The sequence below is a fragment of the Cimex lectularius genome, unplaced genomic scaffold (assembly GCF_000648675.2).
Source record: "Cimex lectularius strain Harlan isolate CLEC.00 unplaced genomic scaffold, Clec_2.1 scaffold8, whole genome shotgun sequence".
NCBI lineage: Eukaryota > Metazoa > Arthropoda > Insecta > Hemiptera > Cimicidae > Cimex > Cimex lectularius.
The window spans coordinates 1,857,677-1,908,283 of NW_019392656.1; the positions used below are offsets into that span (position 1 = coordinate 1,857,677).

At 34.2% G+C, this 50,607-nt stretch overlaps 6 protein-coding genes across 14 annotated transcripts; 2 read left to right on the forward strand and 4 right to left on the reverse strand.

Moving 5' to 3' along the window:
- Nucleotides 1-762: 762 nt before the first annotated feature.
- LOC106669643 (ALX homeobox protein 1-like) lies at nucleotides 763-7,548 on the reverse strand. Its single transcript, XM_014399242.2, has 5 exons — nucleotides 7,161-7,548; nucleotides 3,900-4,008; nucleotides 3,721-3,826; nucleotides 2,937-3,136; nucleotides 763-1,964 (listed from the first exon to the last, which is right to left on the reverse strand). The coding sequence occupies exons 1-5, from the start codon at nucleotides 7,287-7,289 to the stop codon at nucleotides 1,450-1,452; spliced, it is 1,059 nt and encodes a 352-aa protein (XP_014254728.1). The 5' UTR covers nucleotides 7,290-7,548; the 3' UTR covers nucleotides 763-1,449.
- A 31-nt stretch (nucleotides 7,549-7,579) lies between these two features.
- On the forward strand, nucleotides 7,580-26,487 carry LOC106669641 (mitochondrial chaperone BCS1). 4 transcript variants are annotated; one of them, XM_014399240.2, is made up of 8 exons: nucleotides 7,580-7,778; nucleotides 20,853-20,874; nucleotides 24,195-24,507; nucleotides 25,250-25,389; nucleotides 25,447-25,641; nucleotides 25,705-25,938; nucleotides 26,012-26,129; nucleotides 26,187-26,487. In XM_014399240.2, the coding sequence occupies exons 3-8, from the start codon at nucleotides 24,326-24,328 to the stop codon at nucleotides 26,443-26,445; spliced, it is 1,128 nt and encodes a 375-aa protein (XP_014254726.1). In that variant the 5' UTR covers nucleotides 7,580-7,778; nucleotides 20,853-20,874; nucleotides 24,195-24,325; the 3' UTR covers nucleotides 26,446-26,487. The 4 variants fall into 4 exon arrangements, with proteins under 4 accessions (XP_014254726.1, XP_014254723.1, XP_024080438.1 ...); XM_014399237.2 differs by having other exon boundaries at nucleotides 7,582-7,778; nucleotides 24,158-24,507; XM_024224670.1 differs by having other exon boundaries at nucleotides 7,582-7,778; nucleotides 24,158-24,507; nucleotides 26,167-26,259.
- On the reverse strand, nucleotides 26,432-28,214 carry LOC106669644. 3 transcript variants are annotated; one of them, XR_002909817.1, is made up of 5 exons: nucleotides 28,184-28,214; nucleotides 27,443-27,462; nucleotides 27,266-27,383; nucleotides 26,931-27,083; nucleotides 26,432-26,871 (listed from the first exon to the last, which is right to left on the reverse strand). XR_002909817.1 is itself a non-coding variant. In XM_014399243.2 (5 exons), the coding sequence occupies exons 1-5, from the start codon at nucleotides 27,520-27,522 to the stop codon at nucleotides 26,484-26,486; spliced, it is 693 nt and encodes a 230-aa protein (XP_014254729.1). In that variant the 5' UTR covers nucleotides 27,523-27,659; the 3' UTR covers nucleotides 26,432-26,483. The 3 variants fall into 3 exon arrangements, 2 of the variants coding, with proteins under 2 accessions (XP_014254729.1, XP_014254730.1); XM_014399243.2 differs by lacking the exon at nucleotides 28,184-28,214 and having other exon boundaries at nucleotides 26,432-26,655; nucleotides 26,714-26,871; nucleotides 27,266-27,395; nucleotides 27,443-27,659; XM_014399244.2 differs by lacking the exon at nucleotides 28,184-28,214 and having other exon boundaries at nucleotides 26,432-26,655; nucleotides 26,714-26,871; nucleotides 27,443-27,651.
- Nucleotides 28,215-29,564: 1,350 nt separating this feature from the next.
- Nucleotides 29,565-34,311, forward strand: LOC106669719 (F-box-like/WD repeat-containing protein TBL1XR1-B). Of its 2 annotated transcripts, none has more exons than XM_014399387.2 (11): nucleotides 29,565-30,035; nucleotides 30,210-30,355; nucleotides 31,873-32,020; nucleotides 32,087-32,237; nucleotides 32,303-32,441; nucleotides 32,519-32,680; nucleotides 32,751-32,933; nucleotides 33,010-33,212; nucleotides 33,284-33,449; nucleotides 33,511-33,612; nucleotides 33,690-34,311. In XM_014399387.2, exons 1-11 carry the CDS (start codon nucleotides 29,978-29,980, stop codon nucleotides 33,717-33,719), a joined length of 1,488 nt encoding a protein of 495 aa, XP_014254873.1. In that variant the 5' UTR covers nucleotides 29,565-29,977; the 3' UTR covers nucleotides 33,720-34,311. The 2 variants fall into 2 exon arrangements, with proteins under 2 accessions (XP_014254873.1, XP_014254874.1); XM_014399388.2 differs by having other exon boundaries at nucleotides 31,873-32,014.
- Nucleotides 34,312-35,455: 1,144 nt separating this feature from the next.
- On the reverse strand, nucleotides 35,456-40,808 carry LOC106669720. 2 transcript variants are annotated; one of them, XM_014399389.2, is made up of 5 exons: nucleotides 40,020-40,120; nucleotides 39,857-39,945; nucleotides 36,581-36,723; nucleotides 36,003-36,246; nucleotides 35,456-35,943 (listed from the first exon to the last, which is right to left on the reverse strand). In XM_014399389.2, exons 1-5 carry the CDS (start codon nucleotides 40,109-40,111, stop codon nucleotides 35,666-35,668), a joined length of 846 nt encoding a protein of 281 aa, XP_014254875.2. In that variant the 5' UTR covers nucleotides 40,112-40,120; the 3' UTR covers nucleotides 35,456-35,665. The 2 variants fall into 2 exon arrangements, with proteins under 2 accessions (XP_014254875.2, XP_024080502.1); XM_024224734.1 differs by lacking the exons at nucleotides 39,857-39,945; nucleotides 40,020-40,120 and adding an exon at nucleotides 40,678-40,808 and having other exon boundaries at nucleotides 35,465-35,943.
- A 2,849-nt stretch (nucleotides 40,809-43,657) lies between these two features.
- Nucleotides 43,658-50,110, reverse strand: LOC106669614. 2 transcript variants are annotated; one of them, XM_014399196.2, is made up of 4 exons: nucleotides 49,867-50,110; nucleotides 47,670-47,797; nucleotides 44,082-44,328; nucleotides 43,658-44,027 (listed from the first exon to the last, which is right to left on the reverse strand). In XM_014399196.2, the coding sequence occupies exons 1-4, from the start codon at nucleotides 49,934-49,936 to the stop codon at nucleotides 43,735-43,737; spliced, it is 738 nt and encodes a 245-aa protein (XP_014254682.1). In that variant the 5' UTR covers nucleotides 49,937-50,110; the 3' UTR covers nucleotides 43,658-43,734. The 2 variants fall into 2 exon arrangements, with proteins under 2 accessions (XP_014254682.1, XP_014254683.1); XM_014399197.2 differs by having other exon boundaries at nucleotides 47,670-47,857; nucleotides 49,867-50,107.
- Between the last annotated feature and the right edge of the window lie 497 nt (nucleotides 50,111-50,607).

The following is a 50,607-nucleotide window of genomic DNA, read 5'->3' on the forward strand; positions in this document are numbered from 1 at the left end:
CGGCGTTTTGGAAGATAATAGTTTTCTATTTAAACTAAATGGTAAACTTAACGTACTAAAGTTTGAAAATTCTGTAGATGGTGATATAATCACCTAAACTTCTAAACCTAAACTATTAATTGCTTGTGTTTACATTCACCAAAACCATTTTTTTATTTTAATATTTTATAAATAAAATTGTTACAAAATAACCAGAAAAGTTCGAGCGATTTTTCATTTGCTATTATTCTCATTTTTGAAGTAATTATCCAACTTATACCTTACAATTACCAACTCTTGGTTCACCGCCTCGTGCAATGTCTTTCTGATGCTCGGTGTTGACGACCAAAGCGGCCTTTATTCCTAAAATATACACTGTCGAAATGAATTAAATGAAAAATATTGATCGTTATTCCTTAAACATTTTATTTTTCAAATATAATAGAGAGAATAACAGGTTTTGCGAGTCATCTCTTGATCTTAAATGTTTTATCTTTATCTATATTCAGTAAAGATCTGCAATTTTTGACCAGATCAACGATAATGCGATCACGTTTTGTGATAAGGATAAAATTCAAATTTTTTATAATTTTATCAAAATAGTCACTTATTCCTACCAGCTAGTCTTGTTCTATAAGTGGTATTTTATTCGAGAAAAAATAAAGTTTTTGTTTGTTTTTTAATTGTTATTTCCTTTAGTAAACAAAACATAGAATATATAAAGGAGAGGATATGGATGTTAATTGTTAGATTGTTTATAAACGTATATTTTATTTAACGAACTCATTTTACGAAAAACATTTATACAAACAGATACTACTAAAAAAGAATTGAAATAGCCACACAGATTATTCTAAGATTACTTGTATATACATATTGCCGGAATAAAATTAAAAGGCACAAGGAATGCACAAATTCTTTAAAATATAAAAAACAACAAATAACGTATTTAAAGCTCGTTAAAATAATTTTCATTGGTGTACATTATTGCAAAAATCAACTGTCGTTTTCATTATATTGCACAATGACCTGCTCTTTATAATCGGTTAATAAATTATTCACGCAGCTTCAACATTGACAAGTTTTATAAAATGTTTTGTACAGTAATTTTATGGAGGAAAATTTACATCATAAATAGTAAATTACAGTCTAACATTAGCTCACTTATTAAAGGTATAAAAAGCTTTTAAAAACAGTAGATATTACAATTAATTTACTATACAATAGATAAATATCGAAATTAAAATTATTTTAAATTTTCTAATAGTTTGGATTCTCTCAATGTTAAGACATTAAAGGAAATAAGTAACGCTACTAATGATTTTGAGAAAAAACTGGGGAAAAAGCTCTCGCAGGGAATCTATAAAGTATATGTACATTATTTACTTAAATATTTGAGATAAAAATTACTTCAATAAAAATACAAAGGTAATATTACGATAAATCTGGGGTAAAATGAAAATAATTATGTTAGTTATTGAAATTGATCGGTGGTAAGGGGACGTAGTCCCTAGGTTCTTCTCTGGCTTCTTCTTTGAAGCAGAATCCCAAATTGTCCCTCTTCTCCTGTTGTTCGTGGTACTTTTCCTCCAGCTGAGGCACATATTCGATCATGGGCTGTTTGTCCGCTCCGAGGTCCGCCATGGCGCCGTACTGTTCCTCTTCTAATGGTACAAATTCGTGGTTTCTCACAGGTCCGCCATAGGAATACTCGAGGTAGGGCAGGATATTACTGAAGACGTTAGAGTAAACCGGAGACGAAGGAGTGTTGTACGTGTTGGTGTTTGTGTACGGACTGTTCAACATGTTCGGGTGGGAGCCTATAGAATCGTAAGTGTACGAAGTCCAAGGGTCTCCTGAAGAAGTGGGTGCCGCTTGAGCCACCAAAGCCGCCTGTCCTTGGTTTCCGCTTGTCCCGGTGTATGTGTTCAAATTGGTCAAATTTGTAAATGCACCGCCGTTGCTTAAAGTTGATGTCGGTGAACCTGAAAAAAAAGTCAGTTAGGACGGTTTCCAGACTAAGAAAAAAAATGTTGCTGAGCTCGACTATCTTTGCAATAATAATTTAAACTTCTAGATTTTAATTATCAGTCAGACCAGAAAAAAACTTGCAAATTGTACATCACTTTATACAATTGAATAACAATCTAGTAAATTAAACCTGTAACCTATACAAGCCGAGCATCACATATACAAATAAATGTATCTCACCCTCACAGTAAAATATTTTGGTTCTAGGCATGAATTCACCTTAGAATAGAACCGGCTAAAGAATTGACGGAAAGGTCAGTTGATGACGACATGCAAATGATGCAGTACTAGACAAAGCTAAGAATATTGGTCGGATGGTTGGTACCAACGTCTGTCACTAAACATGGCACCTAATGAATGACTGGACCGCGAGTACCAAGTAAGAAAACAATCTTTTTTACATTTTCAAATTTGATTGTACTGTTCCTTAAATGTATCTGTTATACATTTAACATATATAACAGAGCTAGCCAAAATCGGATGTCGATTGTATGAGGTTTGAACAAATTTTGCATTGTGGTGACGTTACCAAATGGCCGTCAAGTCCTACTTGTACTTTAGAATATACACAACAAAGCTAAGAAAGAGAAGAGAAGAAAAGATCGAGAGAGAGAGAGAGAGAGAGAGAGAGAGAGAGAGAGAGAGAGAGAGAGAGAGAGAGAGAGTGCAAAGCATCGAGATAGAGTTGGCTTTAACAAAGTATATTTGTTTTGAAATAAATATAATCTGATAATATGATTTTCAATGAAAAGCTATCATGCTATCAATCTAAACTTAGATTTCTGTATAACTTATGGGATTTTCCCCCTTAGTTTGGTTTAATTTTTCTCCAGCTCGGTCTCGTAGTTGTTCAAGAAGAAAGAGCACCGTTGCCCACTTCTTAACAGGCTGCTTTGAGTAAGGTCTTATATCAAGGGCAAACTTACTTGCTGTTGGCATATATCCGGTCTTCCTCGGCGGTTCTCTTTTCCTCCATTTGGCTCTCCTGTTCTGGAACCAGACTTGTACCCTCCCCTCGTTGAGGCTGAGCTTGAAGGCCAGTTCTTCCCTTGCAAAAACATCAGGATAAGGCGCCCTTTCGAAAGCCCTCTCCAACTCTTCCAACTGGTACGAGGTGAACGTCGTCCTGTAAAACGAGCAGGGTTTAGAATAGTGGCAAAACTCGGCAGCCCAATTAATTCCGAAGGGCCCATATGACGTCCCTCATGTCCACGTGCCGGCCATATGACCTCGTCGATCATCCGGGCTGAACGATTACAATTAAAAACCAAAAATAAAAATAAAAAATTGAACTGCGGAATATTTGTACCTTACATTTTATGTTTTCACATATAATATAGGAAAAATCTGATCTTCCTGGTTTTTGAAACAACGAGGAAACCATTTTAAATTGTTTAAAATTATGATAAAGTCGATTTCTTCTCGTATTATTTTGCTCTTTTACTACTTGTTGCCCGTATCGAACGTTAGTGATTCCCATGAGAACTTCGTTTATTGCGATATAAGTATGTGGGTCCTCACTGTATTCAAATACTGTCGTTCGATTGGTTTTATAATGGACAATTGCAACGTGTGAACAAGGTAAATCGATTATAAAAAATCTTTTAATATCATGACATATAATAATTGTGTCTCATTTATTTTGTTTGTGTAGAGGTTATGTGGATTCTTTAAACGTTAGTTTGGTTAGTGTGGTTTAAATGTACATACCTGGTTTTTTTCTTCTTAACCCCGTTGTTATCACTTTTTTTACTTTTCGATTCTGACTTTTTACTACTGCTACTGCTCGTGCTTGTTGTGACTGCTTCGACAGCTACTGTAAATCAAAATAGCAATTTTTATAGATTTTAAACGGCGTCAAAAAAAGATTTTTTTTACGATAATGATACCTGGTGGTTCTTTGCGCTTTGGCGGCTGTTCCTCAATCAAAGTCATTTCTTCGGTGTGGTACATGCCTTGAAGCTGATCCATATCCGGACATTGAAGTCCCAACATAACCTGTTAAAAATTATAATAAGTTCAAAATATTTTTTCCCAAGATATTTCAATATTCAAAACTCAATATATGAAAAAATAACTACAAATCATCAATAATCAATCAATAATTAAATCACAATACAAGGCAGGCAAAATGACTAAACTGTCGTTAAACTACTATCGAAGCAAAGAAAGTCTGAATATTTATACTGATCTTTTTTATTTAGTTATTTCATTCTTCTTGACCAGAAAATTGGATAGGGTTCTCCAATATGTTTTGTCGCACTAATTTATTGATCATGAAGTCACAATAATAATAAACAGGGACATATTAATTATTAATATTTTTTTTAAATACTATACAATCCAAAATATTAGAACTAGTTAAGGCAGCTTTCTCAGATAATTAATAATTTTATTTGACCTAATGATATATTAGTAAATTTATTGTTTTTGTTGTTGGTTTAAATTAAAGTTTATTAAGTAAAAAACCTGCTTTTTGAATTTGTATGCAAATATATTTCTGATAAAGCTTCTTCGATTAAGTTTCGTTCACTTCTTTGTTTTTGTACAGATCTAAAATTAAAAAAACTAGGGTAGGCAAACTACATAGTCTATTAAATTGGAAAATAATTATTAGGACACTAGTATTTCTATGTTAATTTCAATTGGTGTCGGTAAATTGGAAACAGAGAAAGAAACAATAGGTGAAATGTGAGGGGATTGATGGTAATTTTAGTTTGCACACAATTGTAAAAATTTCTATTGATTTTCGTATCCTTAGTGAAAAATACACGAAATTTATTTGCAAATCAAGTGCGCATAGTTCGGCATTGCATCACCAATTTTATATATTGGCACGTATTTAAAAAAACGAAAAAGTTTTATTTCAGTACGAGCATTTGATTATTAATAATAATATTCCAATTATCATCCAATCAAATTAAATTATCAATATTGACCAACTGGCTTATAATAAAACCTTTTATTTATGCCTGGTGTATATAGCAAGCATGTTCTGCCCTAAACAATGGAAGCATGTTATGCCTTGGTTCTGTACAGAGAGCGTATAGCACGCTACGCTGTTATTGAACTGAGCGAAGAGTTTTCTAAATTTCCCGTTTAATTATTTTAAAGAAATGTCTAGTTTAAGTTAGTCAATTTGGTAAAGGCCTTTGTGAGTGAATGTATTTATAAGTGTTAATGTATAAGCTCTCCATAGGTATCACATACTAGGCCATCGCTGAGACAAGGGATTATGTGAGTTAACATACCCTATAATAAATAGTTATGTATAAATGTGTTTAATTAAGAATGAGAATGAATATAGGTTTAGCTTTGATGTTTAAGTAGTCTATTTAACGCAATAGATGACCATGTGATTATTAATTCCAGTAAAAAGAATTTTTTTTAAAGATTATTATAAATCCAGCCGTAAATACATACAAAAATCCTTGGATTTTTTATTTTTTTTAAATAAATACTATATTTTTAATGAAATTTTGATACTATTTGTAATGCTTTATCGGATAATATCAACTTATTGCAATATATTGAGATGTTTAGAGGTGTTTCGGCTTTTCACTATGTTTGGAAGTACATTTTTTATTGTACTCACTTTGTTAACCATAATCTTTTAAATAAATAATTATTTGAAAAAAGAAGGGTATTATGTATTTGTGAAACGTGCATTGAGCGGTGTCGCGAAGTGATTATGGGCCTATAGCTTGTAAACTTTGTCAGACTCATAAGTATGAGCTATCTCAAAAGACACGACTGACTATATAACACCGACCCCTGAAGATGTGGACCAATACGAAAGGCGATATCTGCGTGGATGTGCAGACCAGGATGATTGGTGATGATGATGCTACATTATGATCTAATTAGGAATTTCCATTTTAAATACCAGATAATAATAAATTATATGTAATATATAATTTATTTGTAGTTTGACCGTTTCCAATCATCAATGTTTTTTTAAGTCAGGCGCATTAAGTACTTTCGGCACCACCAGTGGGTTACACTGCTTTAGCAGAAGTCATCACGATATCTCACAACATATATTTAAAGAATAATGAATAAAACTTAATCAAAGAACAATAAAAACAACACCAACCCACCTCTATTGATGGCGAAACCTAAACGCGTCTGACAGACCAAAACGATAAGCAAGAGATAAGATCATCACACAGATCTCAAGAGAAAATGTCATATTATTTATTATAGGTGTTTTTTTATAATATGTAATTTTTTAAGACTAATTTGTCTTTTTTTAGATTTTTGGTTTTTATAAAAAAAAAATCCATGTGGTTTTTTAAATATAAAATCCTGTAATATTAAACATAATATATTATAAAACCTTGTGATAAAAGCTTATCGGCAAATGCAGAATGGTCATATATCTTTTAAAAGAAACTATATATAGTGAGAAATTTTTTTAAAGATACTGATGATGGGTGTAAATTCGCGAAAAGTAAGAATAAATGTTTAAATACGGTGAATTTACATTTGGAAAAGAACCACAAAGAATTCGTGTTTTAGCAAAACCACAAAAAATATTATTTATCATTTCCTATATAATTAGTTAGAAGACTTCAATTAAAAAAATAATGTTTGGTATTTAATGGCAGTTATTTAATGATTTTATTTAGAAATCGTGAGATGCGGTCTGGTGTAATGTAGATTTAGAAAAACCTTAACCCATTGACCTTTTTATCTCAACTAAAAACCTTAATTAATTGTAATATATTAATTGGTCAAGCAGACCACGAAATTAGTGAATTTAATGGTTTAGAAAATGTTTTTCTAAACCTACATCACACCAGACCGCATCTCACCATCTCTAAATAATTATTAAAAAATAATGCCAATTAGAAAGAAAATACTCCGTTTCTTGTCGAGATTTCGAGGAATATACCCCCTTAATTAAGACTGAAATTTTAATTAATAATTTAAAGATTCACAATTTTAAAGTATAATGGAATAAAAAATTGAATTTACAGAGAAGGGGATAAATTAACCGTCCATTCAATAATTGGCCCGATGAAGGGGATATATTCCTCGAAAATTCGTCGAAGAAACCAAGTGTTTTCTGCCTAATTGTGCTCATCTCTGATCCATTTAAATATAAAATCGTATCATTTATTGTTAATAAATTCGAATTTATGTACCTGGATGGAATGGACTCCGTTCCCGTTGTTCTGAAGTTTCCCAATGGAATTGCCATTGCCGGAAAAATCCGAGAAAATAGTGTCGTCAAACGGCGCACCTTCCATGTCTGTCGGCTCCAATTTGAACATATATGAAAGTAGACCGGTTAAAATTGAACTCGAGAAAAAAAAAGTTCGGGCCGCGAGGGAAAACAAAGTCCGGCGATCGGACAAAACCGGGCCTGGCGATTAATTAGAACAATAAAGGGCGACAACAAAACTCATTGATTGTTATTAATTTATAAATTGGTCTAATCAAATTCATACGAGCGCTAAGCAGGGACCGAGTTAAGACCAATTCAGCCAACTAGAGTCAATCGAGCTTATTTGTTACAATTGTGGTGGTGAGAGACGGAGGTCCGTGACAGTTGGCTGCAAGACACAAAACGGTCAAGAGCTTTCCTCCGGCGGGCCGGGTGGACGGGGGTTGCCGACTGGAGTCGTGAGGGGGTGGGTTTCTCGGCCGGCCAATCCGCGCCTACTCCGAATCCCGAGTCGGGCCAATCGGAAACGGGCTCCGCCTACGTTGCCCCCCACTCACCACTCTGATTCGCCGAACCGATCGTCCCACTCCCACACGTAAGTACCTTCCACAACACTTTCTCGCCCAAGGAAAAAATTGCCAATATCATCATGATCAATTATCATTCATATGCATTTTTTATATTAACTCTTCAAATTCTGCATAATTTGTAAATTATACACGTGTTGTAATTATTAAAACTTGCCTCAACCATTAAAAAGTATGTATATGCTGAGAAAAGCATCACTATACCAAACTATGTCTTAATTACATCGTATAGAAAATACAGCCATTTAAAAATCAGTGATTATTATACTCTGCAATAACCTTTGATTTGCAGAAGTGAGAGCTTATCAATCTTGAAAATAATAATGTAAGACAGGCAGTACATCGTTTTGCTTACATCATTAAAAAGAGTTATCCTCAAATAATGTGTTATATTTAGGGACCGATAATTAATGTAATAATTAGGGACCGATTATTTAGAGATCGTGAGATGCGGTCTGGTGTGATGTAGGTTTAGATAAACATTTTCTTTATCGTACCAACGTTTCGATCTTTATTGAGATCATCTTCAGGGCCTGGAATTTATAAACAAACTTTTAAATTATACAAATACATATAAGATATGATTATGAATTTATACAATAATGTTCACAATACAGAAATTTTAGGTTTAATCAAAGTTTGTGGGTAGATATGTCATTGTTGTGTGTCGTTGGCACGATAAAGAAAATGAAGAAATAATCTCGATATTATATTAATCAGCCTTCAGTATTATAATTTTGTACATTAAAAATCATGAATTAGGCCAACATAAAATAAAAATATTTAGTCCTTTCCTCAAGGTTTCGAGAAATATATCCCCTTCATCAGGAGTTTGAAACGTTGATTCATAATTCACAAAGTTAACAAAATATGAACATCTACTTAAACTTATGGTTTCAAACATAATGATGGCAGTGCGTACATATTGTCCATTCCCTATTGAAATTGTAACATCAATTTATGTATCTTATATCTCAGGGCTTTTATGGTCTTCATATACTTTGATTTTGTAGAAAGCTAAAGGCAGATCTCCCTAATGATATATATTCACTGATTCGTATAATTTGATTTTCAAATGGATGTATTCGGCCTACGATCGTGAAAAACGTAGAAAACCCGTCTGATTTAAAGTAATTTTCGCAGCACATATATATTATACATTTACCTATAATATACGCATTATGTAGGTTTTTAAAGAATAAATAAAAATAAACTATATGAGCAGTAATAAATCGTGATGATATTCTGCATTTAATAAAGTAATACTCAATAAACCGGGTGAGTTTAACTTCTGTTCCTCCCTATATTTTTATTGGAGTTTTTGGGAAAAATCCCGAGACCTAAACTTTTATTTTTGTCTTATGAAACAAAAAGTTTTGATCTAATTCTCCACGTTAACGGTGTATGAATAGGAACTTAACAATTTCAAATAGCAAGGTACTCATTAATGCACATTGTTCGAAAGGACTGTGTGGTGATTAGTGACCGTTAATCGATTTCTAAATAAATAAAGTTCGAAAGGACTTTTGACATTGAATTGACGAAAAACCTTTTCCGAACACGGTTTTTCGGATAAACGAAGTCTACTCCAACTTCTTCAACTAATCACCAATTTATTTATTTATAATTTTTATTGATAATAAAATACTTGCGCGTGGTGCAGAAAGCAACAAATTTTCAACAATTTCCTCAAATAACATCGATTTACAGGACGCTCTGGATGTGGTTTATTCCCATCAATTATTCTCTTTTCAAATCTAATGCATAGCAAACTATATTCTTTTACTATTTACTTTTTCCCCCAAAGCCCGCGTATCTATTCCAGCATGTAGAGGAAGGTTGCTCGATGTGTCGCACTTATTGAAGGGAGCTACTCATTCGCTTCACATAGAGAGAGTGTAGGAAAGCCACCCGATATGAGTATTGTGCTTGGGCACGGCAGTGGGTATCTGTGTACCCTATTCCGATTTTTAGAGGAAACGACTGTTTTACCGTCTTATGCTATATGTAGTCCTTTTATAGATATGTAGATATGTATCTAGTGTTTCTTAGTGTTTGTTGAGAATGAATGGAATTACTAGCTTAAATGTGTAGTGTGAGAGGGTATTCCACTAGTGTGTTCCGCGATGGCGAAATATTGAGAGCCTCATCGACCCTCAATTAGATTAATTATATACTATAATTGTGTAGAGGAGGAATATCATGTATTCAACTACCCTGAGTGAATGGTATGAATGTAAGGAAAGAATGTATTTAAGAGTGAGTGTGAACGGTATGGAGACTGGTTGTGTTGTGGGCTGAAATGACCTGTTGATAGTCCCTGGAGCCCATCATCGGTGGCTGGAATAATAAACCAAAGATTGACCCTGGACTGCCAACACACGAGGTGGGCGATTCTCGAGGCTCGCCGGTAATTGATTGTAAATTACCCAAAAGCTGGAATTGCCGGGGAGCTGCGAGATGTGATAGCTCAACTCCGCACACGTGTATGTATGCGGATTTCAGTTTATGTAAATCAATAACAAGAAATTCTTCTTCACTCCTTATACAACCCCGGTTGACGTAATTTCTATATAAGCTGAGCTGTTTGTTGTTTTTAGGCAATTAAGTTTTATTAGCCCAAGGTCGTGGGTTCGAATCCCGCCTGTGACACTAATTTTTCATTTCGAAAAATATTGTATATAATTAATTAAGTCAATGTTATTATTTAATAATACTTCCAAAACTCATATTACCAGTAAATGTAATATAAATGATATATAGAAATTTATGCTTTTTAAGGAATCTATTATTTAATAAGCAGTACAAATTTTAAATTTTGGCGTCTATGTAATTTTAACTCCAGTAGACTGTTCGTATCTATGTCATGTAATTAAAGAGAAAGCGTGCATTCTTTGACATGTTCCAAGCTTTTGACAAGGTCTCGCACCCGGGGTTTCTGTTCAAACTAAACCTGTTCTACCGACTCCTTTTTACCTAACGCTAAAATCCTATCTAACTGATCGCTGCTTCCAATGCGGCAAGAAGTTTTCGGATATCACACCTATCCAGGCCGGCGTCCTACAAGGGAGCATTTTTGGTCCCATTCTATGAACAGTTTATACTGTTGGCCTGCCGATACATCCCAATATCAACTTTATAACCCACGTGGACGATACTGCAATTTTATCTCCTAACCCCTACCTTGCACCTCCAATATCCAGGAACATCTTGAGCTCATTGAAGAATGGTGCAAAAGATGGAAAATGAAGCTGAACGAGAACAAATACATCCAAGTTATGCCGAAGGTAAAAAAACAGCCTTGCCACGTCTATACTTTCACAACAAAGAACTATCGACATCTACACAAGTAAAATACTTAGGGATATAAGTGGGCAGTAAACTGACGTGGAATTCTGACACAAGATTTAAGAGACAAGGACAAAATAGATGATTTCGACAACTACGAAGGACCGAAAGGAATAGGTCCGAAATCAGACATGACGGTAAACAACAAACTAACTCATTATAAAGCATTACTTCGACCTATTTGGACATTTACTTACTGGGATTTACTTTACTAATTTCTTTCGTTTGTAGTTAGATTTTTTTATTACGGTCAATTAAGTATTGAGTAGGCTAGGTGTTCAGCAGATTTAGACCATTTGTCAGCAAGATAAAGCCTTCTTGGATTACTTTGCAACACCAAGGTTTGTTTAAATTATCCTAAATTATCTTCTTGGGGATTAGGGATATATCGTATACATATCATTGCCATCTTATTTAGCATCTCAAACAACTATTAAATACAGGACTGATCCTACTCCTCTTCAGATGTACCTTTATCTCAGCTTTCATAATTATTAGCATCCTCCATCCAAATCATATAAATGTATATGAAATTATGTATGTTAATCCAGTGGGAATTGTTGTTTCAGCTCTTGTCTTGCTGTTATTTAAAAAAATCGAATTTAACCACACTTTAATAATAAATAAGATGAGCACTTGCTTTGGGCAAATCCAGCGCTTGTACAGAAAGGCCACAGTATGTCACACTTGGTCAAGGAATGGCAGGCCTTGGCCCCTTACAGGGAGCGGGTAAGTATGGCACCCGATATAAAGACAGTCCTTAGGAATGAGAGTGCGCTATTGAGTTCCATGTTCCGATTTTTAAAAGAATCGGGGGTTTTTCACTACTTTAGTACATCTATAGTGTACCTAATATATATGTACTGTACTGTATATAATATATGTATCTGTGTGAATGAGTACCAATTGTGGGCTAATATAACTCCATCATCGGTAGCCCGAAAGGTTCCCATAGAAATAAAAATAAGGGCCAACTTATTTCATGTCGATTCTAGCTATCAAGCTCAGCAGAAACGTACTATGTACAGCCAAATAAAAACATTAAAAAATAATTGGCAATAACATATCTGATACAGTTAAAAAAAACTTTTAATTTAAAATTTGATCATTCATTTATTCTTCTCGTCCATCACCAACTTGGCCTATAAAGGAAGTATTTAGTATTTAGGGTTTGTCTTTTATCTGTCCGATGTAAGGCTTAAACATCTTGATCATACACATCAGTGTTCTGAAGTGTGGATCCGTTAATCATGAATAAAGTAACTTGAGGAAGAGGTATGAACGTGGGGCGAGCGCGCGACGAAGCGTGTAATGTATTAAAAGGGCCTCAAGTGGTTCCTGATAGCATCATACGCACCCCTGATGTACCCGTATGGATACCTCCTGCCAACACGTCAGTGACCGATCCTCGATTATCTTTCCGTGCTCTTCATTCATGCCGATGCCGTTATTATCCAGCTAGTCAACGTGAAAGACCCCCGAGGAGGCACAACACCCTTATACGAGCGTTAATCTCACAACGTTTAACTTTTTTTCAAAGCCCGCTGATATAGATCTTTGTGCTATAGTGGTTATTCTGAATCAGTGGATTTTTGCCGAAAAAACATCTGCCAAGAAATAACTCGAGAATCTCAACGTCTATGGAACAATGCACGATTTAAAATTGTTGTTACACTGGGTGGCTTAGTTGAAATTATGTTTATGGTGTACCTTCCGCCTTCCATAGGCTAGTCATAAGATATTCATGGACAGACTGAGTTGGTTTATAGTGTGTCAGAAGGCAACAATTCTAACTTCCACCACACTGCCTGTGTATTTAGAACAACTACAATTTGTTTTATTAGCTTCTTTTAATAACGGATTACAATGATAAATATATTATCTAACTACTCTTACAGATTAAGTGTTATATCCTTAACATAAAATTTACTATAATTTAAGCATTTTTTTTCTCTTCGGGCTTTTATACTGACCTGTAAATCACATTTCAGAATAAAGTAGAAATCAATTATTAATTTCTTGTTTTAAGAAAGGTTTTATTTTTATTTTTTTATTTTAAAGGTACGAATAGGCCTTAAAGCCCCCTTATATGTACATATATTGGAAATAAATTTAGTTTTATAAGAATAGTAGAATAATAATAGCAATAAAACACATATATAATACAAATATACAAAGCAATAATGACAATAATATAATTTCTAAAATATTAATTATTTATAATTGAATAATTTATAAACCACAGTATAGCAGTATAGTAAGAGAAGAGAATACAGGAATTATTAGGGATGTAATAAGAACTCTAGTTTTCTGTGGTGCAAAGGAGCGAAGGCTCCAGTAAAATGGAGGCTTGAATCTTTTTAATAATAGAGTACACATGGTCATGGTATAACCCCCTAACCATAATTTTATATAAGAAATATAAAAAAGGTCAAATGCACATAAAAAGAAAAAGACGCATATCTTTACATTTGTATGTAGATGTATCAGTCGGGATGCGTTATACCGCGCACTTGAGAACTGTTGTATCTCCCGTTCTGTGTAGCACACTGGAGAGTTCTAGTTGATCAAGGTACTTGGTTAGTAGGCCAGGTTTCAGTGGTTGAATCTTTCTACGATTACATTGTCCTCCTAGGGACAAGTGTAGCACCGCAGTTTGCTAGGTGTATTGGTGTTTTTTCTGTTTCGTGTGGAGAAACTGCATGTGCCGTGTTGGATTATGCCAATCTTCTTCAGGTGTCCATTTAGTCTGCAGTATCCTGTTAAGAAACCTGTTAGGGTTCGCAATTTTTTCCTGCTTCCTTTAATGCATTCTGTTTCCTCTTTCTTTCTGAAGTGTGTTAGGAGGTTCCTGGATTGTTAGTGTTCAATGAGTGAATTCCATTATTCCCTCATTTTCTTTTTGTCCTTCTGTCTGAGGTGCTCAATGATAGTGCGGATTCCTATGAAACAGAAGGGCTCGGGTCCTATCAGCGGTATAGCAGCCTTCTTGCAAGGGCATCCGCTTTCTCGTTGCCTTCTACATGCGTAAGGTCGCAAAGAGGCAAACTATATTCAATCCTCTTCGAGCCATAAACTTGGGATCGCCATTTTGTCAAAGCGTAAAGAAATCATTTAATTGTGATTTAAGAAAATACATATAATTCCCAAAATATAGGTTCCACTGTTCCCTCATTTTCTTTTGTCCTTCTGTGTGAGGTGCTCATTGATAATCAGGATTCCTATGAGAAGTATTTATCCTAAAAGGGCTATATACACACATACAAAGATAAACAAAACGCAACCTGCAAAACCAACAAACAAAACCAAACACAAACATAAACACTCCAACAAACAGATATAAGATTAATATTTTAAACATTTTATTCGTGAAATAGCTCTTTTGTACTCGTAAGAGTACATAGGGCGAATTGTGAAGAATTTCTAAAACTTATATAGACAAACCTCCTAATCCTACGGTAATCAGTATATTAAATATTTTATGATAAATTAAACAAGTTTTAATTTTACAAACGTACTCCTAACACCGATTATTTTAACGCGATCAACAAAAGTTTATCGCCTTTTACATGAATAGCGTTTTAAGCTCACGGCATTTGTAAAATGTCTATTTCTCATCTGATTTCTGTCCGTTTTGCAATAATCAAAATGAAACGACATCGTTTGCAGTGTTTTAGTTTATTTGGCACTGGTTCAGCTGGCAGGAGGCGGTGGGAGGACCTCGTTGCAGTTAATAAGGAAGTTAGCTCATTCGACAGGAAGGGACACCCTCTTTGTATGTCTTTTTAATAAACGTACGTCATCCCGGCGCAAATAATCCCCCGTCGTAGGATAGAAACGCTAATTCCAACGGTGAACGCTAATTAATGAGCTCATCGCTCTAATTGTTTCCGCATTGCTCACTCTGGAAAGAAAAAGTACCGTCTGGTTATCAAGTACAACAACGATAGATCATAAAAAATATCAGAGTTGATTTTCCAAATGTTCAAATTGGTGCACTACCAATAGGTCTAACCCCTTTACGATTTACAAACAAGGAGAGCGATTACATTTAATTTTCACTTTGTAGTACGTTGCGTTGTGTCCCGTTCTGCTGCCGAATTTCCAGACGTTTCAACTTTGTTAAACATTCGACCAAAATGTCAGAACCACGACAACTAACAAATCAATCGTCCAGACATGGTCTTTGCCGATCATTTATTTTCATTACTTGGAACCAATCTCGGCTTCATCACTTATCAAACTGTCGTATAACATTCGAGAGAGAGAGAGAGAGAGAGAGAGAGAGAGAGAGAGAGAGAGAGAGAGAGAGAGAGAGANGAGTGAATGGGTAAGTGAGAGAGAGCGAGAGGGAGATCATTAAACTATGATTCTTCGTGTAAAACACCATCTTCTGATGTGGCTAGAGCCCATATGCGCCGAATTTCGGCGGGCAGGTCAATTATGTTCAGATTTTCAGATTAATCAAAATAATTACAGGATATTTCTTTAAAATTATAATTAATTTTTTTGCTGTTTATTTTATAATTTTATTATTTGTATTATTATTGTATTATTTGTATTATTGAACAAAATACTGTAGCATAGAATTTTCTTTATTAACTGAACGTTTTGGACATTATGACCTGAGTCCACTTAACTGTTAATTTCATTTGTGTATCCTACAAAAAATGTTTACTTTGTTTTATAGTATTAAAATATATTATATTTGTAATATTAACTATATATACCAGTGGACCTGTGAAGAATGTAACCTTTTACTCATTTATCTCTAGACTAGGGGTCCACGACGAAATTCGAGAAAAATAATTCCAAAAATAAAGTAGATTGGATAAATAAAATTTAAAAAAATAATAACAATTCATTCTACGTTTATTTGTGCCCACATAGGCAAAATAGGTAAGGTAAGTGGGACAAGACTGGACGGTCGTTCGGTTTCCTTGAAATTCCATTGTTGATGCTGGATCCAGGATGCTCAAATTCTACAAGTCTCCAGGGTGCAGGTCAAATAGCTAGTAGAAGTGGAATATCTAAAACGCGATAGTACCACGAGAGCTACTTAGATTTGGGATTATAGACGCTGATGCGTGTAAAGCTCAGCGTGTGATTTGCGTGAAAGTTTTTCAAAATAGTTCAATGGTTCCAGTTAAATAGAGTAGATATTTTGAGGGTACACACCCAGAACTCGGAGAAACAGAATGATTTTCTCACGAAGAAGCGCATTGAACTGAGTGCTTCTCAAACGTTCATCAAAACTCATACAAAAATGCAAACTCAATAAAAGCATATTACTTGATAAGTTATCGAGTGTCACGGGCAGGTAAAGCTCATACCATTGCTGAAACGCTCATAAAACCGTGTGTTAACGATATTGTATCTTGCAGCTTGTCGAAAAAACAGTACAACTTAAAGGTTTCTAGAGTGCCATTATCAAACAATACTGTCAAAAGACGAATACATCATTTATCAAATGATGTGAAAGAACCGCTGCATCCAACACAATTCATTTTCTCTCCAAATCGATGAATCAACAGATACTGCGGGTATGGCTATTTTATTGGCTTTTATCCTTTATGAAGACACGGGATGTTTCGACGAGGATCTTCTCTTGTGCACTTCCTGCCAATACAACAGATGCCGAAATATTCCGTTTGTTGTACGATTTCTTTACGACTAACGAAATTCCTAGGTCCTATTTGCATAGACGCGTGCACAGATGGTGCAAATGCAATTACTGGCCAAACGATCGGAGTGATTACTAAAATAAAAGATAAATCTAAGGATTGTGTTCTCCACAAACCTGCTTTAGCTATGAAACAAATGCCAGCCTGTTTTGAGAAAGTTTTGGATGAATCTGTTCAAATTATTAATTATATCTAACTGCAACTATTGAAGTCAAGATTTTTCACGATACTGACAATATGGCAAGTCTTTATCATTCCCTGCTTCTTCATACAGAAGTGAGGTAGCTACCTTGGCTATCTTGAAGGAAAATACTTTCACGATTACTGGAATGACATTCTGAAGTCTTATCTCTGTTGATGGACCTCAATTAACTTGGTCAACGTTTTCAGTGATGAGAAATGGCATCGTGTACTGGCGTATTTATCAAATATTTTCATGAAAATGAATGAGATGAGTCTTTCTTTGCAAGGGAAGAGTATCAAAACCTTCGATGCTGATGGCAAAGTTTGCCCCTTCAAAAGAAAAATCAAATTTTGGGTTGAACCTGTTAAGAAGGACGAGGTGGAGTATTTTCATGTGTTAAATGATTTCTTAAGTGAAAACCAGCTAGAGCTTGCGAACGGCACGTCGATTGCTGAAATAGGTGAACACCTTCGAAGTTTGGAAATGTCCTTTAAGCACTATTTTCCAACAGCTCTAGATACAACGCTGCAAGACCATGAATGGGCGTTTAAGTTTCAAAAACCGTTTTAAGTTTTGATAAATCCAACCAGTCTGTCTTCAATTGAATACGAATATTGATAAACATTATTTCAACCTCCACCTTGAAATCTACTTGCGAGTTTGATAAATTGGTTTGAAGTGTTGGTTCCGTCTGGAAAATAAAAAAATTTCAACCGCTCTCAGCCACCAAAGCTAAATATCGAAGCTGTCTTCATCATCCGTCTCCAGCTGTCAAAAATTAAACACAACAGATCCAAATTTTGTAGGCTAAAACAATCTCACCCTTCCCATTAGTTCATTAATAATTAATGTTCAAATTATTTCTTTTGAATTTGGCTCCCGTTTTACTTACCTATTAATTTTGTTCTGTCCAAATTGGTTTTTGTGTTTCGGATTTTATAAATAAAAAACATAAAATTTAAGTATGTCAATATAATGTTAATGTTAAAATTGGCTAATTTATAAAACTTTAATTGACTACATGTTATAAGTAACTAATTTTAAATAGTTAAATGAGACGGGTCCGCCCTGGATTTTGTTCTGTGAAAGGGGTCCGCTGGCTAACAAATTTGGGAAGCCTGGCTCAATATAAAAGAAAAGATTGAAGATTAAATTGGATAGAGTAAGTGTACAGAAATATCTGTAATAGTAATGTAAATTTGCAAAAAGATAAAAAAACAATTTGTACTCAATAAAGTAATATTAACACATACATAAAAAATAAAATGTAAACATATAATAAAAAAGTAACGAGGTCACAATTGACAAGTTTGATACCTTAGAGTGTTAAATGAATAAAAGATTACACATTGTTGGGAAGTCCACTGGCATGTACAATATAATATGTTTTATACTGGAAAACAATATAATCGAAAAGATTTTTTATAGGCCATATAAATGTAATTATCGCTGAAGAGGACTCATGTCATGATGTCGAAAACGTTTTGTTAGTAAAGAAAATTCCACGCTGCTGTATATTGTTCAATAAGCTACAATACAAATAATATAATTTCAGAATTTTTTATTCATTCAGCTATAAACTATGCTAGTTTAAGTACCATTTTGCGGACAGGAAGTTGTAAAATTCTTTTGTGGAATGGGGGGGGATGATGAGTTTCTGAGTCAGTATCCCTGGCTTTTTTCCTCGAGTTTGAATAGGAAGTAAAAAGTATAAGAAGAGTTTTTGTAGCGCCGGGACGATGAAGGGAGGAGGGCTCGAGGGACGTATGCGGGACTATTATACAATTGTCTTCAATTGGTGGCAATTGCTCCTGACGGCTCTTCAATTGGGATGGATTAAAGGTCAATTGAGTGGCTGGGAATGGAGGGAGAGAGCCGGCGACCAGTTGCACTCATGCCATCAACAACCATCTTTATGTGGATCCGTTGCGCAATGGTACCCGCGACCTCCGTTTGACCCGAGGTGCTCCCGGAGGCGAATCAAATCTTCCAGGAACTATTCGCAAAATTTCTACTATAAAAATTCTTCTTTTTTATTGAACAAATATATATTTAAATACGATTAAAATTTTTTTTTTTCACCCGCCTTGTATTGTTATGCATATTTTACTCTCAATATTTTTTTCCTTTTTTTCTATTGTTTGTGTTTTCTGGCTGCGTGAAAGCTGTTCTGGCTTCAAATCACTACGCCTTTTCCATTGCAATTGAACATGCTATAGATGAATTATTCTTTTCAAATTTAGGCATTCAAAAACCGTTATTATTTCTTAATTATAAAAAAAAATTATTTGAGTTAGCATTCTCTACGGAGCGAATAATTCTCAGTAAGGGATATGTGACAACTTATTCTATTCTCGTGTCAGCATTGAGACATCACCAATCATGATTTTTATTCTATACTAAATCGTTACTGGATTAAAAGATTTATAATAGCTCATTTACGTTTTAGTGGTCTATTGAGCAAGTTACATCTTTCAATTAATTATTCTTTCCATGTAAGGTGTTGGTTGAGATAAAAAAGTCAGTGTCACGAGCGGGATTCGAACCCACGACCTTCGGCTAAATACGCCGCTACTCTACCACTTTAGCCGAAGGTCGTGGGTTCGAATCCCGCTCTTGACACTGACTTTTTATCTCAACCAAGACCTTACATGAAATTTATAATAACATTTTTTTTAGTTAGTGAAACATTTCAAACACTCATTTAAAAAGATATTGCAAGTAATTTATATGACAATGGCCAATATTTCCTATTAATTATTCAATTTTGAATTCTATTTCTGCCTTTTGACGAAATACCCCACATGGAAACGCTAATAAAAAACTATCTTTCTGTTACATACACAACACACATACTCTCTCTCCTCCTATCTCTATCTATTCCCTTCACTCTAACTCACTTTCTTCCTTTCACTCTCACTCTCACTCTCTTTCTCTCACCCTCTCTTTCTCTCGCCCTCTCTCTCTCTCTCTCTCTCTCTCTCTCTCTCTGTTTTTATTCAGTTCTATCTATCTATTTATTGATNCTCTCTCTCTCTCTCTCTCTCTCTCTCTCTCTCTCTCTCTCTCTCTCTCTCTCTCTCTCTCACTGTTTTTATTCAGTTCTATCTATCTATTTATTGATTATGCTTCATACAAAATATTACATATAATAAATAAACATAAGAATAAAATATAAATACAAGTATAATTTGTAATTATGTTAATAATAATTTATAAAAATGCAAATAATTATTACTTATTGCTTATTACTTATCTTATAGTTATGAAGCCAACTCTCAGCAAGCAGAGCTTGAGTAAATAGTTGGAGTTTGCAAAGTTTATGCAATTTATTAGTTTGTCTGTTTACGTATCTATTGTTTTTCAAGTTTTCAACTTCTCCCTCATATCTCTTATTCTTTTTACTCAGTCGCTCACAATCTATTTACCTATCTTTTTTTACATACACCCGTTCATTTTCTCCCTCCTTTTCATACAACACACACACTCTCTCTCTTTTTTCCTTTCTATTTCTTGCTCTTTCTCTAATAATCTTCGGTAGTTCGAAAACAGATTATACTACTCAGGCAAAAAAAACTTGTTCTTAATTTTTAGTGTCATCTTTATTTTTAAAAAATATTTACCACGCGGGAGATTTTTTAAACAAATTTTGTTGGTCAATACATAAAAATAAATACATTTACCAATAAATAAACGGATAAATATAACATATAACTCGGTTTTGTTAGTATTTATGAATTACAAGTTCCTAAATATTATGCTTTAATTAATTCTTCTTCGTCTCTCTTTATATAATTTTATTTAATTCTTTTGTATTTCTTTTTAATTTTTAGTATAAGCTAATAATGTGTATATATTTGTTGCAGGACGATGGAGGACACTTTTCTGGTAGATAAGTACATTAAAGATAACATTCATGTACCAATATTTTTTTACATAACAAATCTATTTGTTTTAATTGGATTGTAATTATTATTTAAAAACCTTCCCGTCTAATCAATACTTCCGTTGAAAATTAGCGAGGACCACAAGTTTTTTTTGTCCTATAATGTGGGAAAAAGATTTTGGCATATGTCGGAAGGTCATAATAGTGGACGGATACAATTGAGGGACCAGGGGCGAAAACTGTGGGAGGCTCAGTTTATGAGGGCCGGATAGGGTTTTTATCCGGGAAAAGATCATTTCTGGGAAACGTGTACCCTGTACCATGATCTGGACTTTGAACTGGTACGAGGAAGAATATAGAGTAGTAATTAAAATTATTAATAGATTTATTCAATTGGTTTATTAGAATTTATAAAAAATATAAATAAAACAACAAATATATTGTTATTTTCATGAAATTGATCATTTCAGACATCCCTCTGACAATTAAATACATTGTTACATTTTTATCATGTTGGTACAAAGTAAAGTCAGTGTAGTCGGTTAATGTACTGTTTTATATTTGAAATAAGTGCGAGTAAAACATGAAGAAAAGTTATACGTAGAAGATTATGATAACTTACTTGGTCTTGACTGTCAAGTTTAAAGAACAAGATCTGCGAGTAAAACATGAAGAAAAGTTATACGTAGAAGATTATGTTAACTTACTTGGTCTTGACTGTCAAGTTTAAAGAACAAGACCTGTTTGAGACTAACAAGTTCAGAAGATGTAACAACTACAATCATCAAAATTAAATCATTGTATATATTACCTATTTATCGTTGGCTTGTGGCTTGTTTCAATTGTTTTAAACCATTTCTTCCTTTAATAACATTGAGGTTTAAACATAATCTCTAAATCTGAGGCCTCTCGAAAAAAAACCTTTTGGCGTTACGAGTGCTTTTAAAAGATTGTTAATTGTCGTTGGATGTGGGTTGCATATGGTTTCATCACGGTTGGATGGGGGGCACGCGTCGTCATGGGGGTCACGCTCCCACCCTTATACGTCCACGTACATAATATTATATCCTCTTGTCCTGTCGTCCTCTCCCTTTAGCGATCCATTACAGGAATTGCTACCTCTTGTAAACAACTTTCCCACCAGCAGGGAATCGGCTTGAGACTATTTCTAAATAGAACGTTTTTACACTGTATACCATTTATTATGAATTTAACATGTCAATGTACTCGTGTAAACCTCGTAAACAATACACACACCAAAATTAAACAAGATTTTCAGCAGTTAGAATAAAATATATTATATATTAACAACAAATCATGGAGATACAAAATTTCCTGACGGTATAGTTGTTGAGATTGAAAAAAAAAAAAATTATTTTACGTCTTCCAATATAAACCTATTTTCTCTAAGGAAATGGACTAGTCGTAGTCTGAAGAAGCGAAGTAAAATGTAAAGTACAACCTGACAGAAAGGGAGTAGTGGGAAAATTATAGAAAATAGGTGTTTTTTGTTCTCGTGACATTGAAAGAAAGAAACTTATATAGATAGATAGGTGATAGGTAGATATATAGATGGACTATATATATAGATAGATAGAGAGTGAGAGAGAGGAGTGAGATTGAGAGGGTGATAGAAGGGAAAATGAGAATAATAGTCAGTGGGAGAAATAGAATCTGTGTTTTTAGGTGGCTATTATTATTATTACAATTGATCTATTTATTTATTTTTATTACTAAGAAAGAGAGGTGTGAGAGGGGGGAGAGATGAGGAAGAGAGCGTAGAGAAATAGATAAATAAGAGAGAGAAAGCGAGAGAGCAAAGAGAGAGTGTGAGAGAGAGAGAGCAAAGAGAGAGTATGAGAGAGAGGAGTGATAAAAATGAGAATGAGATTGATAGTCTGTGGGAGGAATAGAATCTGTGGTTTTTAGGTGGCAATTATTATTACAATTGATCTATTTATTTTATTTTTATTACTAAGAAAGAGAGGTGTGAGGGGGGGAGAGATGAGGAGGAGAGAGTAGAGAGATAAATAAAGAAGAGAGAGAGAGAGAGAGAGAGAGAGNGATAGTCTGTGGGAGGAATAGAATCTGTGGTTTTTAGGTGGCAATTATTATTACAATTGATCTATTTATTTCATTTTTATTACTAAGAAAGAGAGGTGTGAGGGGGGAGAGATGAGGAGGAGAGAGTAGAGAGATAAATAAAGAAGAGAGAGAGAGAGAGAGTGAGAGGGTGATAAAAATGAGAATGAGATTGATAGTCTGTGGGAGGAATAGAATCTGTGGTTTTTAGGTGGCAATTATTATTACAATTGATCTATTTATTTCATTTTTATTACTAAGAAAGAGAGGTGTGAAAGGGGGAGGGATAAGGAGGAGAGAGTAGATGGATAGATAAAGAAGAGAGAGAGAGAGAGAGAGAGAGAGAGAGAGAGAGAGAGAGTGAGAGTGTGTGTGTGTGATCGCAGTCGTGGGTTCGATTCCCACCAACGCCCCTGGCCCTTTTTTTCATGATATACTTCCCCCATTAGCACAATGCATCAAATACACACTTTTTTGTTTCTTCCATGGCTAATATGCTATGTTCATAAGACCATTAAAAAAAATGTTTATATTCAAATTTCACCAATGTTATTGTTTTTCGTCTATATATTAGTGATTTTTTAAAACAATTTTCTTATATTTTCACGTTTTTTCTTTATCTTTGAAAAAAATATTTTTTATTAGTTTAATGACTAAAGGTGTCCATTCAACGCCAGTCAGACGTACAAGTCGACATGGCGACTTACTAAATAACCTTCCACTCCAACTTACTAATGCACGAGTCGGAACTGGGAACTGTAACAGTCAAATCACCTTCCCTTAGTTTTTATACTTACTTTTAATAGTAAATTATTGCTTAGTCTTAGTAATAATTTTTTCAACTGGTAATATTTTGTAAAGCACTCAAAACCGGAATAATGTTGGGAGTCGAGCGGGCGAAACAAAGATTTATGGTAAATAAAGTATTAAGATTATTTTCATGCATTAACTTTTAAACGTATTTATTTTATATTATTTTATTATTAAATTTAGTAAGTAAAGTAATTTAATCGTATATGTTGTCTCAAGATGAATTTTATCCAAATACATAATTATAATTATAAAAGATATTTATTACATTATTTTATAATTATAAAAGATATATATGTGAGCAAATTGCTCTATTAGATAGAATTTGATGTTTAATATCTTAATTTTTAACTAATTAGACACAATCAATCAACCAAATTAAACTTCCTACAGGTCACGAGTTGAAAATCTTAAAACAAAATGACTTTAGGCGACTATGTCTCATCCCTTGGAGACAACCCATACTTCGGGGCGGGCTTCGGTCTCTTCGGCATTGGCGCTGCAGCGGCAGTGTTGCGAAAGGGGCTGCAGGCTTCGGTGATATTCTTGCGACGTAACTACATGATAACCCTGGAGGTGCCATGCAGGGACAAGAGCTACAACTGGCTACTTCATTGGATCACCATCCGTGGCGCGAGAAAGACACAGCACCTCAGCGTTGAGACCAGCTTTGAGCAACATGACACCGGCCACATCAAGACTAAATACGAATTCATTCCCAGCGTCGGCACACATTTTTTCAAGTACTTACTTTTTTACGTAAACAAGTTGTTATAAATTATATTTTTAATTTTTATTGACAGATCGTTATAAGGTTGATTATGATAGATTAGCTAAATTTGTTTCTAGGTAAGCAATATTTCAATGTTTTGTGCTCATTATTATGGTTTGTGAGGTCATAAACCAATAGTCTGATCATCCTGTCTGCTATTATTCCATTTTATCTGTCAGATTTGGGAGAAATGCTGGGGGGACTGACTAATAAATTAGGTGAAATGCTGATCACGTCTGACAAGCAAAACCAAGGCAAAGCTTGGAAAATAGGCAAACCAGGATGATCAAAGTTTGCATTTTATTTCTTTTATTTGAATCATTAACATTTTAAATTACCAGGCCATAAAAACTAAATTATACTACACTTATAACAAAGTAATCGATTAGCTGAACAACTTTCTAAGCAATTAACATACAGACAATTTTATTTTCATAATTTCTAGATCTTCAGGTAAAGTTAACTTTATAGGTAACTGGGGAAATTGTAATGGATTAGCTTAAAAATTTGACCACTGTGCCACACATAGTCGAAGGTTGCCACATCTATTAAAACAAACCAGTATGTCTTTTCAAGTTAAAGTTATGCTCTATTACATCAGTTAACATTGTAGTTGTATTTTGTACTGACAACTTGAGGAAAGGAGAGACTATCGAACATAATCATAATTTCTTATTATTTTTCCACAAAATGTTAAATTTAGACATTTTTAGGTATAGAGGAACATGGATAAAAGTCGATAGGACAAGGGAACAGCATACTCTAGATTTGCACATGGGTGTCCCATGGGAGACAGTAACTCTGACCTCTTTTGGCTGGGACAAACAAGTCTATTTTGACATCCTCGAGGAAGGTTTGTTCAAAAACATTTATCGAGAAGTGAAAGATTAATTTATATTTGAATATTCAGCTAGGCAACTTGCCCTCGCTGAAACTGAGGGGAAGACTGTCATGTACACGGCAATGGGGCCTGAATGGCGTCCGTTCGGCCACCCTCGCAAACGTAGGCCTCTGAACTCTGTTGTCCTAGACGAAGGCGTCGCTGAGAGGATCTTGTCCGATGTAAAAGACTTTCTTAATGCTTCAAAATGGTATGGGGATAGAGGTAACAGCCGTAAGAAAATACTGGAGTAATAACATTTTAATTTATATAAGTAGCTTTTTCCAGGTATTCCTTACCGTCGAGGGTACTTACTTTACGGTCCGCCTGGCTGTGGGAAATCTTCCTTTATAACTGCCCTTGCTGGCGAGCTCAATTTTGGTATTTGTGTACTGAACTTAAGTGAGAGAGGGCTGACGGATGACCGATTAAATCATCTTCTTAGCGTAGCTCCGCAGAACACAATAATCCTACTAGAAGATATAGATGCTGCCTTTGTTAGTCGAGAGGACAACAAACAGCGTGCGGATTATTTTTATTTCATAATCTTTTTCTATAATAAAATTATTTAATAATAAAATTTTTATTTTTTTAGTGGCAACAGCTTATGAGGGCCTTAACCGGGTTACATTTTCTGGACTTTTGAACTGTCTTGATGGCGTTGCAAGCACAGAAGCACGAATTGTTTTTATGACTACAAACTACATTGACAGGTAATTGTTAAGAAACAATCAAATAATTTAATCATAGCACTTTTTCAAACTTGACAGACTAGATCCAGCTTTGGTCAGACCTGGACGAATTGATCTGAAGGAGTTCATTGGCCATTGCACCGAGCATCAATTGAACAACATGTTCAACCGTTTTTACCAAACGCCCGACAAGGATTTCTCAACACAATTTGCCCAATTAGTCTTGAGCGAAAAAAAACCTGTCAGTGCCGCTCAAGTACAAGGTTACTTCATGCGGCACAAGAAAGATCCTCCGGAGTTGGTCGTCGAGAACATACAGCAAATTTGGGAGGGCTGAAATTGTTTTTATTCTGTAAATATAGTACAATCCTTAAATCAAGCCTTGATTCCTTGAAGTATCTCCTTGAAAATTTCATTCACTATCTTTATTATTGTTTTACTAACAGCGTTGAGAATACGTTTTTCAAACCAGGTCGTACTGATATTCAAAACCTGTTGGATGATCCAAGTTGATATCTCTGACCCTTTTAAATTTATCACCATGGGCCTACAATAAATCACAGAGTTAATCCATTTATTCTTAAATGGACAAATAAAAATCTCACCCAGTATCAGCAAAATCCAGGCTTGTCACCGAAGCATTTAAAGCTTTTGTGTCCATGGCCACTTCAAAATTTACTTTTAAATCATTAATAATGGACTCGGTTAGAAGATTCTGTGATAAAAAATTGTAATATCCACTCGCTTCAAAGTAATAATTGATCTTAAATAAAAAATAATAAAAATTAAATGTTTCATTAATGTGAAATCTATAGAACAAACCTGGATCCTTTTAAAATTAACTCCAATATCCAATTGAAGTACATTTCCTTTATATGAAATAAAAGAATCTTTAGAGCGTCCTATTGTGGTAATATTGTAGATGCTTCCATTGTATAATTTATACATCGTGAAGATTTTACTGAGCCAAGTTGTCTGCAAATTTTTCTTTCATTATTACTCTTTAATTTCAATGAATGATGAGACAAGATTCTATATTTCTTACAATATTAAATTTATTTTATTATATATTTTGTTATTACAAAGTACTATTTGTTGTTACAAAGTAACAAGTTAGTAATTTGATCTATAATTAAATAAAATTTATGTTCACTTACATTATCTACATGTTCAGTCTCATTAACTAATGGAAAGTCATCTAGCGGCAATCCCTGTGCGTTGTTTTTCACGTTGTAAATAACTGTATCCAAAAACTTATTAAGGCTTTCATTCCTCCTATAAAAATCACTGTTAATTATACCGTTTAAATTCTAATGAATAATAATTAAACAGACCAAGAATCGTATTCAGGATTCTGCGCAGTCGAAAGTGAAAAATAAATGGAAAAGGTTACAAATAAGAATATTAAATACATTTGTAAAATCAGAGCAGATTTGTATTAGGTATAAAACAACTTATCAGTGTGGGTCATGCAGGTGACAACACACTGGCCACTTGAATTTTATCAAAACAGATTATATCTATTGATTGGTTAGATTAATTGAAAAATGGGGTGCTGACAAATTGAGATTGCCATTAAAAAAATTAAAGCAATTTAACAAATAAAGCAGATCAGAACCATGTGTATGTAAGGAGAAAATGAAAAAAAAAAATTATCTGACACTAAATAATCTTTGTTCTGTGAACGAAGTTTGTGTTGTTTCTGTGTAGATTATGAAATATACTTTTTAAAGCGAATATCCTTAAACTAATGGGTCAAGTATAAAAATAAATAAAAAAGTTAATTCTTAAATAACAGTATCTGCCGTGTGTCACTAAGGCAACCAAATAGACAATGGAACATTCTAGACTTGGATTTTTTCTTTTTCTTCTGGCCTTGTATTGAAGTAATTTAATCTGGCTTAAATGTTAAATATAAGCAATTCAAGAGGAGACTACCACTGGAGCCAAAAACATTATTATATTTTACAATAGTACTAATGTTTTTATTCAAACTTTATCTATTTGTTATAATATAACGGTTCTTATTGTATATAACATGCTAAAAGATGTATACCATGTACATACAGACTTACTTATCATACTATTGTTACTTGCACCACTCCTTGATCCATATAGAGAGGTTTAGTTATGCCTTCAGATATGAAAATCATACTTGAGCATGGAGGGGGAATATCAAGTACTCCACCACACCAAGTGAGTGGCATGTAACAAACTGAATTTAAGAGAGAGTGGGAGTGGATGGGTTTAGATTTAGATTGCGTTAGGGGTGAAATGACTTAGCTGTTGATGCATCCAAACTTCGGCAGCTGGAAGGACAAGACCAAGTCTGACCCCATACTGCCAACATGTGAAGATCTATGCACATGCAGATTTATGCAAATAGGAGAGAAAAGTCACAAGTAACATTTTACACTAAGGAGCCACGGGCAAGGTTTTGGAGGTTGATCAACAACCTGAAGCTGGCCAGTGAGTTGTAAAACCCAAAGGAGCACAAAAGACCTCCTCAGATCAAGGTGCGGAAGGCTTTAACGCCACCACTTTTATCCCTAAAATCCTTTATTTAATTTTTTTTATTTTATAACTATAAACCTGCATTATTTTCTGGACAACCCAGTATAACCTAGAGATTTCTCATTTTTAGACTTTTGAAGACCTGATCAATTTTTTTCTGTTCATTCCGTAAATTGTGTCCTTTATAGATTTTGGGGCAATGAGCCCACCTCAGACAAAAGGGATGTAATACATACATTTAATTTATCTCCATAAAGGCAAGTTGGTAGTATTTTTCCATGAGGTACTTGTGGGCCATATTTGTATGCTCTATATGTAATCAACATACTATGACCTCATCAAGCCTGGAAGTTTGGATGTTTCCCAATATTTTTAAAAAATTGAACAACACTCATTCCACCATTCATCATTTCTATGGATGTTTCCCAAGGTTTAACAGTCTCTTTTATGTTTCTGTTGAAAGTGGTTTGTCTCCACTGATTTTCTCAAATTTCAATTAATTTAAATTTGAAAGCAGATTTTAATCTTCAGGCTTTATTAAAACTGAGATGATAGTATTGTTCTATGTAGCTTTTGCTAGTGCAATTGACGGTGTTGTTTCCATTGCCCCGCCCAGTGAGGATTGAAAAAATTGTCGGTAATGATCAAATTACATAAAGCATATCTTAAGATCTTAAAAAGTAAAGAGCTGAATAGTTTTCCTTGAGGAACTCCAGACAATACTTTATAAGTATATTATAATCTACACATTATAATATAATTATTCTACTTAATTAATTATATATTCATTTGTTAATTAATTAAAGAAATAGAAAATATTTCAAAGACAGATGACGGTTGAAACTTAGGAAGGTCTCTTTTATTTGTTTTCTCCCCGTCCCTTTCATCAACGCGGTTCTGGATTCAAATAAAGGCGGCTGCAACGTGTCAGAAATGTTTAGTACTGTTTTTTGTTATTATTAATTTTTATAAATATTTGATCACAATCTCCATTCACGGTTGTTGCTCTTTTGGAGGGCGGATAAATGAAAACAGGTGAAAAATGCCGTGAGGCAATTTTGTGTGGCTCCCTTGTCGATCCTGGAGGCGCGATTCATTTGGCCATTTTGGCGATCGTTTGTTTTGACTTTAGGGCCGATATCTCGCTTTTAATAAATTGCATTCGCTGGGGTGCAAAATGTTATATTTCGTTTTAATCGCGGAAGTGTTTATGAATTTCAGAAACAAGATTTTATGATTTTACCGCAATGACTCCTTTACTGTTCTTGGAAAATATCGACAAAACTCGCCGCTAGTTAAGGTTAAGTTAGTGTTTGGTTCTCGAGAGGAATTGATGGATTTTAAATTGTAGCGTGATGAGTTTTTCAAGTGACGAAGTGAATTTCCTCGTGTACAGATATCTGCAGGAATCAGGTAAACGTCCAGGAAAAGGAGGCGGGTGGTGTTTGTCCGTTTACACCGCCCCCCGGGCGTTTGTCTCACCGACACATTGTGGCCCGTCTCCCTTCAGTGATCCTCTCACTATTTCCTCCTTCAAAAACTCCATTACTCACACGAACGCATTTCAAATTTTTTCTACTTCGGCAGGGTTTCAGCACTCCGCGTACACGTTTGGCATCGAGTCACACATCGCCCAGTCTAACATAAACGGCGCCCTGGTCCCTCCGGCAGCCCTTTTGAGCATCCTGCAGAAAGGTCTCCAGTACACAGAAGCGGAAATCAGCATAGGCGAGGTACAACCGACACTTACAAAAATTATTGTCAAAATATAAACTACTAGCTAGGGAAGTATGAAAATATGAATAATTAATTGCAAATTTATTATTTTTGCAGAAATTTTATTTGTTGATTTACATTCTTTTTATTTTTACATGAATATACCACACTAGTAACCTGTTGGGGCCAGGTTACTCTTGCCCATAAATGTCAATACTATAATTGAAATTGTGCTCAACTGTTATTTTATTCTTGCATACACTTTTGCTTTCCAGAAGGTCAAGGCACTTTTTCAGACTAAATTTATGTTTGGTTTCCATTGTGCAAAACTCATGCAACAGTTTTGTTTCTCACGAAATGCTTTCTCGGGTTATTCATTTCTACGAGGTGAAACAACGTGAGCTGTCAGTTGTTCTTGTTCTCATGAGTTTTATCTTTACCATCCTAAAAAAATTGGTAGCTGTGATACATCCTTATAAGTGAATCATTCTCATAGTTGGGACAAGTGCGTTTAATGAAACAAACAACGCAACACTTTGATGCGCACCAAAAAAACCGACAGCCGGTCGGTTCACCCCCAAACATCTTCACACCGGAAGTTCCGCAGTCCCGGCTAGTTGTTCAAAATGCCAGACAAGATTCGCAAAACGTTAGTGCGAGTAGTTTTGTGCTTTGCGCAGTGGAAACCCAGCTTTTTGATGCTAAACCGTGTTTCTCTGCCTAAAGTCTCATCTGCTAAGAATCCCCCCCAGCCTGTTTTATTTTGCATCGTGTATCACAATTCGAAGTGTTCACTTCAAATTGCTGTTGCTACTTTTGATATTCTGCATTCCAATTTTGTTCAGAATTTGACATTACATTCTCAGATATAGTTTTCAGCGGAAATAAGTAAATGGAAGGAGAAAAACAAAAAGTTGTATTTAAATGAAAATTTATTTTTCACAATAAGTGTTCACTATTAACAAAATCTAAAAGAATGTAGTATGGGCCTGTAAAAAAAAGGAAACCTCGCTTAGTGCGATTTTAATTTTTTTCAATTACTGAGGTTATCACATGCATTAATGTATGCTACTGTTATTATAAAGTTAGTTATGGTAAAACAGTAATATTATTGACATTATTAAGAAAGTGTAGATTTTTAATAGCTTTATTGTATAAACATACAAAAATTATATACCAAAGGGAAGTAAAAATACACATTCATTTATTATGAACTTGAGGAAAAAACCTGGACATGGATAACTGGCTGAGCAAAAAAATTTTTCTTCTTGAATTCATAATAAATGGATAATGTATAGATGGAGAGATAGATATATTAGTCGGTGTATCTGTAATACTGTGCCCTTTAAGAGCTATTGTGTCCCCCATTCTATGCTTAAAGCTCACCGGTAAGTCCTAGTTCATCAAGAAACTTGATTAGTAGGTTTCTCCTGCGGGAAAATAATACATAGTTCAGTGCTGTAAACTTAATTGAATACATAATAGAATTATAAAAATAAAAAGTGGATTGTAATGCATATTTATTTGTTTTAAGGATGGTTCTGAACAACGGTTGGTTGAGAGTCTATCTCTCATTGATGCTGTCATGCCTGATATTGTTGCCACAAGGCAAAATCAAGCGAACCAGCAGAAGCCGGTAATTAAAAATGAACCGCAAGATACAAATGGTGAAGAAGGTAAAGGTAAAGAACAACATTATAACTAACTACATAATTAAGAATGGTTTAATATTATTATTAATATTGCAGGCCCGGCTCCACCCTGCTCTCAGGGCGAGGTTAAAAAGGAGGTTGACGTTAGCATTGAAATCCCAGCCAGCAAGGCTACTGTGCTACGAGGGCACGAGAGCGAGGTGTTCATCTGTGCCTGGAACCCAACAACTGATCTCTTAGCGTCAGGGTATGTATTGAAACATTTTATCGATTTAAAAAGTGTTAATGTTTTAATAATTTTTTTCTGTCCAGTTCTGGCGATAGCACTGCAAGAATATGGGACATGTCGGACAACTGTACCTCCCCAAATCAGCTAGTTTTAAGACATTGCATACAAAAAGGTGGAACAGAAGTACCCAGTAACAAGGACGTAACATCTTTAGATTGGAATGTATGTTTATTGCGTTATGTAATAAAATTTTATACAATTTCATGTGAAATAATTCGCAATAAAACTTTTTGGTTTAGTGCGATGGAGGATTTCTAGCAACAGGGTCTTACGATGGTTACGCCAGAATTTGGACGACTGACGGTCGACTTGCCAGCACATTAGGTCAACACAAGGGTCCAATTTTTGCTCTCAAGTGGAATAAAAGAGGAAACTACATTCTAAGTGCTGGTGTTGATAAAGTAATTTTTATTAGAAAAAAGTTGAATTTAGTGAATGAATATTCATTGATGTTATTGAACAATATTTTAGACAACGATAATATGGGATGCTGGTAGTGGTCAGTGTACGCAACAGTTTTCGTTCCACTCTGCGCCTGCCTTGGACGTAGACTGGCAGACGAATACCAGTTTTGCATCATGCAGCACTGACCAGAGAATCCACGTTTGTAGGCTGAATGCTGACAAACCCATAAAATCATTTCAAGGACATACGGTAAAGTTGTTTAAAATCAATTATAATTTCAAATCAAATTTTAATTTATAAAATTATTATTATTATTTTTCAATAGAATGAAGTCAACGCTATTAAATGGGATCCTCAGGGGAATCTCCTAGCCTCGTGTTCTGACGACATGACATTGAAGATATGGTCCATGAAGTATGATACGTGTGTGCATGATTTGCAAGCTCATAATAAGGAAATTTATACTATCAAGTGGAGCCCGACAGGTCCTGGGACTGCAAATCCCAATATGAATTTAATACTTGCAAGGTTATTATTTAAATTAGTCGTGTAAACGGATTGATATAATTGTCATACTTAATTTATTTATGTTGTTACAGTGCTTCATTCGATTCTACTGTGAGACTTTGGGAAGTTGAAAGAGGAGCTTGCATTCATACACTCACGAAACATACTGAACCTGTCTACAGCGTGGCATTTTCTCCAGATGGAAAATTCTTAGCTTCAGGCAGTTTTGACAAATGTGTTCATATCTGGTCAACACAGGTGATATTTTTTGTCTAGAATAATTATATTTGAAAGACTGATTTTTTTTCTCTCTCCGTAGAGTGGGCAATTAGTACATAGCTATAAAGGAACTGGTGGGATTTTTGAAGTATGTTGGAACTCTAGGGGTGATAAAGTAGGTGCAAGTGCATCTGATGGAAGTGTAAGTTTATTTATTTTTGAAAATCAAATCAATCACGTTTCTGATGAGACAGTTGTTAAAATGTTTGTTGTTATTAGGTTTTCGTGCTCGATCTTCGCAAGCTGTGATCATTGTTAAGGGTGTAGAAACCCGACCGAGCTCAAATCATAAAATGATCTTCCTTCAAACACCTATCATGCTTGATATAACATTAAGTGATTTGTAGATTGTAAATGTATAGCAAGATTCGTACACTATACCTACCTCCATAGTGAACATTTAACAAATTGGGCGATGGATATGGTGCAAGTGATATGGTTGTTGATAAGCCGAGTGGAACAGTGATGAGCCCGTGTGTTCTCAAGAAGCAGACAGAACTATGAAAAAAAAATTACTGAAAGAATCTGAAAGTGGATTACAATGTTGAAAGACATTGTTTGTAATAAATTTTATTATAGGATTATTTATTACAAATGTGTGGTGTGGGAAAAAATTACAAAACCTGTAAATTCTCCAGTTCTCCCTTAAAAGATCCTCATATTTTTAGTTATGGATAAGATAAGAAATATTTCTTATTGGGAGGATTTTTTTTTTTTTAATTATTATATATCTTGACCTATAATACAAATTGTATATATATTGATTATTGATACTTTATTACGCTATTTTTGTTGAAGAGACAGACCTCAATCCATTCTATATATATATAAAAAAATGTTATGTTCAGTTAATTTATTCCTCCTCCGTCCATTTAATTTTTTTAATATACTGATTTAATTAATGTGTCAGGAAAAAGTGTTAATTGTTTATATATCAACTGTATGAATCACAAAAACAGATTAAAGGCTATTTTTCATCAAAACAAGAATAAAATTGAAATGTTTTCATTTGAACTACACTGTTGTATGAGCATGAGCGGTTTGTGAAATCATCTGAAGACAGACCAACAAATACTACAAATTTGGTGGTAATCAATTTATGCTGCATGATAACTTGTACCTACAAAATTGATATTAATAAATGGAATAGCAAATAACCCAGCAACTACCAATTCAGTTTAGTTCAGAACAATTCGGTATGGATCGTTTTACTGCCATAGCCCCAGAGCTGGATTCTATAGTCCACATATCTGTTGATAAAGAAAAAGCTTACTTTCAATGGGCAAAACTGATTGAACCGGAATTTGATGATAATTCTTCACTCTTTTTTTTGTTTGCTTTAAATATGCTTTCCAACGCAAAAGTCACACCTAGATGCTTTGATGTACAGAATTTCAATACTGTTATGGCGATATGTATTGAATTTTCTAGTTGGTGAAGTCCACATGTCTGATTTTGCTTTATTCTCTTTTTGTGTCCATTTATAAATTTGGGAAATTGTTTATTAGAGTCAATTGAGCATTACTTACTGGCTGGAAGGCCTGTTGACAAAGAAAAAGCTTACTTTCAACGGGCAAAACTGATTGAATCGGAATTTGATGATAATTATTCACTCTTTTTTTGTTTTAAATGTGGTTTCCATCGCAAACATCACACCTAGATGCTTTGATGTACGGAATTTCAAGACTGTTAAGGTGATATGTATTGAATTTTCAAGTTGGTGAAGTCTACAAGTCTGATTTTTCTTTATTCTCTTTTTTTTTGTCCATTTATAAATTTGGAAAATTGTTTAATAAGTGAGTCAATTGAGTATTACTTAGTTATTTCATTAAAGACACAATTATTTTTTTTAAAACTATTCTTGTTGGTTGTTTATCAATATTTAACATCATAATTGTTAAAGCCTTGAATCGAAAAGGCTCTTGTACCAATTGATTATTAGTTCTTATTAATCTATAGATTTTTGTTGTCGAAAACAAATTACAAATATCTTTGGATATTTTTTCTTTATTTGAACAATTTAAAACAAGTGAAGGTTTTAGACAATAAAGACAGGTAAGACAATATTTTGTGACATTATAATTATTAAGAAAAAAAGGATATTGTAATAAAGATATTAAATACGTAATATACAAATATAAAGTACAAAATTTCCACATATTTATTGCACCTTATTAAACACATCTTATCGTTATTCAGTTAGTTTGCAGTATCACCAGAAAAGTTATAAACATGACACTCGGAATAATAGGTGAGGCTCCATTAATGCATGTTTTGACAACAGATACTTTTTCCAGTTTCCAATGCGTGAGCATGCTATTAATGCTCTTCAGACTTGCTTGTGACATTGTTTTGGATCTCGAAAGCACTGAGCTGTAAAGTGAAACGCCAGTGGTGCAAAATTTGAGCACCATGTGATCTCCGACAGCTTTCAAGACTTCGACGGTACCGGACATGTCCATTTGGGCATTGTCTGAAACAATAATCATTTTATAAATTAGTTTTTTTTTTAGATGCTGACTTTCAACTAACCTGTACTCTGTCTCCCGATCACCCAGACTCCTGGTTGACTCGAATCGTAAATACTGAAGAAGTAGAATTGTTGGAATATGCCTTCTCTCAGTTCTGCCCTCATGACTTGGGTCTGGTGTCTTTGATCGTCTTGATTTTGGTACAAGCGTAACTCTGGGCAGACATCGCGTGTGCTGTACCCCTCCGGAATGGAGTTGTTCGGCTTGTGATAAACTGTCTGAACCACATACCACAATCCTTGTATCTAAAAATTAATAATGTACATCTACTCTCATTCAATGCAATTTGAAAATACTGTAAATAATAAATAAATTTAAAAAAATATTAAATTAAAAATGACTGTAAATTTATAATAAATAAATTAAATAACTAATAATGTGTAAAGTTTTTCAAAAGTGAAAATTGTTGGAACAAGTTGGAACTTCCCTGACTAGCAATCTTAATACAATCACTGAAGTGAAGCACAAAGGGTGACAATTTTTAGAAAAATTATCAACCAGTTGTAAATAATTGTCAAATAAAAGAGGTTTTATGAATGATTAGTTTATTATTTACTAAAATACGAAAAATTTACTTACAGCTTGTAGATTTAGGCTCGTTTGGACGACGGAAGAAGAACAGTACTGCATAGAACTGCGGCCAGTTAAGTCGTTCCACCTTTCTCCATTTACTGCAAGGAGTTTCACAAACAGGAACAGAAATCCCAGAAGGGCTTCCATTGCTGAAATAAATATTTTTTTATTGTGTAGTTTTTGTTTGCTGTAAAATTTAATATTAACGGCTTTGAAGGGAACTTAAAAGAATCCGATTTTGTTTTTCAACTGAAATGTTTTTTGACCTAACTTACTGGAAGCGAAGTTTTGTTTTTTAACTTTTTATTAATCTAATATCATTTATTACAATTGTGCATACTTTTTTTTATCCTAAGACATAAATCAAAATCAACTAATATACAATAACCTTGAATACAAGCAGTAGAAAGCAGAAAATATATAAAAATTTGTTTTCTCAGCTCCTAGGTGTTACCCATTACATTTACCCATTAGCAAGAACGATCGGACACTTTTCTCTATCTTTCTCATTTTATCTCTCTCTCTCTCTCTCTCTCCACCCTCTCTCTCTCTCTCCACCCTCTCTCTCTCTCTCNTCTCTCTCTCTCTCTCTCTCTCTCTCTCTCTCTCTCTCTCTCTCTCTCTCTCTCTCTCTCTCTCTCTCTCTCTCTCTCTCCCCCTTCTTTCTACCTAATCTGTCTATATACTTAATATTAATTTAGCCACATATATACTTCTTTCTATTCTATTCCTATGTTATATCTTTCTATGAGTAGTAAAAGCCATTCAAACGCTGAAATATGAAACATAAACAAATATTAAATATTCCTCTAGTTTAGTATCAAGTTTGCCAAAAATTTTCATAATTAAAGAAACAATTATATTATAGTAGCATAGTTATGTTTGTAGGGTATCATTATAAATCATTGCCATAAACAACTCTTGGCTGTAAGGCAAAAAAGTGCATAATTTGTTGTTAACGCGCGAAATGTATAACCTAAGTTTTCTTGATTAAAAAATTATATAAAATAAAGGAAAAATATAGGATATCATAAAGAATCAGATCTTCAACGATCCTCTTTTTTTTACCATGTCTATTACTTAATTAGTTAACAACAAGAGGAAAAAGCCTCTGCAGTAAATTATTATTTCTTATTAAAACGCCGAATTCTGTCTTTCTTTATTGCTATAGAATTTTATTTTCTTCATTTCGAATCTTTATAGATTTATCAGTGCATAAAAAATTTTGAATATAATTAATAGAAAACAACAACAACATTGGAATGAGCATAAAGTCGAGTTCGATCGCATGTACCAACGAGAAGAGACAGACTCTAAGGACTTGTTTTAAAATCGTAGACGATTATATTATTTTTTAATGTAAGAAGATATGCAAGATAAAGATATTTATGAATTTAAGCATAGCTCATTTCCCCCCTCCCCCCAAAGGTCACACAACAGAGTTCATGTCAAGTTGTCGATGTTTATGAAAAAAGACCATTATGTAAGTATGTTGGGTTCTTTACCTTAGTATAAACAACTTAACCGTTGCGGCCACCAACGCCCTCAATATAGCTCATGTTAATAATAATAATAATAATAATAATAATCCGGTATATAATTTTGTGAGATGCTTGTAGATATATTCTTCAGTATAAATTTAGCATTTAAGTTGTATGTATGTTATAAAAATACTGTTAATGACACAATAGTTTGCGGTGTCAGCTCGCGAGCTTTCTCAGAGGGTGTTATTGGGTTGTCCGGAAAATAATGCAGGATTTTGGTATTAAACAAAAAAAAAGAAACTAGTTACTTTAAAGCAATGTTCTTTAATCAAAATAATTTCCCATACTCTCAATACATTTCTCCCAACGTGTTGGTAACTTATTAATTCCGTCTGAGTAGAATTCAGAATTTTTAGAATTGATAAAGTCAATAAATGCATTTTCCAGTTCCGTTTGATTTTTGAATATTATGTGTTGTAAGTAGTGGTCCAGGTGTCTAAAAAAATGGTAGTCAGTAGGCGAGAGGTCCGGAGAGTAGGGTGGGTGAGGCAAAGTTTCATAGCCAAGCTCCAATAATTTTTGTGACGTTACACGTGACACATGTGGTCGAGCGTTGTCATGCAACAAAATGGGCCCTTTCCGATTGACCAAAGAGGGCTTCATTACTGCCAATTTCTGATGCATGGTATTAATTTGGTTACAGTATGATTCAGCATTGATGGTTTCGCCAGGATTTAAGAAGCTGTAGTGTATTAAACCAAATGAAGCCCACCATACCGTAACCATTACCTTTTTTTGATGAGTTGGGGGCTTTGGAGCTTCTCCTTTGTCGAGCCACTGTCCAGAACGTCTAGTGTTATCGTAGAGAATCCACTTTTCGTCACATGTAACAATTCTGGCCAGAAATGGGTCATTTTTGTTTCGACAAAGAAGTGATGCACAAACATCAAAGCGCTGATTTTTTGGCGATCGTTTAATGAGTGTGGAACCCAATTTTCGAGTTTTTTCACTTTTCCAATCGCCTTGAGGTGGTCAGCGACGGTCGTTTTACTGACTTTGAGTTGCTCTGCAAGTTCTCGAACAGTTGTTTTGGGGTTTTCTTCCACCACTGATCGCAGAACATCATCATTAAGAGAGGAAGGCCTTCCACGACCTTCTTCATCTTCAAGGCTGAAATCTCCCTCCCGAAATTTTTTAAACCACCTTTGCACAGTGCACTCATTAACACAACCCTCGCCCCAGACTTGGTTAATGTTTCTAGCCGTTTGGGCTCCGCTTCGGCCGAGTTTAAACTCGTAAAAGAAAATCGTACGAAATTCTCGCTTTGACATTATAAGGATGACTGAATTATTTCCAAGTAGCGGAATGCTACAGAGGTAAACAAACAATATCATTTGGAAGAGGATTAATAAGTGTTGACATTCATACAAATGAGTAATCCTGTAAACGTAAACAGAATATTTTATATAGATTTTTTTTAATGAAAACTTAAAATCCTGCATTATTTTCCGGACAACCCAATAGTTTTGTTGTTTTTCCATAAACAATATTGTTTGACAATTATGTAAATTTTTGTGGGTAAACTTTGGAATTAAAACATAAACGCATCATTCGTATAATTAAAAGAAACTTTTTTCGATATCTCGTTCTACCAAATGTTGATATGAAGATGAACAAATTGTATAAATCAAACCCGTACGATTTTAATTTGGAATTAATATAATTAAAATAAATAGTACGATATAATTAAATTAATGATTAAATTTGTAAAGACGGAACGCAGTCAAAATTGACTCACCAGATGGAGATCCCGCTGTTCCAGGGTGAGAGACGTCTCTAAACTCTTTGGAATGGTGGCGGACAACCCCACCATTGAGACTCGTCTTTCTACAGGGCAAAGGGCGACCCGACTATTAACTCATTTTACACCATTCAGGAAATGCACGAGTCGACTAATTTACAAGAATTGATGCTTTCGTCGCTTTTTTAACGGGAGGCACGAACGAAGGACGTAAGGAGATAATACATCACAAAAATAAAATGACATTCTCATAAACTGTCTCTCACACGGGTGTCAACAGAAATCAGTGTTTACCCTCATCAAATAATTTGGATTGATCTAAAATTTTAGCATAAAGTACTTAAATTTTCCCTGAATATTTTCACCCTAAAATATATTCAAATAGCTTAATTACCTAGCGGCTAATTCATTGCAAATAATTATTATCAACTCTGCTCGTACTATTAGAAGTTATTTCTTACGCTCTTATTACTGACGCGAAAACATTCAGGAAAAAATATTTTGAGAACATTGACGGGGATGAGAAAGACAAAACGAGAAAAAATAAGAGAGGGACGAGGGAGATGAAGAAGATAAAATTTGAATGATAGATGGCGTAAAGAGCATGGTAAAGAGCGAATGAGGGAGAGAGGGAATGAGAGAAAGTGAGGGGCCGAGATAGAGAGAGAGAGAGAGAGAGAGAGAGAGAGAGAGAGAGTGAGAGAGAAAGATTTGAGGGAGGATGAAACTGCTGGCAGGCTGAAATGTACTTTATTTTGGTAGATGGTCATATATATAAAATAATCCGTTAATATTTATAAAAATTAAATAATAACAACCTTTTTTGTTTCCTGTTTACAATTGATGGGCTTCGAAGGTTTCCTTCGCGCTTTCAGAGAAAATTCCTGCTATCTTGGAGGCGCTAACGCGAAGAGCCGTTCGACGTTTTCACTTTAGCATACTGAGGTAAACGATTATGTTTCGCACTAGCTCCTTCGGAAGGAGGGGTTGGGTCAATTAGCGAATTGGTTCAATTTACAAGAACCTGTGGGTGTAGCCTTCATCCTCCTTGGAGAGCTATTTTACATTTCTGGGTAAGCGCTCCTACGCACTGTGACAGTCCAACACGAACGAATACTATTGTCTACTAACTACAAATTGACAACGAGACGTTGTTCCCTTAAAGAAGATTTTTTTGTACTATTCAAGAAAAAAAAAATAGATAGGTAGTTGACAAGAGTTTATTTAGTACTGTCAACTATAGCTTTTTTAATTTTATTGATCATGTTTTCATATCGTCGGCACCAAAAGTAACGAATGTGAAAAACTGCAATTTCCAGTTTCATTGTTTTACCGTGGCACTATAAAAAACCATTAGATTAAAATAAACACCTTGAGGTAAAATTTCGAATCTCAACCGTGTCCAGGAGACCAGGATCATCTATATTATTTTGACTAATTTCTACCTTTGTTAGCTATATTCATGGTAAAGTAACAATAATCATGTTCGAATGTTAATTAAGATGGTGATACCAACTTACACCTCGCCATAGTTGTCACCTGAAGTTGTAATGTTACCAACTTTCAACATAGTTGCTTACCCGAGGTATTAGCAATGTTACCATGCTATCATGCTACAGTAACGAATAATCATGTTCGAAAGTTATTTCTTATTAAGCTTATCTGAAGTGGTGATAAAAACTTACATTTCAGCATAGTTGCCTAAGTGAGGCTGCAGTAAAGTTACCAACTTGCACCTTAGCATGGTTGCCTATCTGAGGCGGAGCAATGTCAACGACTTACACCTTTGCACAGTTGGCTACTAATAAGATTTCAAAAGAAAAATCCATTGCAATTAAAGTTTATTGTAAACTAATAGAAAATTGCATATTCTATACTATTCATTATATTTCGTGGTCCGATTGACCAAATAACTTTTTTCAATTAATTATTCTTTATGTAAGGCATTGGATGAGATAAAAAAGTCAGTGCCACGAGCGGGATTCGAACCCACGATTTTTGGCTAAATACGCCGCTGCTCTACCACTTGAGCTATCGTGACTTCGATCCACTCGGACACCAACTTCCCATCTCAACCTACCTTTCGATTCTACTATCCTTTCAAATTAGAGACACTCCATCACAAACATTCATATATTTGATTAATTTATAATTTTGCTAACTGTTTAAAATTTATGAAAATGATATCAATGGCAGTACAACATTAGTACACTTTATGAGACCTAATTAAATTTAAGCTCAAAAACTCACTAAATACAAGTTTAATTTGTTTGTGTGTTTCATTCGTTAGTTTGTTGAACTGTGAACATATTTGTTTCTTTGTATGCTTTCAAGTGTGTGTTCGTTTGTTTATGGGCTTGTTTATTGATTTATTTGTTTATCATCTATAAAAAAATATACATTTGTTCTACCGCGATGTTCTAATTTCTAATTTCACACTGTTTCAGGGACGTAGGAACTTGCAGGACAATTGTTCATAACCAACCATTGATTAATCAAATAATACCAAAATATATGTAAGTAATGAGATGAAGATTACATTTTTAATCAAATAAATTAAACATAAAACATTTAGACTTATACAAAGAGATAATCTTGAGAAAGGTAAAAGATCATTTTAAATTTCATGTTAAAAACTCTTAAAATGTAGGTAATAAATATCGTAATAGTTAACTAATAAACAATTGGCATTAGACAAAAGCGTAGCGTAAAACAAGGTTCAATTCTCCCGCAGAGGCCATTCGAAATGAATCATATTATGCAAATAGTAACTGACAAGAGGGAGTGAAAATGCCATAAAAAATGAAAAATTTCCGCCAGTGCATAAGACAGATTTAGTAATAATAATCTTGCAAAAGTTTATCACCAATAAAATAAATTTCTACATATTTATATATTGTATATTAGAAGTAAATACTTTATAACTATTATCATTTCAAAAGTTAAAAATGTATTTAATATTTTTATGCCTGAGTGTTTTAAAATTTTTAGATTTACAATCCCCTCATTTGCGTAGTTTCTATAAAAATTACTACGCATTTCTTTGACCTTCTTAATCAATGAAAATTGTCTTCTTAATTACAACCTTTCTGCTTCATTTGTCTGTCCAAGTTTTTTTTTTTGTATTTGTATTTATAATGTATTTTTATTAATTTTTTAAATGTATTTTCTTATACACTTTTGCGACCATTTCTCTGTTCACTTCTATCCTGGAAGCTTCTCGTCCTAAGTGTTCTATTTACTGCTTGTAACCGTTTTGAATCATATTTCTTTTTCGCTAATTTCTAGTCCCGCTATACATTCGCATAGTACCGTTTTCTAGTTTTCCAATCGAGAATGTCTGTGAATTTGTACTATTCCTTTCTCACTCTTAAAGTAATCTTCTAAGATCTTTCAAACAATTGTACACTCTATCTACAAACCATTGATATAATTGTTCATAACACTCTTGATGTGCAATGTGAAAGTTAAAGTTAGTAGTTCAGTAGTAGTTCGGCGAAATAATAGTAAAGAACAAATCGATCATGTGTCCCAATGGGAATTATTGTCTTTCTTACTATTACAGATTATTTTCTTCTTAAAGCAAAACCAGAAAAAGGCTTGTTTAGATTTTTTGAATTGCGATCTAAGGACAAAAACTTTTGCTTTTTAGTGGGGAAGTGCACAAAATATTTAAATTTCTATAATTTTGTATTGTTGTATTAACAACTTTCAAAGTAGATCTAGTAGTTTTAAACTCACGGGGATAGTTGGATATAGGTTAAACCATGTATGGGTTAGTTGAAAGAAAAGACAATCAAAAATTAATTTTTGTACATTTAGAAAATGTAAACATAAATAAATAATTACCAAATATTCACAAGGTTAAGGGTAAATTAGTAGTTCATAAATAAGAGGAACATAAAAATTAGAATTGCGCTTGGGGCGATAGTTAGAGCACCTCCCTTGCAGGTCTTGAGGACGGATACTTTCGGCAGCCTCCTCCGCTCCAACATTTTGTTGACACCGGCAATTTTGTCTTTGTGGAGGCGTTTCGTCCTCGACAGGACGATGCTGTACAGCACGGTCCCAGGAGTGCAGAAAGTCAGTACCATGTGGTTTTCATCCACTCCCAGGACCTCCACAGTGCCGGCGAAATGAGTGTAGACGGTATTGGGCGGGAGTATGACTGAAAAAGAAACTGTTTTCACTCTTTTTGTTCAAGCTGTTGAGTTTTTATTACCGTTCTGAAATCCCGACGTAAGCCAGAAACCAGGGTCTTTCGAAGGTTGGGGGATGTTAAATAAATACTCGTCGTGGAAGGTGCCTTCTTGCCACCACATTTTCAGACTGTAAGGCAGCAGTGGGTCGCCTCTTTCTTCGACCTGAAACTGCAGGACTGGACACGTTTCACGCCAGCTGACGCCGGCGGGTGTAGAGTTGCGCGGGCTGTGGTGTATCGTCTCCAACACAAACCACATACCTTCAATCTGAAAAATCATATACTATATGTATACAAATACACATATACATTCATATGTAATAACAAGAATTAAAATGGCGTGAAGGCTGGAAAGATAAGTCGTTCAATGACAACTTTACTTAGTTGTTATTAAATAGGCCCCTTGGCCAATGTCGTTTTAGACGGCGGGTTGACCGGCGGACTTTGTAGGGAGCATATTTGTTGGACAAGTGGTTTAATGGTATACTTACGGAGATCTGGAATTTTGTGTATCGGGAAAGGATGAGTTCTTTTACAAAAGGAATTTGGCGTGATCGGTGTGTAGGGTAAGGTTCGAGATGTATTGGTGATCTTACAGATTGGTTATCTTATCTTCGATTGCAGTGGCTGAATTCATCAATTCCTATTTTGATTTCATTTGGAGTGAAATGTTTCTGAGGAGAAGATAAGGGTAAAGCTTCGTCCAAAATTGCGTTTAATTATATTAATTATTAATTAATATTATTTGGTCTGAGTGTGTTTAATCTAGTTTGTCAGTGGACAAACTAGTATGGATCTAATCTTTGATCTAGTATGGAGTGAAGACACTATCAAGTTATTTAACAAATAAATTTGCTTTTTCAGCGTCCGAAATCTGTTGTTGTTCCGTCGTACAGTCGTAGGGGAAGAATTTATTTTATAGGACAGTAGTCGATTGGTTCAAGACCAGATAGATTTCTCCTTAGCAATAAGATTTGCAGCAAATTTTGCGAATTGTTCTTCTTTCCATTGCTCGTAACGGTTTAAAGGGTTGAAGTGATGATTGTCTAATGGTAGCCTTGTCTTTTGCCATTTGGTGCGTGCTAGGCGTTTGGGCGTTATTAGTTGTCCAAAGTGTGTCGGTAGAATGAGTCCATTTAAATGTTTATTTGGGTTTTATTGGTAGTTTCGAGTCCACAAAGTTTCTTGGATGATTGTGATGAATTTATTAATGGTTACATCTTGTATTTTCAGTGATATTTTTAGGTCAATTTTTTCGTCAAGTAGTTGTAGATCAAGTAGTAAGAAAGAAAAAGATTCTATGTTTCTGTCGTTAATTGAATAATTTGAGGTATTAGCATGCGGTAGAGAGTCCAGATGTGATCAGAAGAAAGGGCATCGAGTGCTTGAATTGAACAGGAAGAAATAAATATATCAAGCATTTCCGGAAGTTTCGACATTGATGTAGGCCAGTAGGTGGAGAGTTGATATGACAGAGCAGTTTGAGGATGTGTTGGTACTAAGGAGACCGTTTCCGCGAGGATTTGTTGCCCGACAGCCCCATTCTTGGTCCTTGGCCTTATAGTCGCCTCCTGCTAGAAAATTGGTTCCAAGGATTCTAAAGAAGAGAGTATGACCTTGGGCGATTATTTTGTTGGGAGGATAATATATAGCTACCAATGTAAGGTTAAAGAGGGATGAAATGAGGGTTATGACAGTTGACATTAGGGATTCTGTTGAGTTACTAGGAATAAAGCGATGTACTACAGATTTCCGAATGAGGATGGCAGTTCCATCTGCGAAGTGTTGTCAGGATGATACGCCTGTAAGTGTAGTCTCTGAATTGGAAATTGGATCTACTAGTAAAGGGGTTTCTGTAATTAAGGCAATTAAGGCTACATCTATGCGTCGGTAGTACACATTCCATTGGAGGATAAGGAGTGAATTCTGAGTTGAGGAATAATAGCTCAAAACCAGACTTATGTATGGATCGGGTCAAATGTCCGCTGAAAATAGGAAAACACTCGTCAATTAAAGATACACAAAAGGTTAAGAATACAAATTAAAAAAAATATAGATCCTTTTTACTTTTAATTTTAAACGACAAGACAGGCATAAGACAAGAATGTTGTCTTCCTTCCAGCCAAGTTTGACATTTTCTTCCTTTATGATTAATTACAATAACCACTCTTAAATTTCAAACATTCCCTCCTCCAGGGAAACGTGAAGCGTTTTAATAGTTTTAATTAAGGAAGACAAGCAGAGAAGCAATTTCTGGACCTTGAGCGACCATCAGGACAATTGGAGCTTATTCTTTCCTGCGAGTACACGTGTTTCTCACTCGTTTATATTTAGACACTTTTTTCCTGTCAACTGCAAGCTTCATAACCTGAGGATGTACTTTAAACTCGGAAGTCTGAGTTTATTATTTTAAGATTAAATTTGTAGAGTTAAAAAAAGAATGTGGTTTTTAGTTGTAGGTTGTAGGTACTAATGATTCCATTAGGTCCTAACATAAAACAACAAATAAATCAGAAATTTTAAAAATAATTAAAATAAACTAAAAAATCAGGTAATTTGGTCGAGTTAATGTATTTTTTATATTCACTATATGTAATTATGAATAAATTTATCTCTATTAAAACCAGGAGTAATAAAGCCATCTATATTATAAACCTAAAAAATGAAACATTTAGATGCATAAATTTTTATTTAAATAAAGCTGATGATATTAAAATTTTCTAGTCTTTTATATCAAAGTATATATCTGCAAAATTATTTAAAGAATATGAACAACTTTTATTAACTTCTTGAAACGGATTTGTTGTTGGAAGAAAAAGGTGATTCTGTTAAGAAACCACAGGCCGGGGGGTCGAGTTACATTTTTAAATTAGCCTTAATGATCCCTCGGCCTATAATTACGAAGAACGTAACAGTTGGACGGAGAACATCCTGCTTTTTCAATACAAGAAGAATTACCGCAACAAGAAACGTCTTTTTTTATTACTGCTATTCTTTTTTCTAGAAAAGTGAGACGATTTTTGATCGAATAAGCTAAATGTTTTCCAGCCGAAACTGGCGTCAGCAGAGTGACATAGTTCATGACTTGTTACACATCAACGCATCTTTCCTCCTTGGCAGAGATTGGGATTATGGAAGAGAAACGATTGATCATAAATACCTCCAGGAAAATTTCAAAGAGAAGAAACGCAAAGAAAATTTAATGTTATTGTTTAACATTGTTATTTATATAACAAATCCTTTACCCAGTGTTGTAAACTATGTACTTTTTTTACATAAAAAAATTATTTAGCCAAGAACGGCCTAGAATATACGGCGAATATTAAATATTAATTATTAAAAACGACTGAGATTAAGTCATACGTGTACATATATGTACATGATAACAATATCTTCCAGTTAATCCTCAATATATTCCTTTAAAAAAAAGAAAGGAAAATGACTGAAATATTTCAAAGAATCTGTGAAATCGTCAGATTTGAAAAAGATTCTAGAGGACATTTACGTTGAGGGATTATTCTCAAAACAAATTGAGTTTGAATATAAAAATATACAAATGTGCCCAAATTTAAAATAAAATAAATTCATTATAAATTGTTTTTGTCTCACGTTCTTGAGGTCCATCGATACATGGGACTCGACGCGAGCACAGGAGAAAACAGGATCCGTGAACTGGTCACCTTTGGCAACGAGCGAAGATGTGAAAAGAAACCCCAAACCAAGAAGGATCTCCATCCCTGAAGAATAACGCCGTTGTACAATTCTCCTCTTAGTATTATTCAAAACCGAATTTTAGGCTAAAATTGAAATACATGCACCATTATTTAGAAGTGTTACGGTTGATCGATTATAGCGGCCAAGCATAATTTTATCATGCTAATTAATCGCATTTATTTTGATTTTTAGCATCTGACTAAGCGATGAAGTAATGATAAAACCACTAAGTTGATGCTATATAAACGAATGCCTGCTAGTGTTTTGAGTTGCTAGTGTTTATTTGTTTGAACGTTGTTTTGTGTACCCATTACAATTCGTGGCCCGATTGACCAAATAACTTCTTTCAATTAATTAATCTTTATGTCAGATATTACTTGAAATGAAAAAGTTAGAATATTGCCATTGATATAATTTTCATAAATTTTAAACAATTAGCAAAATTATGAATTAATAAAATATATGAAGGTTTGTGATGGAGTGGCTCTAAATTGAAAGCATAGTAGAATCGAAAGGTAGGTTGAGATGGGAAGTTGGTGTCCGAGTGGATCGAAGTCACGATAGGTCAAGTGGTAGAGCAGCGGCGTGCCGATTTAGCCGAAGGTCGTGGGTTCGAATCCCGCTCGTGACACTAACTTTTTCATTTCAACAAATACCTTACATAAATATTAATTAATTGAAAGTAGGCTGTTTAAATGAATGTTTATTTGTTTGAATATGGTTTTGTGCATTATTTGCTCGTTTCTTTGCTTGCAACGGGTTTATTTGTTCATTTCTTTGTTTAATGATTTTTTACTGTGGTTTTGTGTGTTCTACTTTGTTTGCATGGTTTTCTGTTTGTATGTGTGTTTACCTGATTGAAGTTATTTGTTTATTTGTTTGAATGTAGTTTTGTGCATTATTTGCTTGGAGAGGGTTTATTTGTTAATTCGTTTGTTTAAGCTATTTTGTGTGGTTTCTGAGTTGTATATGTTATTATTTGTTTGCACAGTTTTCTGTGTTAGTGTGTGTGTTTATTTGTTTTTTTTTTAACCGCTTATTTATTTGAATGTGGTTTTGTGCACTTCTTTGCTCATTTTTTAATTTTTTTTTTAGGGTGTGTTTGTATATTCGTACTATACGTACATTCGTTTGTGCCTATTTGTTTGCACGTTGTTTATTGAATTTTTTTGCGTGTTGTTGTTTACTTTGTTTTGTTGTTTATATGTTGTTTTCTTGTTAGTCGTTTGCATGAAGGTCTATTTGTTTGACGTAGTTTTGTGCAGTTATTTCTTCGTTTGTTTGTTAAGTGTTTATTTTATATTAGTTTGTATGAGGGTTTATTTATTGGAATGTGGTTTTGTATGTTTGTTTGTATGTATTTATTTATTTTCACGATGTGTTCTGTATTTGTTTTGATGTTTGTTCGTTTGAACGTTGTTTTGTGCAGTTATTTCCTTTGTTTGTTAACGGTTTATTTTATATTCGTTTGTATGAGGTTTTTTCTTTGAATGGTCATTACCAACAGTAGATTCTTGTTTAGTCGGAACCCTTTTACCTTTCTTCATCGAAAAATTTTCCATAATTTGTAATATAATTATTTGTTAATTTATATAGATAAATATATAACTTAATCTAAATGTGCTATATTAAATTCGTAGAATGTTTTACAATATAGCATAATAATCATTAACTCCATACAATCACTAATAAAATGAGTAAGTATTTCTTGCAACAATTTTTTCTGGAGTTTCTTATATGATTATTATAAAGTCATCAAGGGTTAATTTATATGTAATAAATAAAATAATGTTCATTTTAATTAAGAAGTGTGCATTTTGGTATATAGATAAGACAAAAATCCTATTTATTGTTTCTAAGCTTGTGTGAATACAAATATGATGAAATTGAATTATTTGTTAAAATCATTCTTTATATTATTTCAGGTCATTGAGTGGTGACTTGTTGAAATAAAACTTGTCAATTTATGATTTGAGATGCGTGTTGTTTTGATTGTGGTCAATAAATCTTGAGTGAGTCATATCTCATGCATTCAAACGATTAATTTCCATCAAAATTAAGCGGTTGCTGTTTGGTGAAAAATTCCAGTTACCTAATGGAATAGCGTGGCGTTTTTGCTTTCCCCAGCAGCATACTGGCATGGCATTATTATGTTTTCGCATCCGTCGGCCAGGAGCCGTAGGGGGGATCAGTCACTTAAAGAATTGGACCAATTTAAATCCAGTGGGTGTAGCCTCCTTCCGCCTGGGAGTCCCAATTGTTGGCGACTTTACTGGTGTTCTACTCGCTGCCTACACACCTAGGAAAAGCGCCAGTGTGGCTCACCGTACCAACATTGAGTAGAATTGAGCTTCAAAAAGCCTTTTGTCCATCTCTTCTCGACCGACAATTATACTCATTGTTCTTCAATTGGGTTTTTAAAACGGTCTTTAATCCAGACACGGCCTCGATGATTAATTTCTCCTTTCTGATTCCTCTTTACGGTACATTAGTCAGCCAGAGTCAATTTTTAATAAAACATCGCTAAAAAAAACCCCATACTTACGCAATTATTTAAATTTTCAAATAAGATTTTTGTTTCAAATTGCATTAATGATTGTATAACACCATAATAGGCAATATTGGTTTTGCAGCTTTTGATTTGACTTTTTTTCTCAATCATCATAAATATTGTTTTTTTTTAAATTAATTAAATTTGAAAACTTTCAGATTAATTTATAAACCAAACTAGTTGTTGGTTTAATCAAAAATCTTCATTAAGAAAAAAGTGTGATAAAATACATACAGAATCGGTACAATTTTCTACTGGTTTACCCCACTCAAATGATTTAGC

Coding starts and splice junctions, on each gene's coding strand:
- LOC106669719 (XM_014399387.2), top strand. CDS start 29,978: ATGAGTTTTTCAAGTGACGAAGTGAATTTCCTCGTGTACAGATATCTG. Junction 33,450..33,510: donor TTCATATCTGGTCAACACAG/GTGATATTTTTT, acceptor CTCTCTCCGTAG/AGTGGGCAATTAGTACATAG. Junction 33,613..33,689: donor CAAGTGCATCTGATGGAAGT/GTAAGTTTATTT, acceptor TGTTGTTATTAG/GTTTTCGTGCTCGATCTTCG.
- LOC106669643 (XM_014399242.2), bottom strand. CDS start 7,289: ATGTTCAAATTGGAGCCGACAGACATGGAAGGTGCGCCGTTTGACGAC. Junction 3,827..3,899: donor AAAGCGCAAAGAACCACCAG/GTATCATTATCG, acceptor TTTGATTTACAG/TAGCTGTCGAAGCAGTCACA. Junction 1,965..2,936: donor CGGATATATGCCAACAGCAA/GTAAGTTTGCCC, acceptor CTTTTTTTTCAG/GTTCACCGACATCAACTTTA.
- LOC106669641 (XM_014399237.2), top strand. CDS start 24,185: ATGACTTTAGGCGACTATGTCTCATCCCTTGGAGACAACCCATACTTC. Junction 25,390..25,446: donor TTTTGACATCCTCGAGGAAG/GTTTGTTCAAAA, acceptor TTGAATATTCAG/CTAGGCAACTTGCCCTCGCT. Junction 25,642..25,704: donor AAAATGGTATGGGGATAGAG/GTAACAGCCGTA, acceptor AGCTTTTTCCAG/GTATTCCTTACCGTCGAGGG.
- LOC106669720 (XM_014399389.2), bottom strand. CDS start 40,111: ATGAGAATGTCATTTTATTTTTGTGATGTATTATCTCCTTACGTCCTT. Junction 39,946..40,019: donor CGACGAAAGCATCAATTCTT/GTAAATTAGTCG, acceptor TTTGCCCTGTAG/AAAGACGAGTCTCAATGGTG. Junction 36,247..36,580: donor CGAGCCTAAATCTACAAGCT/GTAAGTAAATTT, acceptor ATTAATTTTTAG/ATACAAGGATTGTGGTATGT.
- LOC106669614 (XM_014399196.2), bottom strand. CDS start 49,936: ATGCGAAAACATAATAATGCCATGCCAGTATGCTGCTGGGGAAAGCAA. Junction 44,329..47,669: donor TATCGATGGACCTCAAGAAC/GTGAGACAAAAA, acceptor ATGATTTTTCAG/ATTGAAGGTATGTGGTTTGT. Junction 44,028..44,081: donor TACGTCGGGATTTCAGAACG/GTAATAAAAACT, acceptor TTTCTTTTTCAG/TCATACTCCCGCCCAATACC.
- LOC106669644 (XM_014399243.2), bottom strand. CDS start 27,522: ATGTATTTAATATTCTTATTTGTAACCTTTTCCATTTATTTTTCACTT. Junction 27,084..27,265: donor AGACTGAACATGTAGATAAT/GTAAGTGAACAT, acceptor AAAAATTTGCAG/ACAACTTGGCTCAGTAAAAT. Junction 26,656..26,713: donor CTGGATTTTGCTGATACTGG/GTGAGATTTTTA, acceptor GATTTATTGTAG/GCCCATGGTGATAAATTTAA.